The following is a 72,089-nucleotide window of genomic DNA, read 5'->3' as shown; positions in this document are numbered from 1 at the left end:
CGTCGCATCCTATGCCTACGTATCTCGTCTGGAACGAGAATCAGAGCTGCCGTAGTTCGGCTCACGCACGCCAAACAACGCAAACACAGGCAAACATGGAGCCTGAATGCCAACCACTGGACTTACATCAGCATCCGAACCAAAACACACGCACACTGGAACCCGAATGCCACTCGATGGACTTACATCAGCTTCCAAGCACACAACAACCAAACAAGTTAATAGGGAGTCGGGAACTCGAGCCTATAACTGTCAAGCACACACACAAAAAGAAAAAAAAAGTGCCCGGAGAGACCTCGCACGGTCTCCTGCCTACATACCTCGTCTGGAACGAGGATCAGGGCGATGTAGTTCCCCTGAAAGGGAAAGAAATCCTAGCCAGAAACCAAGGGAAGACACACTACCAGGGAGCTGTACTCGAGCCTAGTGTTATCATGCATCATTGCCCTATGTTCAGGTTTCTACCTACTTGCACAACAGCAAGCTAATCCTATCCAGGAAAACAAGCATACAAGCAAACAGAGCAAACAAATATTCACAAAGCACACACTATAACCAGTCAAGTGAGGCTCAAACAATGGGTTTGACTGCCGAAGCAAGTCATCTGTACATGGGTAGTATTCGCTCTTAACCTTGCCATTGCGGGGCTAAGGTGAAGCAGATGAAAGGTGAGTGAAGATTAGACTTCACAGCTCTTATCCCTGACCAGGGAGAGCTTCAGACAAAGGAGCGTGGGTCCAGAATGGAGGGACCCTTCTACGCTCAAGACTCTGACTCGATTGTGCAACAGCACAAGATCTTGGGTTTGTGTCCCAATGCATCAACACACAGCCGTGTGAGCAGAGGGACGACTCAACAGAATAGCGGGGGATAGATTGCATATCCCTATGATCCGCCAATTGCCTCATAGAGGTCTTTACCTGCTTGGGCACAAATGTAAACAACCACAAACATCGCCTCTTAAGGAGGACTTCAGACAGTTGCCTGGCTAAATAACAAGCCAGGTCTTCCAGACTACATGAAGAATATAAGTCCTACCTCAACTGGTTTAAAAACCAAGCAGCAGCAAGCAAGTTCTTAAAGAACTGTAAGCGACTAAATGTACCTGAAATCAATCAAGTATCATCAGTACTCAGACAGACAAACAGTAAACAGCAAATGGTTAATCAGTTAATCTGTACAAAGCAACACAAGTTAATGCACACAAGTGCAAGCCATAAGCCTAAGCTCAAGCATCAATCCCTACAACACAAAGCCAATGTTAGTTCACAACATCAAACAAAACTCAATTTAATCAACTTGCACTTTTTCCCTTAAGCCTTTTGCATTTCGACCTGAAAATCCAAACCAAATGTGAGAAACTAGACCACTAGGCCAAGCCTAGGGTCCAAAGGGGATAAAAAGTTCTAAACAGCAAGTGCAAACCAACCAAAATCACATTAAAACAAATCAAAAGCAAATGCAATTGGTCCCATACTCATATCAATCACCATTATCATTTCATGCACAATTTAACATCAATCATGCAATTTGCAACTTCAAAAGACCAAACAGAACTATCTCACTCAAAAGCATACCAAATCAATTCAATTAATTCCACAAAAATTCACATCTAAACAGGACATATTCAATGTATGGCATGTCAATTTTCAGCTCAATTGGACAAAATAAAGTAGGTCAATGAAAATCAATAAGTCCAGACACATTTATACAAGCCAATTCAAGACATCAACATAAGCATCAACTTCCATAATTCATAAAACAGTGACAACAATTAAGAAATGAATGGGATCAAAACTATGATGTCCTATAATGTGTCTACAATCCACATATCAAATTTCATCTTCATCCAATACACTATGAGAATTTCACAAGCAAAATGCCAACATGTGTCACACAATGTCACAAAATAAGCATACAGAGAAGAAAATTATCAATCAATTTGAAAATGCAACCAAAAATTCCAGCAAAATTCACATGTTATCTTGACATACCAATGATCATTCATGCAAAAAATTGGAGCAATCAAACATTTCTAGGCCATGCAAATAAAATCAGAAAGTTGACCTAGCTTGGTGTGACACAAATTGTCACACCTTACTTCAAAAAATCATATCTCCATCACCAAGTATCCAAAAATCATAAACTTTACATGGAAATCACCATCAACATGTCCAGAACAAGCACACAAAACTTCATTCATTTCTTTACAAGTATGAGCATTTCATGTAAGTTTTGGTGAAACATGCAAAAAATGTACACAAGTCAAAGATCAATAGGCAAGGTCAAAATTTCTCCAAGCACAACCTGTGGTACTATGCCTATAAAATTCTAGACAAAATTATGAATCCAACAAAAAAAGTCTCACTAATTTTGGATTAAAAATGAATTTTCTATGATTTTTTGAAGTTTGTTAAATTAGTGAAATAATTATTTAAGTGGATTATTGATTTATTAAAGCCTGAATGGCAATCTTGTAATTACCGTGTCAAGGATCAAAACGACACATTATTCATTTATTTGGTGTCACGCGCTGATTGGCCGGTGTTGGGAGGGAAACACACTTTCGAATTGGCACGCGAAGGCTCAGGATCAAACGCGGAAAATGTCCAGAATTTCATCTTCATCGCGCGCTCATGTTCATCATCATCTTCCAATTCGGTTACGCTCAAATCCTCACCAAAACTCACAAATGATATATGGTTGGAAAGGTCTAAGCATGTAGATTAAGGATATGTGATCAATCTAACCTAATTCCTACTGTGGCGAAGGGATCGAGCATTTAAAGTTTCACATTCAAAGCATGATAACTCAATCTACAGTTAACTAAATCAAAAACCAAGCCTATCATGTTGATCTACTTTGGAAGATCTACACAACGCATATCTCAAGAAATAATGAGATTCAAAAATTAACCTTAAGTTGAAGACAATGATGATTCTGGATGTTTCCTCGAGCAAAAACCAAAAACAGATGGAGATTAAGGTTGAGGAAGTTGAATGCCACGCTTAGCTTAGCTCAATGTTGATCCAAGTGGAAGAAATCTCAAATCACCATTGTTGAACACCACATGAACAGTCGCGATTTGGACATTGTTGGCAATGGAGATGTCAAAACAGATGGAGATCTTGATCCAAGGAAGATGAAGCAACAAGAATTTCTCACTTTGGTGGAGAATTGATGAAAATTTGGTCAAAAAAGTTTGGATGAAGATTGATGGATTTTGGTGAATTGGAGGGAAAGTTTGTTTTGAATTCTTGAGAATTGTGATTATGTGTGCAATTCAGTTACAATTAGCACTTTATACTTCAGCTTAATCACCTTCTAATCACCAATTAACGAAAAATGAAATAATTAGCATAATGTGAAATTTGAGTGAAAGCCCTAAAATGCCCTTGCCAAATATTGCATCTTGAAAACTCATGACAGTTGGAACCACTTCTAATTTGCATTTGTGATGTGTTGCAAAAACTCCCATTCCAAAATTCCAATTATTTCTCAAGTTGGACCATTTTGCCCTTGGATTTTAATTAGTGCACTTGAAAATTGCCTTTTGCATTGACCATTTTTGATGAACTTTGATTATGCACCATGAAAGTACATGTTAAATGGAGTTTGCTCATAAAAAGATCACTCATTTTGGACACTCCATGTGAAAGTTATGCCACTTTGATTATGGGTCTTTTTTGAAATTGAATGGACCATAACTTGCCAACCATACATGGGAATTTCAAGTTCTTGGACTTTTTGGAAAGGTGAGACCAAGATCTACAACTTTTATGTTGAACAAATTTTCATTTGAAGCTTTTTTGGACATGTAATTTTATGGTCAAAAACTTTCCATTTTTGGAAACTTCCATTACAAGTCACTTTCTATTTTTGGCAATTTTCTGTCTGACTTGATTTTCTTCATTCTTAAGCTTTGCATTGTCAAATAACACTTGTTCCAACATGAATGAAGTGTATCCAACTCAACTCCACCTCCAAATCCCTAAAATCAAGCACAGTTGACTACAGTTGACTTTTTCAATTGATAGATGAATTTGGCCATGCACTGATCAATCTGAACCCCAATTTTCTGATGAAATGGCTCAATGATGAAACCCTAGCCTCAATAAGCTCAATAAAATCATGAAATGATCCTCATATCCATCATAGACCCCATCTCCTTGCTATGCCCTGATTGGCCCAATGCAATTGATTAGGGTTGACCAGTGGTCAAAACCCTAATCTCAAGGTATCCTGATCAAACACTTGATGATGACCAACCATGATGATGATGATGATGAATCATTTCAAACAAGATAATGACCAATCCCCCTTGAGAACCACAAAACCCTAATTTGGACCTCCACATCCTCAGATGATTAATGACCAGTCCAAGGAAACCCTAACTTGCACCATGACCTCTTCATCTTCTGATCAAGACTTAGGAGAATGGCTTGCACAATGTATCCACATGATATGCAATATGCAATGCCTAATGACCTACAAATGCAATGTAATATGTTATGCTAGTCCCAAGAGAGGAGGGCAAATTTTGAGGTGTTACACATGATAGCCAGATCTCATACTGAAGAAGAACATCTCGATCATTTATACAAACTATTTGAGAGGTTGAAGAAATACAAGTTGAGATTGAACCCGAACAAATGCACCTTTGGAGTAAGATCCGGTAAACTCTTGGGCTTTATTGTCAGTGGTAAAGGAATTGAGGTTGACCCGGCTAAGGTGAGAGCTATTCAAGAAATGCCAGTTCCCCGTACAGATAAAGAAGTCAGAGGTTTCTTAGGATGCTTGAATTACATTGCCTGATTTATCTCCCATTTGACTGCTACCTGCAAACCCATCTTCAAATTACTGAGGAAAAATCAAGAGATGATATGGAATGATGAATGTCAAGAAGCTTTTGACAAAATCAAGAAGTACCTCCAAGAACCTCCAATTCTGATGCCACCAGTTGAAGGAAGACCTCTAATCATGTATTTGACCGTGTTAGAAAATTCAATGGGGTGTGTGTTGGGGCAACATGACGAGTCTGGTCGAAAAGAGCATGCCATATATTACCTTAGCAAAAAGTTTACCGACTGTGAAATAAGATACTCATTGCTCGAGAAAACTTGTTGTGCTTTGGCTTGGGCTGCTCGCCGACTAAGACAGTATATGTTGAATCATACCACTTTATTGATTTCTAAGATGGATCCTATCAAATATATATTTGAGAAACCTGCCCTCTCCGGAAGAATAGCAAGATGGCAGATGATTTTAACAGAGTATGATATCCAATACACTACTCAGAAAGCAATCAAAGGAAGCGTGTTAGCCGATCATTTGGCTCATCAAGCAGTTGATGATTACCAATCTATGAATTTTGAGTTCCCAGATGAGGATGTCATGTTTGTTACTGATTATGAAGAACCTGGACCGGATGAAGGACCCGAGCTGGGATCCCGATGGACTATGGTTTTTGATGGATCTTCTAATGCATTGGGCAATGGTGTTGGTGTTGTAATCATTTCCCCCTAGGGTTGCCATACGCCTTTCACTGCTAGACTATGTTTTGATTGTACCAATAATATGGCTGAGTATGAAGCATGTATTTTGGGACTCAGAGCTGCTATAGACCTAAGAATCAAGTTTTTGAGTGTATACGGAGACTCAGCATTAGTAATCAATCAGATCAAAGGAGAATGGGACACTAAACATCCGAATCTCATCCCTTATCGAGAGCGGGTGTTGACATTAATCCCATACTTTGAAGAGATTACATTCGAACATATCCCACGAGAAGAGAATCAGTTGGCAGATGCATTGGCTACCATGTCATCTATGTTCAGAGTCAGATGGGGCAATGAAGCTCCCATGATCACCGTTGAACGATTAGATGAACCAGCATATTGTTATGAACTTAATGCTGATGAAGTAGAAGAGAAACCTTGGTTCCACGAAGTAAAAAGATATTTGGAAACTCAGGAATACCCTGAAGGGGCATCCATCAACGACAGAAAATTTCTGAGGAAGTTCTCCGCTAAGTTCTTTTTGAGTAATGGAGTATTATACAAACGTAATCATGATTCGACTTTGCTTCGCTGTGTGGACAAAAAGGAAGCAGAAAGATTATGGAAGACATGCATGACGGTATTTTTGGGACCCATTCTAGTGGACATACGATGGCCAAGAAGATTCTGAGGTCAGGGTATTATTGGTCTACCATGGAAGTTGATTGCCACCATCACTCCAGAACTTGCCACAAGTGCCAGATCTATACGGACAAAGTACATGTGCCTCCTGCTCCATTAAACGTGTTGACAGCCCCTTGGCCCTTTGCAATGTGGGACATTGATATGATTGGAGAGATTAAACCTACCGCTTCCAATGGACATCGTTTCATTCTTGTTGCTATTGATTATTTTACAAAGTGGGTAGAGGCAGCCTCATTTGCTTCTGTCACCAAGAATGTGGTGGCACGGTTCATCAAGAATAGTCTTATTTGTCGGTATGGCATCCCTGAAAGAGTTATCACTGATAATGGTACTAATTTGAACAACAAGATGATTACTGAACTCTGCACGCAGTTCAAAATAAAACACCATAACTCTTCTCCGTACCGGCCAAAGATGAACGGCGCCTTAGAGGCTGCTAATAAGAATATTAAGAAGATCATACAAAAGATGACAGTAACGTACAAAGACTGGCATGAGATGTTACCCTTTGCTCTTCATGGTTATCGCACTTCAGTGCGCACTTCGACAGGGGCAACGCCTTTCTCTTTAGTCTATGGAATGGAAGCCGTCTTACCAGTGGAAGTTCAGATTCCCTCTCTAAGAATCATGAAAGAGGCAGATTTAGACGAGGATGAATGGATTCAGACTCGACTCGATCAGATTAATTTGATTGATGAAAAGAGACTTGCGGCTGTTTGTCATGGGCAGATATATCAGAAGCGCATGACCCAGGCATTTAACAAAAAGGTCAAGAGACAGGTGTATCAAATTGGCAACTTGGTGATCAAGCGTATCATTCTACCACAAGGTGATCCCAGAGGCAAATGGACCCCCACATACGAAGGGCCATTTGTAGTTAAGAAGGTATTCTCTGGTGGAGCCATGATACTTGCTACAATGGATGGCGAAGACTTCCCGCATCCTGTGAACGCGGACATAGTTAAAAAATACTACGCATAAAAGAGACCCGCTAGGTCGACGTATCTAGGAAAAAGTAAGGGCATCCCGGCGAACCAAAAGGGTTCGGGCAAAAATTAGGGATAAACATATAAAAATGTACACCCGGCAAGTCGAAAACCTGAAAAGGCGGCTTGGGCAAAAAAGGGTATCCTGGTGGACTGAAAACCTGAAAAGGCGGTCCAGGCAAAAATTAGGGATTAAAGCGTACGACTATGTCCCGTTCTCAGTCAGCTTCATCCAAGTTCAAAGGACTGAACAAGCCAATCACTTTTATCCGACAGCAGGAGATGGGAGGCTTGAAGACATAATGACAATAGTGGAATTAAAATCGATGGGACTTTTTCTGCATAGCTTTCTCTTTGTTTTCTTGACAATTTCCTCTTACTAGGATTTCTGTCTCCCTGTACACAAATTGCATGTTTATAGGCCCTCTTTCAAAATCGATACAATTTTACTTCCAAAGAAATGCTTTTGTTTTACTTCCTCTGTTTTGTTTGCGTAAACATCCATTGATTTAGTTTGAATTAATATATGCATTTGAACATGATTGATGTTTACCAAAAATACATGCATAAAATAGCAACAACAGTTACTAAAAGACTTTAGGATCGTGGATAAGGTCTAACCATGCTTTCCGATGAATCCGATTGCTAATCCTATTCCCCAGCAAAAACCAGTTACTCCCCATCAGAAATTGGCATCGCTAAACAGACTGATCATCTCTTCCATCCCCAGCCAGGCTCTGCTGAATATTTCTACCATCAGACCGAAATCAAGTATCCCCCAGCTAAGAAAGGGCCATCAATACAAATATCTCCAACCAGAATATTGGGATTTATTTTCCCCTGGCAAAATTTTCAGACGCATAATTCATTCATTACATCATTTCACATCATACGCATACATACAATGTTCGCATTTATTTTCGAAAGCATAAAACATCTCATGCACCATGACATGGCACAAAGCTAACTTTATTTTTCAGGTTAATTATCCTTCGGATATAGTCAAAATAAAGGTTCATTCAGACAGACACCCTCAGCGGTTACATTCGAGATTCAGATACATCTTTCAGATATAATCCATGTGAATATTCATTCTGACAAGCATTCTGATATCCTCCTAATGATGGCATCTTTAAGCCCATCCTAGACATTTATTGCAAATACAACATATACAAATGTTATCAGATATAGCCTAACATACGATTCATTCTGATTCAGCTCAACATATGATTCCTTCAATTACTCCAATACGGTCTAGCGTACGACCCATTTGGATCTTCAAATCCTCAGATACTACCTAGCGTACGGTACATTCCGAGGTGTAGTCTAGCGCACGACTACTTTCTTCGTCAGATACAGCCTAACGTACGGCTCATTCTGCAACTCAGATACGATCTAGCGTACGATCCATTCTGATTCTTACTTCGTCAGATACAGCCTAACGTACGGCTCATTCTGCAACTCGGATACGGTCTAGCGTACGATCCATTCCGATTCTTATTTCGTCAGATACGGCCTAACGGACGGCTCATTCTGCAACTCAGATACGATCTAGCGTACGATCCATTCTGATCTTTCATCCCCAGTGAAGTCACCCGCCTAATGGACAACTCATTCTGCTATTCAGATACGAGCTAGCGAATGGTCCATTCTGAACCTTTATCCCCAGCAGGGTATGATCCATTCGGATCCTTATCTCATCAGGTTCAACTTGCCATAATATCACCTAATGGATGGCTCACCATACGGTCTAGCGTACGACCTGGTGTGGCACCCACGTCTTCGAATTGGTCTGATGTACGACGCCCTCTGAAGCTCTCATCATCAAACTTCCTGGATGGCATCTTTAAGCCCATCTCCGTCAAGACTAATTAACAAGTGCAAATTTTTGGGGCATTCTAAGTGTTCAATAATCTTCCACCTCCAGACCACGAATGGCGTACATACCATTCTAACTCTCTCGGTTCAAGAATATTGAACAGGGGTAGCTGTCATACCCCAAAATTTGCCCGTTAATCTTGCAAGACATTTTTCAAGGCACTCCAATTCATTTTTCAAGACACTGGTCTTACAGGAACAAAGACCCAGCACACAGGTGGCCCAAATCCAGAAAATGGCTTAAAATGGCTTGCTCGCTAGGCGAGCAAAATCCTTCGCCTAGCGAACCCTTCGCTACACCACTCGCCTAGCGAAGCTTGCGAATACCAGAAATTTTGGGCTTCATTCTGAGCCCATTAGGTCACACAAAAAGCATTATAAATACCAGAACTTCAGTCAGAAAGGGGGAGGACGAAAGAGGAAAGGGGAGAAACAAAAACACCCACAGACAGCAAACCCTGGAGGCTAACCCAGAGAATTCAGAGCAAACCTAAAGGAAACCCTGAAGGAAACTCATTTGCACAAAGGTTACCTCCGCCCAACTCAATCCGGCATCAACCCTAAGAGCGATCTGCCAATTCAAGGTTGCAATTCAATTGCAAACCGGTTTGCATTACTATTACCGCTTTATGTTCCTAATTCACATGTGATATCATAATTGAATTCATAAATATATTTGAGGTTTTGCATGTGGACTTAAGGATGCATGGGTATCTTGAACGTTTAACCATGTAATTTCTGTAACGGATGCCATAGGGTTTGGAGCTTGCTGAAATCGTACTGTTCTAAAATTCAAAACCCGCAGCCGTTCGCTAGCACATCGCTAAGCGAACATGTAGCGAGCGTTCGCTAGGCCTTCGCTAGGCGAGGCAGCAACGAACTTGACAGTCGCTGATTTTTCTGTTCCGATTTTTGCTCGTCTGACATGTTTTATTATCACCATGCATTGTTTACCTGACATTATTACTGTTGTGATTCCTTTTGTTTGGTGCGATTCTCGATTGCACCCTGATTTGGTATTCTGACCTGTTTGCTGAATTTTGTAAGGGTTCACATACTCCCGGAAAAGGTAGCTTGCTAGGTATTCCACTTTATTTGTGGGATACCCTTGTGGAGATTCATCCTAATTACTTAATTGATTTTAATGTGGAGATTCATCCTAATTATTTAATTGATTATAAAATATTGCCTTTGAATATGTGATCTTGGACCTCTCTTTGTTGCCTTACGGTATTACGGTATTGCGGTATTATGGTCATGTCCCGCGAATGTGGGGATACACTTAGCAAAGACCCTTTGATTAAATCATCATGTCCCTATAAAATAAATCATCGTCCCTCGGATGTTGCCTGCGAATATATATGATTTTGTCCCTCGGTAACCCGTCGTTGTAGCCTACGGTTAAATGATGATTGTCCCTTCGAATGCTAAGGTATCCTTACAAATGTTGCCTTCAATGACCAATCGATGACCCTACGATGACCCTTTACATCCAAAGGATATAACTACTTACTTCTCAATAGTAAGGACAGTTTTGCCCTCATAAGGATAGGAAATGCCCATAAAGACCTTGGGTAGGTATAACTCCTAAATGCTTGCTCACAGCTTAAACTACTTTTCACACCTCACACTTTTCAAAACCTCTATTAGAAAATCACCACTTGGCATACATTCGTACTAGAATCATTGTCAAGTTATATTTTTCTAAACAGCTTTCAAAATTAAACGAGATAAATACTTTGTATACATTCGTACAAGAATCATTACAAAGTTAAACTCTCTTTTCAAAACATTTTCTAAACAGCTCTCACACACTTTTTCAGACAAGAAAAACATAAGTGATCAAGCAATTAAGAGCCCATGGATAACCATGGATACAAAGGGTTCTAACACCTTCCCTTTGTATAATGTACCTCCCGAACCCAAAATCTAATCAACGTCTTTCCTGTTCTTTTCCGCCTTTCCTTATTGGATAAAAGAAAAGTCGGTGGCGACTCTTGCTATCCGCGACATTTGCTTTCCAAAGAAAAAACACACAAAGTCATTTCACCGTATGACACATATCTATTGAAATCATCAGTGAATGTGATGAAGTACTGAAAACCTCCTTTGGCTGGTATGTTCAGTGGTCCACATATATCAGTATGTATGAGGCCCAAAAGATCATTCGCTCTTTCACCTTTTCCTGTGAATGGAGACTTTGTCATCTTTCCAATTAAACAAGATCTACATGTCTCATATGATTCATAATCAAAAGAGTCCAAGAGTCCATCTTTATGGAGTTTGGAAATGCGTTTCTCATTTATGTGGCCTAATCGACAATGCCAAAGGTAAGTTGGATTTAACTCGTTAGGTTTCATCCTTTTAGTATTAATGTTATAAATAGGCATTTCGAGATCAAGGACATATAGTCCATTGCTCATTTGTGCAGTAGCATAGAATATATCATTCAAATCAATTGAGCAACAATTGTTCTTTATTATAAATGAAAAACCAAACTTGTCCAAACAAGAAATGGAAATAATATTCGTACTAATTGCAGGTACATAATAACAGTTCTCTAACTGAATTATTAAACCACTAGGTAAAGTCAATACATAAGTTCCTACGGCTAAAGCATCAACCTTTGCTCCATTTCCAACTCGTAGGTCAACATCACCTTTTGCCAAATCTCTACTTCTTTTTAGCCCTTGCACATTTGTACAAATGTGAGAACCGTATCCAGTATCTAATACCCATGATGCAGAAGTAGATAAATTTATTTCAATAACAAAAATACATGAAGTTGAAGTCTCTACTCCATTCTTCGTATCTTCCAGGTACTTTGGGCAGTTTCTCTTCCAGTGTCCGGTCTTACCGCAATGGAAGCAGGTGCCTGCCTTTGCTATGCCTCCACTAGGCTTCAAAGCAGCAATAGTGGGTCTGGGTTTGGCAACTTCCTTACCTTTCCCTTTATCACCCTGCTTGGTGGGTCTTTTGTTCTGTCTCTTTCCATTTCCGATCATCAGAATGGAATTCCCTTTTGACTTCAGGTTCTGCTCAACAGTCTTTAACATGGATAGCAGTTCAGGAAGAGATTTGTCCATATCATTCATATTGAAATTTAGGACAAATTGACTAAATCTATCTGGCAACGATTGCAAGATCAAATCAGTCGCAAGTTCCTTTCCGAGAGGAAACCCCAACCTTTCAAGGTTTTCCACATACCCAATCATCTTGAGCACATGGGGACCTACAGGGGCTCCCTCAGCTAACTTGCCTTTAAAAAGGGCTTTTGAAACTTCAAACCTTTCATGCCTTGCTTGCTCTTGATAGAGCATCTTCAGGTGTTCGATCATAGCGAACGCTGCCATGTTCTCATGTTGCTTTTGCAACTCTGAGTTCATGGTAGCCAGCATGAGACAAGCAGTTTCATTGACATCATCGACATGCTTCTTATAAGCATCTCTTTCTACCTTAGTTGCATAACTAGGAGGTTCCTCTTCAGGAATAGGTTTCTCCAAGACATACAGCTTTCTATCATGTTTGAGGATAATCCTCAGATTTCGATGCCAATCCAAGAAATTTGTCCCAGACAATTTTTCCTTGTCAAGGATTGATCGCAAAATGTTGTTAGAGGTGTTTGTTGTCATGGTAATCTACATGAAATTAATGAAAATATAAGTATCAATAACATATTTAATTAGGCCTTTAATTAAATATGCTCCCACTATTTTACTCAAAACAAATGACCCTCATCATTTGATTCGGAAAATCCCGTTGGAAGATTTTCTAGTGGGTCGAGATCCATATTTCACTTTGTTCTAAGTCCGCGTAGGCGGATTACACAAAACTAGGTTATTTAGGTAGGAACTTCTTCCAATTGTATCTAATACAACTCTCGAATATTTTAGTTGGGTGAATAACTCCTTATTCCAATCCATCACATGGATCATGTCCAACTCTTGCTTATAAATACATATAATCCTATTATAATTTGTTTAGTTAAGTTTGACCCATTGTTTTAGCAATTGGATATTACAATTATCCCATCGCACCTTACTAATATAGAACATGCACCTCGCGTAGGCGAAACCTACATTATCCGATACTAGTCTTGATGATTGCTAAAACTTGGAAAGCATAAACTTAATATTTAATTTGAGGGAATTGCAATTGTTCTGATCTCACCGTCTTATTTATCATATAAATCGTCTCTCACATGCATCAACATACATTCACATGCATCAACATACATTCACATGCATCAACATACATAATGAAACAGTTATGGCCCCTAGTGCAATTGTTCTCCCAAGCCAATGAGAGAACCTAAGCTAACCAACTAACGATCTAAGCTTCTCCAAGCAAGATCTTCAAGGTTGTCCTCCTTTGATATTGAATTCTTCTCTTTCTTCATAACTTACATAAAAGAAACTCGTTTTACATACGAGGGAGTGAGATGAGAAAAGAAGTTACATTAAGAGATTAAAAGAGAGGCACGACATGCAGGTCGTATTTTAAAACCCCAAAGCAAAATAAAGGAAAACTATGGCCATAACCGATCACCACTAGACAATAATAATAAACACATTATTATTATTATTAATTTTAATTCCTTTAATTAATTAAAACCAAATAAAATTTCGGCGACCGATCACACTACGCAGAGTTAGTCGGGGGTCCGCTGCCAATTCATTTGAAATCGACGTCGTTTTGCATCAACACAACTCTTGCGCAGTCATAAAACAGAAACCCTGAGAATTCTGATTATGTGAATGTGACAACCGTCACAAGCATGTTACGACCGTCACATCCAGCTTGTTACGACCGTCACAGGCCCATGACGAACGTCACGCGGCCAAAATAACAGAAACACCTAGAATTATGAATCTGTGAATGTGACGACCGTCACAAAGCATGTTACAACCGTCACGTCCAGCTTGTTACGATCGTCACAGGTCTATGACGAACGTCACGCGGCCAAAAACAGCGCTTTTGAAACAGTCAACAGACGTGATCCAACAAGCCCTCAATTCACAACTCTTTGACGGCACAACCCTTGTGTCGTCACTAACCCTAATGCACCAATTTCAGACCGTCAAACACACCTCGATTGTTGATTCAGTATGATTGATCAACAGGTCATTGCTTCACCATACTAATGTCGGATTCCGAAGCAAATGACCATTGATCGCTCAAAGGAAAACAACCATTAAGTGTTTGAATGAACGAAACAGAAACAGTATATCATATATACCGTATTTTGCATTAGGATTACTTATATCATATATAACTTGATCGATCTCAATTGCGTAACCTATGGATGATCGATGTATCGCTGCTTCACCATACTAATGTCGGTTCCGAAGCATAGTCAACATCAATCATCCAAATCGTACACATATGATGCCAAATTTAATTACTCGTTTATTCTTTGATTCATTCTGTCTTTTAATAATATTAACACAGAAAATAAACAGCTATCAGATGCATGGTTTCGTAAGTGGCTCTGATACCACTGAAGGAGAAGGGCGATCCAAAACGCAACGGAAATTAAAAATTTCTCCTTTAGTGATCCTTACGAATGGGCATGATCAGTGATAGAATAGTTACCTCTTGTGACGATTGAAACCTTTGATGCAGATCTACGGAGCGATCACGAATGTTGAACGATGACAACGCGTCTACTCAGTCCACACGAACGGATTCCTTCAATCTCAGTGCTAGCTGCTGCACTGCATTCACATCATTTTGCATCACATCATTTTGCATTCATAATCATTCACACATGTTTATCCATTTCTATGGGGTTTATATCTTCTACTTGATTCTAGTCGGAATTTTCTTGGTTCTCATCAACGGCTTAGTCTTTTTTTTACATCGTTTATCTATTGAGAGACTGGAATCAAGGGGGTAGAATACCTTTGGAATTGATAAACATGTCATTGCATTTACATATTCATTAGCATGTCTTGCATAACAGGTACCGCCACAGTGTTCTCAGTTTGTTTGGTGTTCCATTATCAGGATAGCTGACCCAGGCATTCACCGGTACGGTACCCGCAGAAACCAACAGAGAGTAATGGAAAGCCTACAGGCAGAGTTCGCCGAGATGAAAATCCGCATGAATCAATTCATGGATGTGGTTCAAGGGGTGGCTCAGGGACATCAAGAGCTCAGGCATATGATACAGAGGAATCCCCCTGCTCAACCAGAGACAGTGACTGATCCTCCAGCTGGAGAGGCTAATGGACCCAATGGACCGGGGCCTATCCCAATCCTACACGTCACCTCCGGTCAACAGCCCGTTCATGATGATCAGGACGATCAGTTCCCCCTGCTGCAGGAAGACTTTGGTATGGGTCATGGTGTGGACCCCATGTTTAGAAGATTGGAAGAGAGGTTGAAGGCAGTGGAATGACAGAATCCTCTGGGAGTAGATGTTGCTGACTTGGGGCTGGTCCCAGGTGTGAGAGTGCCACCGAAATTCAAGGTCCTGATATTTGACAAATACAATGGCAACTCTTGCCCGAAGACCCATGTGCAAGCCTATTTCCGTAAAATGGTTGCATACTTCGATGACGAAAAGTTGCTTATGTACTTTTTCCAAGACAGCCTAGCTGGGGCATCCCTGGAATGGTATATGAGGCTGGACAGAGCCCACATTCGTTGCTGGAGGGATTTGGCTGAGGCTTTCGTGAAGCAGTATCAGTATAATGCAGACATGGCTCCGGACAGAACTCAACTTCAAAATCTGTCTCTTAAAAGCAATGAGTGCTTTAGAGAATACGCTCAACGCTGGAGAGAAACAGCTTCCCGTGTTCAACCTCCTATGTTGGAGAAGGAAATGGCTAACATGTTCATGAACACTCTGCCAGGACCTTATTTGGAGTGCCTGGTGGGTTGCAATGCCTCCAATTTTGCTGATGTAGTCTCTACCGGAGAGAGGGTGGAGAATTACCTGAGGACATACAAGACCCAGAGTGGAGGTGGATCCTCATCAGGGGTGAAGAAGTTGTTCATTCAGGGACAGAAGAGGAGAGAAGGGGATGCAAGTGCCATATCTTCTTATCAGAACAGGGATAACCGGAGGAATAACTTTCAGAACTATCATCAGCAACCATATGTTGCGGCTGTGACCATTCCAGCTGCAGCACCACTACAACAACAACAACCACAGCGTCAACCAGCTCAGTACCAACCACAACAACCGGGTAACAGACCCGCCTATCAACCGAGGCCAAGGACGATGGACCGACGTTTCGACACTCTTCCAATGTCGTACGCTCAGTTGCTTTCTAGTCTTCAACAACTACAACTTGTGCAGTTGTGCTCTCTGGCTCCTCCCGTTGGTAGGCTTCCGGTGGGTTATGACGCCAACGCTAGGTGTAGCTTCCACTCTGGGGAACCTGGCCACAATATTGAGAACTGCAAAGCTTTTAAGCACGTAGTTCAGGACCTCATTGATTCAAAGGCCGTTAACTTTGCACCAGCTCCTAATGTCGTCAACAATCCCATGCCCCAGCATGGTGGAGCCAACGTTAACATGGTTGAAGGAGAAGTCAAATTAGTCTCTGCGCTCAACAATGAAGATGGGGATAGTGATGGCGACATCGATAACTGGGTGCGTCCGAGGATCCCGGGTGAAGTTCTCAACAATTGGTCTTCTGAGAAGATTGTCCAAGCCACTTGTCTGGAGGAGTAATTTTCTTTGTTTATTCATGCATATCCAAGTCTTACGTTCCGCAAGGGCATAATGACTCATTGTAGGGCTCATCTATGTGACACTTGCATTTTTTAATCATAAATAAAGGACGTCTTTTTGCATTCAAATATTTCGTTCCCTGTCTTTCTATTTTTGCAGTTTTTAAAAAAAAAATGGCAATGTTTTGTTTAGTTTCCACTTTTTTTCTTTTTTTTCACACTCATAAGCATATACCATCACTCATGCAGATGCACATCACCGGATCCTATTGATAACGGTTCTGCTATGGCTCGCTTCGACTTTGAAAATCCAATCTTTCAAGCTGAAGAAGAGGGTGATGAAGACTGTGAACTCCCTGAAGAACTTACCAGGTTATTAAAACAAGAGGAAAGGGTCATTCAACCGTATCAAGAGTCTGTTGAAGTGATTAATCTCGGCACCGAGGACGCCAAGAGAGAAATCAAGATAGGGGCTGCTTTGGAAGACAATGTGAATAAGGGGTTGATTGAATTACTGCAAGAGTATGTTGACATCTTTGCTTGGTCTTATCAGGACATGCCAGGGCTTGACACAGACATCGTGGTACATCGCTTACCGCTCAAAGAAGGTTGTCCTCCGGTCAAGTAGAAGCTCAGAAGAACAAGACCAGAGATGGCTGTCAAGATAAAGGAAGAAGTGCAAAAACAGTTGGATGCAGGGTTTCTAGCAGTCACAAATTATCCGCCATGGGTTGCAAATATCGTTCCGGTACCGAAGAAGGATGGAAAGGTACGGATGTGTGTTGACTACCGGGATCTGAACAGGGCTAGTCCTAAAGATGATTTCCCCTTACCTCACGTTGATGTTTTGGTGGATAACACGGCTCAGTTCTCGGTATTCTCCTTCATGGATGGCTTTTCTGGCTATAATCAAATTAAGATGGCACCAGAATACATGGAGAAGACAACATTCATAACCCCATGGGGCACCTTCTGCTACAAGGTGATGCCGTTTGGTCTGAAAAATGTCGGAGCAACATATCAGCGAGCGATGGTGACTCTGTTCCATGATATGATTCATCATGAAATCGAGGTTTATGTTGATGATATGATTGCCAAATCTCAGACAGAAGAAGAACATTTGGTGAATTTGCAGAAACTGTTTGAGCGTTTGAGGAAATTCAAGCTGAGGCTTAATCCGAACAAGTGTACTTTTGGGGTGAGATCTGGAAAACTACTGGGTTTTGTTGTTAGAGGAAAAGGGATTGAGGTGGATCCGGCCAAAGTGAAAGCGATACGGGAAATGCCTGAGCCAAGAACAGAGAAACAAGTCTGTGGTTTCTTAGGGAGGTTGAACTACATTGCAAGGTTCATCTCTCACCTAACAGCCACGTGTGAGCCAATATTCAAATTGTTGAGAAAAGATCAGGCTATCAGGTGGAATGATGATTGTCAAAGGGAGTTCGAGAAGATAAAAGAGTATTTGCAGAATCCTCCTATCTTTGTGCCTCCGGTCCCAAGGAGACCGCTGATTATGTATTTGACAGTACTAGACAATTCCATGGGTTGTGTTCTCGGTCAACACGACGAGACATGTAGGAAAGAGCATGACATCTACTACCTGAGTAAGAAATTCACAGATTGCGAGTCGAGATACTCAATGCTTGAAAAAACATGTTGTGCACTTGCATGGGCTGCGAAGCGATTGAGACAATACATGCTGTCTCACACAACCTTATTGATCTCCAAAATGGATCCAGTCAAGTATATATTTGAGAAGCCAACTCTCACCGGAAGAGTTGCTCGTTGGCAAATGGTACTGATAGAGTACGACATCCAGTATACTTCCCAGAAAGCCATCACGGGGAGTATTCTGTCAGACTATCTTGCTCAACAGCCGGTTGAAGATTATGAGCCGATGAAGTTTGATTTTCTAGATGAAGACATCATGTTCCTCAAGATGAAAGACTGTGAAGAGCCAGTTGTTGAAGAGGGACCTGATCCAGACGAAAAGTGGACTTTAATGTTTGATGGGACCGTCAACGCCAGAGGAAGTGGAATTGGTGTTGTCATTACAACTCTGAAAGGTGCCCACATGCCTTTCACCGCTCGTCTGACTTTCGAGTGCACCAATAATGAAGCTGAGTATGAAGCCTGTATCTTGGGTATTGAGCAAGCCATTGATTTGAGAATCAAGACTTTGGACATCTTCGGAGATTCAGCTCTGGTAATCCATCAAGTGAATGCTGATTGGAACACTCTCTAGCCCAATCTGGTCCCCTACAGAGATTACACGAGAAGACTGTTGACTTTCTTCACAACAGTAAAGTTGTACCATATACCTCGTGATGAGAACCAGATGGCAGATGCTCTTGCTACTCTATCCTCCATGATCACGGTGATCCGTTGGAACCATGCTCCCAAGATCGACGTGATGCGCCTTGATAGGGCCGCGTATGTGTTTGCTGCTGAACTGTTAGTTGATGACAAGCCCTGGTATCACGACATCAAGTGCTTTCTGAAGAATCAAGAGTACCCTGCAGGGGCATCCAACAATGATAGAAAGACTTTGAGAAGATTGGCAGGCAGTTTCTTCTTGAACAAAGACGATGTTCTGTATAAGAGGAACTTCGACATGGTTTTGCTCAGATGCGTGGACAGACACGAAGCAGACATGTTAATGCAGAAAGTTCATGAAGGCTCCTTCGGTACTCATGCCGGCGGACATGCAATGGCTAAGAAATTGTTGAGAGCAGGTTATTACTGGATGACCCTGGAATCTGATTGTTTCAAATATGCTCGGAAGTGCCATAAATGCCAGATTTATGCTGATAAGGTGCATGTGCCGCCGAATCCTTTGAATGTGATGTCTTCGCCGTGGCCTTTCGCTATGTGGGGCATCGATATGATTGGAAAGATTGAGCCGACCGCTTCCAATGGGCATCGCTTCATCCTTGTTGCCATCGACTATTTCACCAAGTGGGTCGAAGCAGCGTCATTTGCGAAGGTCACCAGACATGTGGTTGCCCGATTCATCAAGAAAGAAATCATTTGTCGCTATGGGATTCCCGAAAGAATCATTACTGATAATGGTTCTAATCTCAACAACAAAATGATGAAGGAGTTGTGCCAGAACTTCAACATTCAGCATCACAATTCTTCCCCTTGCCGCCCTAAGATGAACGGTGTTGTTAAAGCGGCAAATAAGAACATAAAGAAGATTGTGCAAAAGATGGTCGTTACGTACAGAGATTGGCGTGAGATGCTACCCTTCGCCTTGCATGGGTACCGTACTTCAGTACGTACATCGACCGGGGCAACCCCTTACTCCCTTGTGTATGGTATGGAAGCAGTCCTACCTGTTGAAGTGGAGATTCCTTCTCTAAGAGTCCTGTTGGATGTCAAGTTAGACGAAGCTGAATGGATTCGGACAAGGTTCAATGAGTTGAGTCTTATCGAAGAGAAGCGAATGGCAGCCATTTGTCATGGGCCGTTGTATCAAAGTCGGATGAAGAGAGCCTTTGATCAGAAAGTGCGTCCTCGATGCTTCCAGGTCGGAGATTTGGTGTTGAAAAGGATCCTTCCTCCTCAGACATATCACATGGGCAAGTGGACTCCTAAGTATGATGGACCGTATATTGTCACCAAGGTTTTTTATGGTGGGGCCTTAATGCTTGCAACGATGGATGGTGAAAACTTCACTTCCCCGGTGAACTCAGACGCAGTTAAAAAATACTTCGCATGAAATAGACCCGCTGGACAATAAAAAGAGTAGTCCAGGCAAAAATGGGCATCCCGGCGAACCAAGAAAATGAAAAAGGTTCGGGCAAAAATTAAGGATTAAAAGTGAAAAGATTGTACACCCGGTAAGTTGAAAACCTGAAAAGGCAACTTAGGCAAAAATGGGTATCCCGGTGGATTGAAAACCCGAAAAGGGCGATCCAGACAAAAGTTAGGGATTAAGCGAATGACTGCGTTCTGAGTAGTTCTGAATCTCATCTCGTGTCAATGACTGGAAACTTTTAAAGGATAGGAAACAGTCCAATCACTCTTTCAGAAAGCTGATCATCTGGAGGATCTTGAAGACGAGCGAATCATAGCAGAATTGGAACCCAATAGAAATCCATTTCACATTGCCATTAGATTAATGTCTGTTTTTATCTGTTGTGCGATTACCTCTTTCCAGGGATTGCTTCCTGATGTAAATGTCTATTCAGAGGCCGTTCAATCAATAAAATCATGTTATTCAGTATATCTCTGTTTTCATTTTCATTTTTCTGTTTTGTTTGCAAAAATGACGTCCAAATTTTTTGATAAACATTGCATCATGACACATAAGAGCTTTACATGTACATGCTTAATAAACATTTAAAATTGCTGTAAATTTTAAGCGCTTTGGATCGTCTATTCAGAACAGGTACCCTCGGGGTATTTCCTTAAAATCCCCTACGGATGATCGTGAATGTTTTCCACCAACAGACGAATTCGGTATCTTATCCCTGCAGAGCTGATCAGAGCGTTGGATTCTTCAATCCCCAGCAGGTTCTCACCACTGTACCTCCCCCCCAAGCGGTGGTTTCAGATTATACACTCCCCAGTAGAGTTGACAGTGTCAGACTATATACCCCCAGCGGAGTTGACAGTGCCAGATTGTATCTTCCCAGCAGAAGCGGCTGCTCCTCAGAGTTTGAGGCCAGATCTATAATCCCAATGCCAGATCCATGGTTTCTTTCCTTGAAGCAGAACCTCGGTACCGTATCGGTGTTTGCTTCCCCTGCTGAGTCATCTCTCGCAGATCGTGGTTGCCAGAACCACTATCGCTTTCCCCAACAGCAGGTTTTCAGTGCCGTTCTCTCCCCAGTCAGAATCTCGGTATTTCGTCATTGTTAGAACACCATGTGGCGGGTCATTTCCCCACAGAATTCTTTGCGATGTGCATCTCCAGCAGCCTTGCCAGGGTCCAGAAGATGGTGATCATTTCCCCAGCAGTTCCCCTTGCCTCAACTTGGCATTCTACCCAGCATTTCGCATCCCTGCATGTAGAATCATATTGCATTGCATCCTCCCAAATCGCGTAGCATTTCCATTTTCATGGAGCATTACGCCATTGAAAAATTCAAACATACGCATGTAAGCATAAAACATTCTCGGTATCCCAAGTGATAAGCCAGAAGTTGTTTCCAGTACTCAGACTAAAGATTGTTCATGACTTACCGTTGTTATCCCCAGCAAGTGTCATTGGCCCATGCGCCGCCTCTATTATCGTTCCCTATTTCTGCCGATGCTGACAGGCATGAAGTTTCCGGTATTCAGACCGAAGTGGCGTTCAGGCCAGTTTTTCGATGTTCAGATCGAAGAAGTTTCCGACGTTTAGGTCGATGCAACTTGTGGCGTTCAGGCCAGTTTTCCGATGTTCAGATCGAAGAAGTTTCCGACGTTCAGGTCGATGCAACTTGTGGCGTTCAGGCCAATTTTCCGATGTTCAGATCGAAGAAGTTTCCGACGTTCAGGTCGATGTAACTTATGGCATTCAGGCCAATTTTCCGATGTTCAGATCGAAGAAGTTTCCGACGTTTAGATCGACGCAACTTGTGGCATTCAGGCCAGCCTCTCGGTGTTCATACCGATATTAATAATCTCATATCTCCCGATGTTCAGATCGAAGTCATTTCCAGTATTCAGACTGATGAGCGGCATTCAGGCCATGGTTATTTCTGTGTTACCATTTATTCTGGTATCCAGGTTAACATTCTTTTTCGGTATTCAGACTGACTCTCACCGTACCAGACGGATTCTTCTTTCAAGACCACCTCTTTGCCGATTCTGACAGGCATTGTTACTTCACTTCACTTCAGTGCAAATTTTCGGGCTTTTATTGTATTCAATCCCTTGATACCTCGAAAGCACGAAAGTCGCTGCTATCTTCTTTCCAAGTCTCCAGTTGATTGAATAGGGGCAGCTGTAATACCCCAAAATTTACCCTTCATTTTTCCTGGAAGCATACGCTTTACACCTCATGCATGCATTCATTTTTAGGTCATTTAGCATTTACATTTCATCATGGCAATCGGAATTGGATCCAAGAAGCTTGAACATCATCCAGGACACTTTGTGGGCTCTATTTAGATGATCAGTCAACACAAGGGAAAGACTTGGGTTACTTCCAACAGGGGTCTATTCGTCAATCAAAACGTTAATCTTGAAGGAGCAAAGGTTTGTTCATGAGCTGTCATGCTCGCTAGGCGAAACCCACGTGTTTTGAAGGAAAAAAAAAAGAAAAAAAAGAAAAAAACGAAAAACGAATAAATAAATAAATAAATAAATCTTGGACTTGGACCTCTCTCATTTGAGCCCACAGGTCCACAAAAATCAGGTTATAAATTCAGAGTTTCAGTGAAACAAAAGGCATTCTATTCCTATTACCCTGTCTGGGAAAAAGATAGTGAGAGAAGAACCCTGGGGAAAAAGATAGTGAGAGAAGAGCTAACAGAGTTCAGAGCAACCTCCAGGCAACTCTGAAAGGTTCATTCTGACTCACACACTTTCAGGTCAAGCAAACCCTAACATTGATTTGCAAATCCAGCTGTGCCATTTGATTTCAACCGATCTCTCCAATCAGGTTTGCCCTATATCCATCATCTTTATGCCTTTAATTTGAATTCTCTAAATGTATGAGGTATTATGGATGAATTTGATACCCTTTTGATGCATGTGTTTGACAAGAGGTTTAGGCCTCCTACCCTTGGTTGCTTTTTGTGAGTTTTTTTTTGTGAATTTTAATGGCATGATTCATGTGGTCACATTTTGATTTGGGGGCAACTCTTGGTTACCCTATTTTGTTTCTCTAACCTGTTTGTTGAGTTTCGTTTTGTGAGGGCTCATATGACTCTTGCAGAGATGGTTTACCTGATGTTCCACTTTATTTGTGGGATACCACCTGGAGGTTTCATTCCGATTACCTGTACTGACTCACTTTCTTTGATGGTGTTTAACTTGGAAGGATCCCTGAGTTTCCCATTCCTCTAATTGTTGTTACTTCAGATCTTTATCTGTGTGGTACTTTTACATTTTTCCCGCATTTTACTGCTTTCCAAGCTGGAAGACCTCGATAGGAGGCAATGTTTTTGTGTGTTTTTTTTTCAGGTTCCTTTGTCCAGGACTCCTTTTTGCATGAGCATCCCAAACCCTAACCCTTCATTAATTTTTCTTCTCCTAAACACACATTTACTCCTTCTACTACAGGCGAGTAAGTCTCCAAAGGTCGAGCATCCGGTAGATTGCGTAGTAACGTCGTTCGTCCAAAACCCAATCCATAACCCCGTAGTTAGCCGAACTACGGTCTGCTCTGATTCTCATTCCAGATGAGATACGTAGGCATAAGACGCGATGTCTTAGCGAGCACACATCCCCCTAACCCATAGGTCAGCCGAGCTACGAAGACTCTGATTCTCATATTCATATGAGATACGTATGCAGTGGATGCGACATCCGTGCGAGTCATTTTCATTTAACCCCTTTTTTAGTAAACAACACAAGATAAACTCACACCCTTTAGACAAGAACTACAAAAGTGGATCCCGTAGAGTACTACGGATGCGTAGGGGTGCTAATACCTTCCCTTCGCATAACCGACTCCCGAACCCAAGATTTGGTTGCGAGACCCTGTCTTGTCCTTTCCTTTTTCCAGGTTTACTTCGAGCGTTTCCTTTCCCTCCTTTGGGATAAATAACGCACGGTGGCGACTCTTCTGTCATTTTCTTTCGCCGGTTGTTTTTTCGCACACTGTATTTTTCAGGTTGCGACAGTAATGTACAGTGTACTTAAGTAGAATACGAAATATGGTACGGTACCACGCGCTTAAGTGATTTTGGCATATTATAAGATATGTGCCACATACACTTAAGTGGGCTTTTTAGCTTGTAGCCCACACAAATGGTTGTATAAATAGAACCCTTGTGCAGAAGCATTTGTGTAGTTGCAATTTCGCTTCTCTCTCTCTCACTCAAAGCCTTCATTCGTAGCAGCTAGCATTGAGATTGAAGGAATCTGTTCGCGTGGACTGAGTAGAGGCGTTGTCATCGTTCAACGTTCGTGATCGCTCCGTAGGTCTGCATCAAAGGTTACAATCGCCACAAGAGGTAACGATTCTATCACTGATCATGCTCATTCTTAATGATCACTAAAGGAGAAAATTTTAAATTCCATTGCATTTTGGATCGCTCTTCTCCTTCACAAACTTGGTGTGGTGGTTGAATGATATAATAAATTCTTCCACGAAATAATTATATGTTGAATCTATAATACATTTCAGGAGTGTGTGTCTGTGTGTGTGAGATATCCCGATTTGCTAAATTATGTTGAGGACACTATTTTAGACCAGGTTAAAGAGAAGAATGTTTGTACCTGTACCGACCAGGTTATACACTTTGGCAATATAATAACTAACAAAGTTAAAATATGAACATGCTACACTGAAGAATTGATTGGGAAATAGTAAATGTGATTTTTGTCGAGATTAGGCATCGTGAACCAAATGCTTCGAAACCAACATAATAAGATACATACATCTTTTGATTCGAGCATTCCTGTGTTAGAACACCGATTTAAAGACAACATCATTTATTCATAGTTGGTTGGCAGCATATCTCGGGCAACACTAAAACTTATTTTTCACGAAGCCAAGCGAGTAGATAAAACAGGTTTGGATAGTGTCGCATCCGCGAAAAACAACCGGCGGGCTAAAACAAAACAAACAGAGCCGCCACCGTGCGTTATTTATCCCAAAGAGGGAAAGGAAACGCTCGAAGTAAACCTGGAAAAGACATGGTCTCGCGACCAAAGAGAGATGGGATCGGGATTCGGTTATGCGAAGGGAAGGTATTAGCACCCCTACGCATCCGTCGTACTCGACGGGATCCACGCTCAAAAGAAAAGAAGAAAGGTTGCTTAAACACTGCTCAAAAGAATGCGCACACACACACTGAGAACAACACAGGTGGGAGAAGAGGGGAAAGGGCTCGCTAGGATATTGCATCCTATGCCTACGTATCTCATCTGGAATGAGAATCAGAGCTACCGTAGTTCGGCTCACGCACGCCGAAACAAAACACACGCACAGACGCTGAGACGTCAAAACAAACACACAAACAGGCAAACATGGAAACCGAATGCCAATCGCTGGACTTACATCAGACTCCGAACCAACAAACACACACAGGAAACCAACTGCCAATCGTTGGACTTACGTCAGACTCCATACAAACAAACACCAATAGGATACGGACTGCCAGTCGTTGGTCTTACGTCCATCTCCTAACGCACACAAGAAGGATAACACACAAACAAGTTACTAAGGAGTCTGGCACTCGAGCCTAGTAACTGTCAAGCAAACACACACAAAAAGAAAAAAAGGTGAACACACAGACTAACAGGGAGTCGGGAACTCGAGCCTGATAGCTGTCAAGCACATTACACGCAAAGAAGAAAAGGGTGAACACACAGACTAACAGGGAGTCGGGAACTCGAGCCTGATAGCTGTCAAGCACAACACACTCAAAAAGAAAAAGGGTGAACACACAGACTAACAGGGAGTCGGGAACTCGAGCCTGATAGCTGTCAAGCACAACACACTCAAAAAGAAAAAGGGTGCCCGGAGAGATCTCGTACGACCTCCTGCCTACGTACCTCATCTGGTATGAGGATCAGGGCAACGTAGTTCCCCTTAACAGGGGAGAAACTTTCTCCTAACCAGAGACTGGGAAATGACAAACTAGAAGGGAGACTGACTCGAGCCTAATAGTTATCATGTATTCCACAATGGTCCTAGGTTGAGGTTTCTATCTAACTTGCACAGGAAGCAAGCTATCCTAAACAGGCAAAGCAAAGCAAACATACACACAATTAGCACACACTATATACAAACAAAGTGGGCTCACACAAGGTTAGGTTGTGAAACACAAGCCAACTGGAATCGGGTGATGTTAGCTCTTAACCCTAACATTGAGAGTTAGGGTGAAGCAGATGAAATGGGAAGTGAGGGGTGTGCCTCACAGCTCTTATCCCTGGTCAGGGAGAGCTTCAGATGATAGAAGGTGTGGGAGTTCAGAAAGTTGGAACTCTCTCCACAAGTAATGACTCTATAGATCTTGGGTTAATATCCACAATGCATCAACATGTGATGTGAGCAAAGGGATGACACACTGAATAGCAGGAGATGGATTGCACATCTCTTTTATCTGCCAATTGCCTTATCAAAGGTCTTTTCCTTCTTGGCACAAGGATAAACAAACACAAGCATTGCCTCTTAAGGAGGGCTTCAGACAGGTGCCTGCCCAAGTAATAGGACAGGTCTTCCAGACTACATGAAGTCAGTGAGTTATACCTCAAATGGTTAAGCAACCAAGCAACGACAAAAGCAAGTTCAAATAACTTAAGCAACTAATGTACCTGAAAACAATCTAACTCAGTCAGTACACAACTCACAAAGTCAATCAGACAGTTAATAGTCAACAGTCAACAGACATAGTCAAACAAGCCAAGCATCAATGAGCAAGGCACAAGCTCAACTCAAATGAGCTAAAAGCAACCTACAAAACAAGTCAAGATTATCTAATCATCAACCAAATGATCCAACTCAAGCAAATGAATCAATTCCCTTATGACCACATGCTCCTTATCCTGAAAACAAAACTCAAACATAAGCATCAACCACTAGGACAAGGCCTAGGGTCAAAGAAGGAGAAATAATTCAAAACAGAACATGAAAATTGGCATGAATCAAATTCAATCCAATAAGAACATAACCCAAAAGGTTCCACATCAATAGCATTCACCAAATTCATTTCACAAGTCAAATAAGGCAAGGCATGCAAATTGGAAGCTCATTGAAGCAACAGAATGAACACATCCACATTAATTCAAAAATGGTTCAATTAATTCCAAGAAAAATCAGGGCTAAACAGCACACATAACATGATCAACACACAAAAAATCAAGGCATTTGGACAAGTCTAAGCATGGCAAATAAATTCCATAAGGCAAGGCAAGCACAAACAAGCTCAAATAGGGCACAAAATGCTACATCAACTTAACACAAGCCTAAAACAGAATTGACAAATGATAAATGCCCCAAACCAATCCAAAATAAACTTCAATGTGTCTAGAAACAATGTGCAAAATTTTACATTCATAGGATAAACAACCATCATTTCACAAATCATTGAAGTTCATGACTATTCAAAAGTGCACAAATGACAATCCAGAAAGAAAAATCTCAAACAAATCAGAAATGAATCCAAAAATTCCACAAAAATTCATGATAAATCCTAACATCCAGAAGAAATATCATGCAAACAATCACATCATTTGGCATTTATTTGGCATGGCAAAGAAAATCATCAAATTAAGCAAGCAAAGGTGTGACACACATTGTCACACCTACATTAACCAGATCATATCTCAACAACCAGAAATGCTAAAAATGCAAACTCAACACCAAAATGACCAACAAGATGTCTAGTTTAAGCATACAAAATATCAAGAGCATTGGATTAAATCTCATCATTTCATAAAGCAAATGGCAAGCAAGGTACAAGATAGCACATGCATACACAAACCCTAAGCCAAAATAATTTTCAACCGTGCACAAATTCTGGAAAAATAGCCAAAAAAAGTAGACATGATGAGGATCAAGATGCAAAAAATATCATGTCATTTGGATGAGTCTTCATGGAGTTATGATTTTTTTAAAGTGAATGAAAAAAATAAAAACATGAATGAAGCATAGCATGAACATGTGGAATAAAATGCAAAGGTCACTTGGAAACATGCTGAGCCAGGGATCAAACTGAGTGAAAATTCAAATTGGGCGCGCTCATAGGTGAAACGCACCGTTTCACTAAAGCTTATGTGGCGCTGCAAAGCGCTCTCAGCCAATCAACATGCCAAGCCAGCAACACGTGGTCCAACACATGGCTAAAAACATACAAACGCATGCAACAGGCGCTGGGAAAGATCAAACACAATCTGGAAACTAAAACCCTAGCGCATTCATACAGTTCATCGTGTTCTTCATAGGCCAAGAACAAAAGTGCACATAAATGAACAATAAGCATATCATCGTGTTCCTCTCACATCATACATCATCAATCCATGTCTATTTTAACCTAACTCAACCTAGATTCAAAGATTCGATGCCAAGAACATTCACATGTCAAACTTAGATCTAACATATCTTGTTCAATACTGCATGAAATTCAAAGATCTAAAGCTCAGTGTACTCAGTGTTGCACGATCTACAATAAGCACATAAACATTTCAAGAATTAAAGCATTCGAAATCTGACCTTCAAGAAGCTACAGAACTGGAATCGCTCGAATCAGGTCTTGTAATGCAGAAACAATTGCTCCTCAACTCTTGGATGAATGAATGGATGAAGAACAATAGCTCAATCGTGCTTGATTTGTCCAGAAACTTCAACTGCCATGGATGAGCATAAACTTTAACAGCTTCGAATCTTGATGAATTCTCCTGGATCTTGCTTCCAAAATGCTCTTCAATGCTCCTATGTGATGAATCAACCAAGAACCAGGCAATGCTTTTGCAGAATTTTGATGAAAAGTTTGAGAGAAAATTGGAGAGAAATTTCTAGATCTGAGATTTGTGAATTGTTCTTATGATTTTCTGTTAGGATTAGCTATATATATGATCTGTTAATGAAGCTCTTAATCCCAATTAGGCTAATGCAAGTGGAATTAAGGAAAACCAAGTGTAATGCCAAATTTACAAATGCACCCTTTATGCATGCATGCCAATGCTACAGTGCACATTTTCTGTTGGAAATCCACATGAAATGATGTTGTGAACCAAATGCAAGTGATACCATGTGTGGACAATGCATAATTTTTGAATTTAAAAGTTCCCTCCAAAATTCAAATGAAAATGCAAATATTTTTGTGATCAAAATGCATGGCTTATGATGGAGTAATTGGATAGTGCATGTCAAGACATGAATGTACAAAAAAGAACCACTCCATTTGGCCTTATGATTTGAAAGTTATGCCTTCTTGAAGTTCAAATTCACTTGGCAATGATTGATCCATATCTTCTCAACCATACATGAGAAATTCATGTTCTTGGACTTTTTGAAAATGGGAGAACAAGATCTATAACTTTCATGTTCAATAAAATTTCATTTGAAGCATTTTTGATGATGTAATCTTGAGGAGAAAACCTTTCCATTTTTGGCAATTTTGAATTACAAGTCACTTTCTATTTTTGGAAAGTTTTGTCCTGATTTTATTTTCTTCAATGTTGATGTTTGAAATGTCAAATGAGACTTGTTTGAACGTGAATGAAGTATTTCTAACCACTTCCCACCTCCAAATCCAACAGTTGACTTTTGGTTGACTTTTTTCAGTTGATAGATGACTTGGTCATTCACAGATGAACTTGAGCCTCAATCTCCTGATGAAATGGCTCCAAAATGAAACCCTAGCTTACACAAGCTCATTAAAACCATATGATGATCCCCATCTCCACAAAGACCCCATCTCCTTGCCAAACCCTGACTGGTATAATTCAACTGATTAGGGTTGACCAGAGGTCAAAACCCTAATCCCAAGGAACATGATCAGGCACAATGAACCTCTTGGTGATGATAAGACCATGATGATGGTGATGTACCATTTCCATCCAAGACAATGATCAATCTCCTTGAAGAACCAGGAAACCCTAATTGAAGCACAAATCCTCAGATGATTAGTGATTAATTCATGAGACCCTCAGGCTTGCATCTTTTAACCTCTTTATCTTCTGAGAAAGACCTAGGAGGATGACTTGCTTATTGTTTCCACATGATATGCAAAGATGCAATGAATAATGTCCTAAAAATTCAATGCAATGTGTCAAGCTAGTCCCAAGAGAGGAGGGCAAATTTTGAGGTGTTACAGATAGCTCAAAGTGTGGTTATACACTTAGGAAGACATACAGTATTCCATGTGCGTGTTTAATTTCAGAGAAGATGAAGCTTGATAAACCGATGCATATGTATGAAGTTTACACTCAATGGAAAAGGCTCTAGTTTTATGATGATGGTGTGATGAAGGATGATAAATCAAGTATAACTATTATGACCGAATGGGAAGTAATCCAAGAGAGATTTTTGAAAGTTGATGACATCATGAAATTGCACATTAAAGAGCAACTTAGGAAGATTGTCTATCCTGAAACAACGAATTTGAGACCATCGTGGGAACTAGTTAAAACAAATGGTACCCATAAAATGATCAAACCGACACATAATGACAACTCTATGATATGGTCTACTTCATACTTTGAATGTGTTGACTCATATTTTTCAGATTCTCTAACTCTTAAATTTCAAAAAAAGTGTTTTCAAGGGTGCTCGCATTAGCAAACCATCTCCTCCACCAATGATACCAAAATTCATTCACATTGAAGAGATGCTGCTTTTTATGCACAAATACATTGAGCGAATTATAGATGTTGTCGACTGTGGTTTTCGAGCTGTTGGTGTAAGCCCTAGAGGCCAATACTTTTGGTACTTGTATCGAATTATTTATTAATAATAAAATGCTTTTTTTCTTTATTATGTTTGTTTAATAAAGTCCCTAGAATAGCTAGTCCGTTTAATGTATCAAGTGTGACTTAATCATGAGATCCCATTAAACATAAGGACATTATTCTTAAAGTATTCGTAGTCGAGCTTTATTGTGAAGTGGGATAACATTAAAGCATTAAGACTATTATGTATATAGACTGATGATCATATCTCATGGATCATGGATAATGAGTTATCATGTCTTAAACATAAGTATGAATATTAGGAGTGATATTTATACTGGACTGACCCGCTATGAGAATACTATAGAGAATGTTATGCAAAGTGTCATAAGTTATTCTCATGGTGATAGTGGTATATAACAACACCCTTCGACCTGAAACCACTATGGACCCTAGATGTAGAGTCGAGTGCTTTATTGCTGATCAAATATTGTCCGTAACTGGATGACCATAAAGACAGTTGATGGGTACTCAACGAAGCATGCTGAGGGACATGAGTGACCTAGATGGAATTTGCCTATCCTGCGTAAAATGATTGATGTCTAAGGGCCCAATATTGAACTGGACAAGGATGACACGGTCTATGCCTTGTGTTCAATATAGACATAAGGACAAAAGGGTAATTGTACACATAAGTACTATCACAAAAGGATTTGTCAGATCACATGACATTTTCGTGTCTTGGGTAGTAGTGATGTGTTGCTAGATACCGCTCACTATTTATTATGTTAAATACGTGATTTAATATAATTACCAATGTCGCGAGAACCTACAGAGTCACACACAAAAGGACGGATTGATGAGAGATAGAGTAAATAAGGAACATCATAAGGTATGATGCACTTAAGTGAATTATAGAACATAGTAAGGTACGGTGCACTTAAGTAGAATACGAAATATGGTAAGGTACCACGCGCTTAAGTGATTTTGGTATATCATAAGATATGGGTCACATACACTTAAATGGGCTTTTTAGCTTGCAGCCCACATAAGTGGTTCTATAAATAGAACCCTTGTGCAGAAGCATTCCATGATATGAAATTTCATCTCTCTCTCTCTCCCTCTCTCTCTCTCTCTCTCACACACACACACTCAAAGCCTTCATTCGTAGCCGCTAGAACTAAGACTGAAGGAATCTGTTCGTGTGGACTGAATAGAGGCGTTGTCACTATTCAACGTTTATGATTGCTCCTTAGATCTGCATCAAAGGTTTCAATCGCCACAAGAGGTAACAATTCTATCACTGATCATGCTCATTCGTAAGGATCACTAAAGGAGAAATTTTTTAATTTCCGCTGCATTTTGGATCGCTATTCTCCTTCACGAGCTATTTATGGTTTGCTCGATAAAGGAGAGGAGGAGAACCAACTTGTCTGCCTTCATCTTATACAAGATATGACGATGCATGGGGAATCATACACAAAACTATACGAGGAAAAATAAAATTACAATGAAATTCTCAATGCTCTTATTCCTTCTGTTTGTGGTTCAGCACCATTTGACAAATGGACGTGCTTCTCGGAAATGAGACATCTTATAGCAAGTGCTTATGATATGGCATGCATTGATTTAACACGATATGGTTTATCGGAAACAATTTTTCCACTTCGGAGTAGGCTACCTCAAAATCCATTCGGACGCATCATGTGTATTGGTTATGCATATCTGAACTATGTCATGATGAAAGGCTATGATTTCTAAGGTTCAAATTGATCTCCAACTAGTATAAATAGGGGACTCTCAATCCATTTTCTTTATAAAAACCAGAATGAATACATATCCACATCTTGCATTTGTGTATTTCAATGGTGCAAATCCCCCACTTCAATTTAGGGTCTCCGATGACATACTTCTCGTCGATCGTCAACCAAACTGAATACTCTCTTGCGATATACAGAAATTGGAGAGTTATCAATTTAGAGTATTGTTCACCATCGATGACAATGAAGGGAAGATATGTTTCACCATGCTTGAACTGAAGATGTATGATGATTTAAAGGTTATGTGGAGTACATTTTATCGTTACTCAACAAAGGATCCAATTAAAGTGGATGCAACGACTACAAGATCGACCGAAGATATTCTAAGGATGTTGCAATATCCTGAACCATCCGTTTATAATTAAATGTAATGTTAAATTTATGTTAATGTTAACAATTATCTATGTAATGTTTCTTTTGATGCTAATTTATGTCGTTTTTACTTTATTCTGCCATTGTTCCTAGTTGTTCATGTTTGAACTAACATGGCATATTCCAGAGATGCGTCTCTAAAGTATTAAGGATGGATATGGAGATGCATCTCCAAATTAACCAAATATGCAAAATATGATGTCTCGTCAATTTGTGCTGAGAAGTGTGTAAAAAGGTACGTCCAAAGATGCATCTCCAGACGCTAGGGATAGTCGTGACTTTTCAGGATGGTGTGGAAGCTGAAGGTGAGAAAAACAAGAAAGGGGGGGTTTGAATTGTTTGGAAAAATAAGCGCTTTTTCAAAATGAAAACCACACAATGATTTTATACTGGTTCGCTTATAACACAAAGCTACTCCAGTCCACCCGGCCAAGGTGATTTCGCCTTCAACAAGGACTTAATCCACTAATCTTGAAAGATTACAAACAACGTCTAAGAGAAAGATCTCTTAGTCCTCTCAAGTATACAGACTTCACAGAGTCACTTGAGGAAATAAACAAACAATAGATAAAAGATTTATGTAATCTAAAGTGCTTCTAAGAAAGCAAATATTACAGTATTAAGAACAAGAGTTTTTCACGTTATAAGCAAAAGCTTCGTGAAGATCTTTAGAGAGCAAGAGTGTTTTTCTTGAGCGTTGATGTTTCAGTATAATTTTGGCTTGTTGGCTTACTAATTCTTCAAAGTTGATTGCAGCCCATTTTATATATCAGTTGAAGTAGTAGTTGAAACTGGTGGATATTAAAATGAATTTACGCCATCACTTAAATAGCTTCTGCAGGATAACTTTCTCTCCTTGAAATGACTACTTACCACAAGTAGTATCTTCTTTATTGAAATTGGAGATTAACGTCTCTTTCTTAATTAGGAAAACCATTTGCAAATCTTTACTTGACTTTAACGTTACTCTTCCATGATTAGCAATTCCATGCTCAGAGTATTTGTGTTTCTGGAGAATCTTGGAATCTTGCTTCTGATGTTAATCTCTTGTGAGTTCAGATAGTTTCTTCAGATAGCGCTGATAACTTCTGGAAGTTAGAGATAGCGTTGTTCAGAGTCAGAAAATCTAGAGCTTAATTCTTGTTCAGATGCTTCTGATACTTTGCTGTTTTGCTCAGAGTTAGACTTTCTTGAACGTGTTTCCACTTCAGATGCTTCTGATCATATGATAATATGCTTCTGATCTGGTTCTGTATCTGATGACATCATCAGATTTCTTCCTTCTTTCTTTAGAATCCTGCACACTTAGAAACTTTTCGTTAGGGTGCCATTTTTGGTTTCATCCTTTGTTATCATCAAAATCAAGGAATCTGTTGTAGAACAATTTTTGTTCTTACAATCTCCCCCTTTTTGATGATGACAAAACAAACTTAATTAGCAGATGAAACATGAATAATATCAAATCAGATAGACAGAAGCTCCCCCTGAGATAGTGCTAGGGAGTTCAGAAGTTTTTACCAGAGCTTCTAAGTAAAGAGGTTTCTTGATACCTTCTGCAATTTGTTAAGTCCAGGTTAGATAAGTTTATTGTTAAGAAAAATATGTTGCAGAATGCTTAAGGTATTTAGACAATATTTTCATCAGAGCTATTAATGACTTCTCCCCCTTTTTGTCAGAATCAAAAAGACAGCAAAAAAAATAAATAAATTAAGAGAAAAACTTGTATTCAGATAAAAGCACAAAGGCAACAAGAACTAGAAAACATCAGATTTAGAGAAAATAAAACAACAGGCAAGCAAAATAAATCCTAAGTGCCTAAGGGTTCGGAGGCGGAGGCATTCTCTGAAGCAAAATTGCAAGCATGTTCTGGATGTTGTCGTTGACAGTATCTTGCTTGTCCATTCTGGCCCTGAGTTCATTCTGATCTTGCTTAAGTTCTTTCAGAGTCTGAAGAACCATAGGGATAACAGAAGAGGACTCTCCCAGAGTCAGAGCCTGTTGTGCTTCAGCTTCAGCAGCAGCTTGTGCTTCTGCATCCGCCAGAGCCTTAGCTTCAGCTTCCTTAATCCTTAGGATTTCAGCTTCCCTTGCTTTTTCTTCTTCCAGTCTTCTTGCTTCTTCAGCTTCTCGCGCAAGTCTCTCTTCCTCTAGCCTCCTGGCTTCTTCAGCAGCTTCTCTGGCAAGTCTTTCCTGGAGTCTTGCCTCAGCATCTCTGATGTAGCCATTTCTGACTTGTTCAGAGATGTTCTTCAGTCTAAAAGCCTCAGAGGTCATCCAGCCAATGACTCTGTTCCAGTGTGTCCTTACAGAGTCAGGATCATCACTGACTTCAGAGTTAGTGGTCAAAGACTTGACCTTTTGTACTGAAGCCCCTGCTACCAGCATGATGGCTTCCTCAAGGGTAGGTACAGAAGGGTTTGGTTCAGAGGTTTGAGGTGAAGATGTTGGAGGGCTGAGATTTAATGTGAGAGGTTCAGATTCTGCTTCAGGTTCAGATCTTTGGGGTGAAGCGTAAAGAGGGTTTAAGTCTAAAGGTTCAGTTTCAGTTTCTGATTCAGGTGCAACAGAGGTGTTTGGTGGGTTGATATTAGAGGTGGGAAGGTCAGAGGGTTGGTCTTCAGAAGGTTGGTCTTCAGAAGGGATGGTGGTTGTTTGTTGTGGTGGTGAAGTTATTTCAGGTTCTGTTGGTTGTTGTGAAGCGAGGTTTAGAGCATAAATTTGGGCTAGGGTTGGAGAGTTTGGGTCTGAGAGTTCTGGGTCAGAAGAAATGTTGAGGTATGGTGGTGATTCTGGGGCTGTGGAAGAAGAAGAAGAGGAAGTGCTTTGGTTCATTTGTTCAGGTTCAGAAGGAGGTATGAATGTACGGGCGATATTTAAAACTGGTGAAGGCTGAGAGGTTCTGATGGTTGAAGGTGGGATTTCAGAGGTTGTATAAATTGGTGGTGTTGGGAGAGGATTAGAGGAAGGGGTAGAGGAAACCATCGGAGGTACAGAGGAAATAGGAGGAACAGACATACCAGTAGAGATTTTCAGAGGAGCTGGAGATCTGCTTCCAGAAGATTCTCCAATTTTGGCCTTCTTTGCCTGTGATGCAATCTTCTTCTCAGAGAGACCTCTCTTGTATCTGACGAAGTCTTCTTCTGAATCCAGACAATCGTCGAGGCTGAAGTCAGATATGTCAACACCTTCATCCAGCAGACGCTGAAGATAGATAACAACCGCATCTCTGGGTTCATCCTTGAAGAACCTTGCAAGACCATGAGGCAGCTTCCTCTGATCTTTCAAGGCATCCCAGGAGGTATCCGTAGTGGGTCTGACTTGAATCTTCTTTATTATTCCCATACTCTTGAGATTTCTGGCGTTCAGAGGCTTCCCAGTATCTATTGCCAGATCATCCATCAGCTTGGTCTTTTCCAGATGATCTACCAGTCCATTCTCAATGAAGACATCAGATATGAGCCTTCCCAGAGGGATGTAGGATCTGGGCTTCATGTTGTTTCTGGTTTCTCTTACAGAATCTCTGAGATATCTGAAGAGAAGTGCAGGAAGGCAGATCTTCACACCCTTCTGAATGCAATACAGAATGCACTTCTGATCTGCATTGATGTAATCAGAGGAGTTGGATGCTGGGCGGTGGTGAATAGTTCCCAGAATGATCTTCAGCCACACTCTGAGGTTCTGATGCAGCTCTTTGTTCTTTGAAGGATTTCCTTCAGTGTTGGGTTTGAAGATTGTTGGATTGATTACATCAGTAATGCGCTTTGACCTAGGAGGGATGTTGTAAATCCTTTTTCCTCCATCTCTCTCCATGTTTAGTAAAGAAGCAATTGACTCTTCAGTAATTACTATCTTTACTCCCAAAACAAAGGAGACGATGAAATGGTCATCAGCATCTGCAAATCTCCAGAACTCCTTGATGAGAAGTGGGTAAACAGGACCATAAAGCCTTTGGAAGTAGTTTTCCCACCCTTGTTGACGAAGTTCTCCAGTAAGATCAACGCCATTTCTCCTCAAGTTGTCGAAATCTACTAGCGTTTCACACAACACTTCCAGTCCTTCAAAAGGGGTTGATAGGTTAATATGGGGTTCACGGTCAAGAATATGGGGTTCCTTGTAAACAGGGGTGATAGAGACGCCTGTAACCGTTGGAGTTGGAATGCTTGAAGTTTGAGCAGTTGAGCTTGATTCCATTTGTTGAGAAAAGTTAAACACTTCTTGTTGTTGAGCGTCCATGGTGAAGAAGAAGATGAAGATTGAGAGTTTGCAGAGAATGCTTCAGAGAGGTTTAGGGTTTTAGAGTGAGTGAGAGTGATAAGTGTGTGAAATGTGAGAAAAGTGTTTAAATACTCTAAGTAAAACACATGCAAAACGACACATTAAATTGCGTTAGTACAAAGCTCAAGATTGCACGCTTGGGGAAAAAATGATTACAGCTAATTAATGAATGTCTAATCCCAACAGTACGCACACTGCTCAAGGAGATTTCAAACGTCTGTCCTTTGAATTTCTTTTGACAGCTGTCTAGAAGTTCTAGGGTTAGACGCTTAGTGCTCCACGTGTTGATGTATCTGATCTTCAGGAATACCAAAAGATTGATTCCTGGAGATTTCTAACTCAGATATCTTCTTAACTTGTAGAAGTATCAGAGTCAGAGGCAGAAGAACATTTGTTTATGTCAGAGTCTCATTTTACATTTTTAGAGCCATACTTCACTCAGGGCAATTTTTAATGTTCAGATGTTCTAAGATAAAAAGAAATCTATCTTCAGCTAGAGGCTTAGTAAAGATATCTGCCCATTGATGTTCTGTATCAATGAACTTCAATGTTACTATCCCTTTCTGAACATAGTCTCTGATAAAATGATGTTTTATTTCAATGTGTTTGGCTCTGGAATGTAGAATGGGATTCTTACTTAAACAAATAGCAGCAGTATTATCACAAAAGATAGGAATGTTACTCTCAAAGATTTGTAGATCTTCTAGCTGATGCTTCATCCAGAGCATCTGAGTTGTGCACAGTGATGCTGAGATATATTCTGCTTCTGCAGTTGATAGAGCTATAGTTGACTGTCTTTTTCTAGCCCAGGAGATTAGATTGTTTCCCAGAAGCTGGCAATTTCCAGATGTGCTTTTTCGTTCTAGTCTATCTCCTGCATAATCTGCATCACAGTAACCAGAAAGTCTATACTCTGATGTTTTCTTATACATCAGGCCCAGGTTAGGAGTTCCCTTCAGATACTTAAGAATTCTCTTGACTGCTGTTAAATGAGATTCTCTAGGATCTGATTGGAATCTGGCACAGAGACAGACGCTAAAGAGAATATCAGGACGAGTAGCAGTCAGATAGAGAAGAGAGCCTATCATACCTCGATAGAGCTTCTGACAAACCTTGTTGCTTACCTCTTCCTTTTCAAGAATGCAAGTTGGGTGCATGGGAGTTTTTGCAGAGTTGCATTCAGTCATGTCAAACTTCTTCAGAACGTCTTTAATGTACTTGCTTTGATGAACGTACGTGACTTCTGGAGTTTGATTAATTTGAATTCCCAGAAAGAACTTTAGTTCTTGCATTAAACTCATTTCAAATTCTGCCTGCATTAACTTAGAAAATTCTTGGCAAACAGAGATATTAGCATAACCAAAAATAATATCATCAACGTAAATCTGGCATATCATGAGATCATTATTAAGGTTTTTACAGAAGAGTGTAGAATCAACTTTCCCTCTGATAAAATTTTGTTCCAGAAGAAAATTGCTTAAACGTTCATACCAAGCTCTGGGAGCTTGTTTAAGTCCATATAAGGATTTCTTAAGTTTAAAAACATGTTCTGGAAAATTTGAATTTTCAAAACCTGGAGGTTGGTTGACATACACTTCTTCTGATATATAACCATTAAGGAATGCACTCTTGACATCCATTTGATATAATTTGATAGAGTGATTAATAGCAAAAGATACAAGAAGACGAATAGATTCTAACCTCACGACTGGAGCAAAGGTTTCATTATAATCAATACCTTCTTGTTGACTATAACCTTGAGCTACCAGTCGAGCTTTGTTTCTGACGACTTCTCCTTTCTCATTCAGCTTGTTTCTGAATACCCATCTGGTTCCAATGGCGTGAGTGCCTCTGGGTTTAGGAACGAGATCCCAGACATCATTCTTTGAGAATTGATCTAATTCTTCTTGCATAGCTGCCACCCAGTCGTTATCCTGAAGTGCTTCATTACAAGACGTAGGCTCAATCAGAGACACTAGTCCTAGAGGAGTATCTTCAGAAGTCCTGAAGGTAGATCTGGTTCTGACAGGTTCGTCCTTGTTTCCCAGAATCAAATCTTCAGATACATTGATACGACTTTTAACTTTCTTTGGGATTTCTGGAGATTTAATTTCTTCAGAGTTTTGAGTGACAGTTGCTTCTGGAGTTTTATCAGATTCTACAAGAGTGATTTCCAAATCTGCAAACTTTTCAACTAGCTTTGACTTTTCAGGGTCAAGCTTATCATCAAATCTGACATGAATTGATTCTTCCACAATTTTGGTTTCTGTGTTGTATACTCTGTAGCCTTTAGAGCGTTCTGAGTATCCTAACATAATACCTTTCTGTGCTTTGGAATCAAACTTGTTCAGATGTTCTTTAGTATTTAATATAAAGCAAGAACATCCAAAAGGATGAAAATATGAAATGTTTGGTTTTCTTCCTTTACACAGTTCATAGGGAGTCTTTTCTAGAATAGGTCTTATAGAGATTCTATTCTGAATGTAACACGCTGTATTTACAGCTTCTGCCCAAAAGTGTTTTGCTACATTAGTTTCATTGATCATGGTTCTGGCCATCTCTTGGAGTGTCCTATTCTTCCTCTCTACAACTCCATTTTGTTGTGGAGTTCTAGGGCAGGAGAAATCATGGGATATTCCATTAGAATCAAATAATTCTTCAAAATCTTTGTTTTCAAATTCTCCACCATGATCACTTCTGACTCTAATAATTTTAGAGTCAAATTCTTTTTGCACTTTGGAACAGAAACTAGTGAATACAGAGTGAGACTCACTCTTGTGCTTTAGGAATTTTACCCATGTCCAGCGACTGTAATCATCAACAATGACTAGTCCATACTTCTTTCCATTAACTGATGCTGTTTTCACAGGACCAAATAAGTCAATGTGAAGAAGTTCCAGAGGCTTAGAGGTAGAAACAACATTTTTCTTTTTAAAAGATGTTTTTGAAAATTTTCCTTTCTGACAAGCTTCACACAGAGCATCTGAAGAAAACTTCAGTTTAGGTAGGCCTCTGACTAACTCGAGTTTAGTTAGCTGAGAAAGTTTCCTCATGCTAATGTGGCCCAAGCGTGTATGCCATACCCATTGCTCTTCGTGAACTGACATTAGACATTTAACATTTTGATCTTTTAAATCAGAAAGATTTATTTTGTAAATGTTGTTTTTCCTCTTGCCTGTGAAAAGGACAGAGCCATCGTTCTGATTAATGGCTTTACATGTTTTTTGATTGAAGATTACATCATAACCGTTATCACTTAATTGACTTATGGATAACAAGTTATGCATTAATCCTTCTACATAAAGAACATCAGATATAGAGGGAAGAGTACCATTACCAATAGTTCCGGAGCCTCTGATCCTTCCTTTCTGATCTCCTCCGAAGCCTACAAATCCAGCGTCTTTAAGTTCCAGACTTTGGAACATAGACTTTCTTCCCGTCATGTGTCGCGAGCATCCAGAGTCCAGGTACCATGACTGGTGTCTGAACTTTGCTGCATAGGATATCTGCAACATACACAATCTTATCTTTTGGTACCCAGAATCTCTTGGGTCCTTTCAGATTAGTTTTCCCAGAGTTTCTTATAACTTTGGGTTTTCTAGCATTTTTAAATTTTTGTTCTTGTGTGTGTGTGTAATGATATGAAAAGGGAGACTTAATTTGGTTACTGGTAGAAGTTTTATCTTCCTTAGGATCATACCCAATTCCCTTTTTATTGTTCTGACTAACTCCATAAATCATGGATGCCATAATACTCCTATCTATCCCATTTTTCAGAAATTCTTGAAAGGCTTCTTCGTATTTATAAATTATTTTATTTGAAGTTTGTGGTGCTTGAGACAACGCTTCTTCTAATTCTAAGCTTTTTCTTTTTGCTCCATCTCTTTCTAGTGTTAAAGATCTGATTGTATCTTCTCGTGCTAGAATTGTCATCTCAAGTTCACTACATTCTTCAAATTTTGCTTTAAGACAGCCTTTAATGTTTTTAAACTTTTGTTTTAATTTCTGATATGAGCTAAGAGTTTCTGACAAACAAGATTCTAGATCAGATCGAGAAAGTTCAGAAAATACCTCTTCAGATTCTTCATCTGAGCTACTCCTGGATGTGGTAGCCATAAGTGCCACATTGGCCTGTTCATCAGAGTCAGATTCTGATGATCCAGATTCACTATCATCCCAGGTAGCCATCAGTCCTTTCTTTGTCCTGAAGGTATTTTTCTTGAAGCTTTCTTTTCTAGGGTTGTCTTTCTTTAGCTTGGGGCATTCATTCCTGTAATGACCTGTTTCTTTACATTCATAACAGGTAATATCTTTGTTAGATTTACCTTTTGAAGTTGATTCAGATCGATCCCCTCTGGGTCTTGGTCTTCTGAAGTTGTTGTTCCTCTTTTTCCAGAGTTGCTTAACTCTTCTGGTTAGTAGGGACAACTCTTCTTCATCATCAGAGTCTTCTGGTTCAGAGTCGTCAGTATCTTCAGTTTCTGCCTGGAGAGCTTTGGTTCTGTCAGGTTTCCGTCTTTCAGATCTGGACTTTAGCGCTACGGACTTGTTCTTTTTCTGAGTCTCATCTTCCTCTAGTTCTATCTCATGGCTTCTGAGAGAACTGACAAGTTCTTCAAGGCTGATATTGTTCAGATCCTTTGACAGCTTCAGAGCAGTAACCATAGGTCTCCATTTCTTTGGCAGACTTCTGACTATCTTCTTAACATGATCTGCAGTTGTGTATCCTTTGTCTAGCACCTTTAGACCTGCAATAAGAGTTTGGAATCTAGAAAACATAGCCTCTATAGCTTCGTCATCTTCCATTTTGAAGGCTTCATATTTTTGGATAAGCGCCAGAGCCTTCGTCTCTTTGACTTGGGAGTTTCCTTCATGAGTCATCTTCAGAGAGTCAAGTATATCTTTGGCTGTCTCTCTGTTGGTGATCTTTTCATATTCGTTGTATGATATAGCATTTAGAAGTATTATTCTGGCCTTGTGGTGATTTTTGAAGATACGTTTCTGATCTTCTGACATCTTATTTCTGGGAATTTCAGCTCCATTTTCTGAGACTGGAGGTGTGTATCCATCTGTGACAATGTCCCAGAGGTCAGCGTCATAACCAAGAAAGAAACTTTCGATTCTATCTTTCCAGTAATCAAATTTCTCTCCATCAAAAACAGGAGGCTTAGCATTGTAACTATCTCTTTCATTTGAGTGGGCCATGGTTTTTCTCGTACTGGATCTCTCTACACTGTTAAGTGTTTGATTAGAAAATCAATAACAGAGCCGGAGCTCTGATACCAATTGAAGGTGAGAAAAACAAGAAAGGGGGGGTTTGAATTGTTTGGAAAAATAAGCGCTTTTTCAAAATGAAAACCACACAATGATTTTATACTGGTTCGCTTATAACACAAAGCTACTCCAGTCCACCCGGCCAAGGTGATTTCGCCTTCAACAAGGACTTAATCCACTAATCTTGAAAGATTACAAACAACGTCTAAGAGAAAGATCTCTTAGTCCTCTCAAGTATACAGACTTCACAGAGTCACTTGAGGAAATAAACAAACAATAGATAAAAGATTTATGTAATCTAGAGTGCTTCTAAGAAAGCAAATATTACAGTATTAAGAACAAGAGTTTTTCACGTTATAAGCAAAAGCTTCGTGAAGATCTTTAGAGAGCAAGAGTGTTTTTCTTGAGCGTTGATGTTTCAGTATAATTTTGGCTTGTTGGCTTACTAATTCTTCAAAGTTGATTGCAGCCCATTTTATATATCAGTTGAAGTAGTAGTTGAAACTGGTGGATATTAAAATGAATTTACGCCATCACTTAAATAGCTTCTGCAGGATAACTTTCTCTCCTTGAAATGACTACTTACCACAAGTAGTATCTTCTTTATTGAAATTGGAGATTAACGTCTCTTTCTTAATTAGGAAAACCATTTGCAAATCTTTACTTGACTTTAACGTTACTCTTCCATGATTAGCAATTCCATGCTCAGAGTATTTGTGTTTCTGGAGAATCTTGGAATCTTGCTTCTGATGTTAATCTCTTGTGAGTTCAGATAGTTTCTTCAGATAGCGCTGATAACTTCTGGAAGTTAGAGATAGCGTTGTTCAGAGTCAGAAAATCTAGAGCTTAATTCTTGTTCAGATGCTTCTGATACTTTGCTGTTTTGCTCAGAGTTAGACTTTCTTGAACGTGTTTCCACTTCAGATGCTTCTGATCATATGATAATATGCTTCTGATCTGGTTCTGTATCTGATGACATCATCAGATTTCTTCCTTCTTTCTTTAGAATCCTGCACACTTAGAAACTTTTCGTTAGGGTGCCATTTTTGGTTTCATCCTTTGTTATCATCAAAATCAAAGAATCTGTTGTAGAACAATTTTTGTTCTTACAGGAGCACCCCTAAGGGTGGAAAGAGAAACCCATAAAGATATTAGTGTGTACATTTTATATACTTAAATATATTATCAGTTATCACATGGCATAAGAGTTCCCGATCTTAGGGGGTCTTGTTTCTGTCAAAACTCTAATCCCCTTCATTGTGGTTTCTTATTTTTTCCTGTCTTCATTGGAGTATCTTGTATTTTTTTGCCTTCATTGAGAAATTTTTTAGATCTAAATATCATTGTACACGTCCGACACTATTTATGGCAAAGACACAGATCATCTGCGACACTGGTCATCATAGAGAAACATTTTGTTTTTTCCTTTGAAAAAAAGGGAAAAAGAAATTTGTTTAAAGGTTGTGAGTCTTTTAATTGCTGTTTGATTTTCCTTTTTTTTATTCTATTGAGTCAGACACATTAGCATGATATCCATCAATATGTCGGAAGGAAGAATAGTTTAACACACCCAAGATGAAGTAGAAAAGTCAATATATTTTCTTAGTATATTATAGAAATCAATAGGTATTTCTTCTTTGGCCCATCCATGTATGTTTCCATTTTCACTTCTTCTTGGTAAGTCTCAATTTTTTTAGGATTTAATGCCTCAGATAAACCCTATCACCAATATTGAAAATTGGATTCTAGAGCCACTCACCACATGACTCACTTACCTACACATTTTTCTATTTAATCACCATGTCCTAGAAAAATAAAAATATCCACCGCATATGATACCTTTATAATTGTAGCTGGCCAAAGATCCAAATAAGTTCATCAATTCTTTTGAAATGTTCTTCATATTCCAAATTGTCCAATAGTCTAATTTTCACATAAAAAATCACAACAAATCTTTCAAGTAACATGGTTTTTTAATAACAATATATGTGTTTTCCGGGACAAGTATTCAGGGAGGATAATTGAAAATGCTAGAGAATAGAATGCTCTTTATTACTTGGATAACCAAAATATTCCTCCAAGTCTATTCACCAACAAGTCTTTTTATTCAAAATCAATTAAAATTAATAGAAAGAAGGTCCTTTTGTACTATTGTCGCCTTGGTCATCCTTCATTATGAGTCATAAAATAATTATTTCCTTCATTTTTTTTATAAAATTTAGACATGGAGAGTCTTTGTTGTGAGATGTGTCAATTTGTTAAACACAAGCGTGCCTCTTTTTCAGCTAGTAATAAAATGAGCAGTTTTCCACTTTATTTAATTCATACTTACGTGTGGGGACTGTCAAATGTTCCAAATATATTAGATGCTTACTGGTTTGTAACATTTATCGATGATTGCACTCCGGTTACTTGGATCTACTTGTTACAACAAAAACTTGAAACATGTTATGTGTTCCTACACTTCTTCTTTATGGTTACAAATCAGTTTGGTGCGAGCCTTAAGAGAATTAGGTTTGATAATATTAAAGATTACTTTAACCACAACCTTAATTCTTTTAGTAAGCAAAAAGGTATTATTCACGAGTCTTTTTGTGTTAAAACTCCCCAACAAAATGGGATTACAGAGAGAAAGAATGAGTACTTGTTAGACCAAACATGTGTTATGATATTCCAAAATAAGGTTCCTAAGAAATATTGAGTCAAGGTTATCTTAACTACATCTTATCACATAAATCGTTTACCTTCTACTATCCTTGCCTACAAAATTCCTATGGAAATCTTATCTTCATTTTATCTTATGTGCCCATTTCCAGTAATATCACTCCTAGAATATTTTGGCGTAATTCGTTTGTCTCTATACATAGTGATGGTAGAGGAAAACTTGATGATAGAGCATTAAAATGTGTCTTTATAGGGTACTATTCCACCCAAAAAGTTTACAAATGATATCATCTACCGTATCATAAATTCTTTGTCTCTCAAGATGTCACCTTCCACGAACATGAAAGTTAATTTCTCCAAACTCATCTTCAAATGGAGAATATAAGTAAGGAGTATGAATCTCTTCTACTTCCTGGTTTTACTTTTAGATTAGAAGTTAAGATTGAAACTAGTTGTGACAATGTTAAGTCTAAACTTAATTCTGAAAAAATAGAAATGTTGAAACTAGTGTAAGATTTGGAAAAAAAATTAGTATATACAAAAAAGAAACCATTCTTGAATCTACTCATATTTAAGAGCCCAATCTGACATTACACGAGGTAGATTACCTCGACCCTTCAAGAACTAGTGATTACATTCTTAAATTTTCTCATGAACATGAAACAAAATCCAACTCAATCTTACCACCTTACTACATGGATTTTCATCTTCCATTTTCCATTAGAAAATATACTAGAATCTATACTAAAAGGATAGTTTACCCTCTATTAAACTACTTAAGTTTTGAACATATTCCACCCATTCATAAAGCCTTATTCACAAGTCTAAACACTATACTTTTACCTAACTCTTTATCTAAGGAATTGTCTGACAAAATAAGGATACAAGTCATAAACTTGGAGATGAAGACACTGAATAAGAACAATACTTGGAAATCGGTTTCTCTACCAAATGAAAAAAAACTTGTAGGGTTCATATGTCTATACACTATAAAATAAAAGATGGTTGATACATTGAAAGGTACAAGAATTGTTTGGTTGCCAAAGGATTCAATAAAACCTATAAAGTAGATTACTTATAGACATTTGCTCCAGTTTCTAAAATGAATATCGTCAGGGTGATATTATATTTACCAACTAATTACAATTGGAATTTGCATCAATTTGATGTGAAAAATGTCTTTCTTCATGGATAACTTGAAGAAGATATCTGCATGGATATACCAACTAGATACCATGAACTTACCACCACTAACATTGTGTGCAAATTAAAAAAAAAGGCTTTATATGGGATAAAGAAATCACCACGAGCATGGTTTGCAAGATTTACCAAACTTATGGTAGTTTTGGGATTCAAACAATGTCATGAATATCATACTCTATTTTATCACACATTCTGAGACAATGGGAGTAACATTGTTGCTGGTGTATAAGGATAATATTATAATGACTGGTGATGGTGAGAAAGAGAAATAATTGTTAGGTGAACACTTAGCCAAGGAGTTTGAGATTAAGACCTTGGGAAAATTGAAGTACTTTATGGGAATTGAAGTTGTCCACTCTAAGAAAGAAATTTTCATATATGCTTAGAAATACATTAATGATCTTTTACAAGAGATAAATGAAACAACATGTAATTCTGAAAGTACACCAATTGATCCAAGTATAAAGTTTGGAAACACATAAGAAAATATTCCAGTTGATAAAGAAATGTATTAATATTAGTCAAAGAAATTATATACCTATCACATACTAGACATGATGTTGTTTTTGCTCTAAGCTTAGTAAAACAATTCATGCACCAACTTAAAGAGATTCATTTACAAGGTGCACTATGAATTGTGAAATATCTAAATGAAACTTCAGGTAGAGGAATTTGGTTTGAAAGAAATGTAAGTATAGGTCTTGAAGCATATACAAATATTGAATATACAAGGTCAGTTGTGGATAGAAGATCAACTATAATATATTTGATTTTTCTGGGTGGGAATCTTGTGACTTGGAAGAGTAAAAAACAAAATATTGTATCCAGATCTGGTGTCGGAGAAAAGTTTAGAGCAATATAACACGACATATGCAAACAACTATGGCTGAAAATAATCTTAGAATATTTAAAGATAAAGAGTTATTAACCAATGAAACTTTATTGTGATAATAAATCTGCTATCAACATAGCTCATAATCTAATGTAGCATGACAAAACTAAACATATTGATTTTGACAAAAACTTTATCAAATAAAAATTAGATAAAGGTCTTATTTTCATTCCATATGTTTCTTCTCAAGACATTATTATAGATATTCTAACTAAGGGGTTGATCATGAATAATTTTGAAATGATTTATTTCAAGTTAGGAATGATAGATATTCATTAACTAGCTTTAGGGGGAGTGTTATAAATAATTTATTTTTACTATAGTTATTTTAACTATTGTTAGTAATAATTTATATTCGGGCCTTTAATCTATTTGTTAAGCCCATTACATTAGAATAATTTATATAAAGATATTAGTGCTTGTACATTTATATAATTAAAATATATTATCCAATTTTTACAATAAGCATCAAGCCTCTAAACTAAGCATCATAAAACCAACTCAAACATAACTACTATTTAAGTTAAGCCAACTAAAATAGCTAAATGCACAATAGTAGCACAACCCCAAAAATATACTAGAACAAGAAAATCAAAAGGACACAAACTAACCAACAAAACATCATTAGAAGGTTTTGCTAAATTAGACTGATGTTAGAACAAACCTGCCAAAGACAAGAGGATCAGACCAAATAGAGAAACCGACACTCATGTTTCCAATCGAGCAACTTTCTCCAACACTATCTACACCTCAAAGGAAAACACACTCCACAATCAAAGCCACCAAAAACACTCATCAATCTTTTTCACAAGCACAATGATAGGTGTAAACCAGTCAATCATAAAATCTACACACACCTTAGGATTCATTTACATTTGAGCAATGTTACCATCAATCATGTTTGATTTTAAACAAAACTATTTCCAGGATAACAACTCCTTCTCTTTTATCATTCTTTCAACATTGATTTCCTCGTTTCAAAATGTGTTTTCATTCTTTGGCTTCCAAATGTTTCATACAAAATCATACCATAACACAACAAGCTTCAAAGACGTTGACCTACCTCTCAAGCGATATTGTATTACATCTTTTAATTCAATTTCAGGTGTACTTCTTTCAAACGATACTGCACCATGTGGTCACTTTTCTCTAGTGATATTGCGTCACATCCGACATGATACTTCTTTCTATCTGATACTGCACCATACCAACCTTATACGTTATTTACTTCTCTAACATCAAATAGGCTTATCAGGTCCTACCTATACGATGACAAGGTAGAATTCATTTAAAAAATGTCCCTCCCCTCGCTGGTATAGGTTACTCCTTAAGAGTACCATCTTCAGCACATCTCAGAACCGCCTCTATATCATTATATATGGGAAACCTACAAATACTTTCATACCTCAATTTCACAAAAACTTATTTATCATGTATACATTGACGTTATACATTTCATAGATTCAAACATAATTTAATACATATATGTCAAAATTAGATATATCAATTCATCTTAATCCACCGAGGAAAAATATTAATGTTATAACATCACAATTACAATCACAATATCTTTACAAATAATTATATTTACCAATAATAATTCTTCAAATCAAGCAATCATAACATCTCAATTTTATCACCTCAAATATTTTATTTTTCATCCTCCTTATGTAATTTATTCCGTCACACATCACTTAGTATATATATACACATATAAGTAAATCAATTCATAATCTAGCACACCAAGTATTCACACAAGTCAATCATAGTCTCAATATCGTCACCAGTACATCATTATGACAAATCATCACATCGGCTCATTCATCACATATGATAAGCTCAAAATTATATTATTTATCAAAGAGTTATGATAATTAAATAACCACAATATTTTACACATGAACAAAATAAAATACAATCTTTCGCAATAATATCAATTATTAGACATTCAATATAAATTAAATCAATCAATACCTTAATAAAGTTTTTAGTTCCTATTTTAACCTCACACTTTTATATTTGCACACTTTTATAATCAAGTCCCAAATGAATTTTGGGAAATACAGTTTTCTTGTTCATCTCAATTATTTTACACGCATTATTCGAACTTACTCTCACCCCGTACCTTATTTTAATGCTTTCTCATGTGAAACAAAATCTATCAGTAATGATCTCCCTTTCATTCGAATTACCGCCTTTCAATCGATCAATTTAACATTATAAGGTTAAATATCAAAATTAAATATGAGAATAAACTCTAAAAAGATCAATTTCGAATTTTGGGTTAAATATCAAAATTAAATACGAGAATAGACTCTAAAAAGATCAATTTTGAATTTTGAATTAAATCGCTTATCATAAATTAGAGATTAAATTGATGGGTAGTATTTATAATTATTTTTACGTTTTGGCATTGATTCTACTCAAATCAAAGTTACGGTGAAGAAGAACGAAAATAAACCGTGAGGTTGAACAATTGAGAAAAACTGTAATTTTAGAGATGATCAAATGGATAAAAATTGAAGTAACTAAAAATATTAACCAACTTAAAGGTAGAAAATTCATGCTAAAATTTAAGGTGAATCGAAGAAAATATTTTACACTGATGTTTGACATGACATCAGAATAAATTTGTTCACGTAGTCTCAGGATAATTCTGTGTTTTTTTATTAGCTCTACAACATCGTTTAGGTTTAGTTTAGGTTTACAGATGAAAAAAATTCTTATACCCGAATTCATACTCTCTTGGACATTAACTTTAACATTCGTACACGTGTCTTATAGATATGGAAGTATATATATACTCGTATCCATTATCCGTATTTATAATACAAATAAATAGAATAATTATAAAATATTATTTCACTTTAAAATTTTAAGAATATTAAAAAGTTTTAAATTTTGTTGTTGTTAAATTACTAAATAAACAAACATATATTAAATACGGAATGATTTAACATTTATGTATTTTTTAAAATTGATAGAGATATATTTTTATATAATAATATAAATTAAAATAAATAAATATATATACTATGCAAGTATGGGTGGGGTAGGCATTAAAGTGCTCATGTCCACACTCATACCCGTTTATTTTAGTGGTAATTAGCCGAACACATGCTCATACTCATTTTTACGGATTTTTATCTTACTCGACATAAATATTTTTGTGAGTGTCTAGTGAAAATAGTTAAATTACCATCCTACTTAAGTTTCTTTTATTTATTTTGTTTTATTTTATTTTCTCTTTTTGATGATTATATGAACTTATCTTATTTTGAACACATAATTTAGTAACATAAACATATTTACTTATTTATTTTTAATTTATTATTCAAAAATAATATATTATCTTTAAATCTTTCAAATAATAATTAAGTAATAAAAAAAATATAATATTAATAATTTCAATTGACTACTAATTCATTATAAATACATATAAAACAATCACTATCCAATACACATACAAAAATTAAATATGATATCACTTATATATCAAAATAATTATTTATAATAATTTAATTAAAATAAAATCATAACTTGAAGTATTTAAAATATGACTATAAACACATTTATAATCATTTTAATTCACACACAAGTATAAAAATACTAATTCACATACACATAGAATCATCTGAAAATAGTAGCTACTAATTTATAAGATGACATATTTATACATATATGAAAATTAAATGTTAAATATGGAGTCTAATTCTAAGAGTAATGATCACATTTTCTTTGACCATATATTTGTTTAGAAGATTTGAAATTGGTTGATCATTACTACTAATACAACTTTAGTAGTCTTTTCTATGCAAGACATATGAAGTATGATTACTGATCATTCCCCATACTCTGAAAAAACAATCATTTTGTTTGCTTGTGTTAATATCATAAATGAAATTCAGACAGTCAGAAACAACTTGATTGAATGAACGCAATACTCTTTAGAAGTTTTATATTAGGTATGTTCTTTTGAAGGTCGATCAAACAAGAGCCTCATGTTGGTATTAAGGACTTAATGTTCCTCAAAACCTTCAAAATCAACATCAAGCCTCCTACACCGAGTAGAGTGATTGAGGTCATTTGGTCCCTTCCTTTTGTAAATTGAACCAAAAGTAACACAAATGGAGCCTCGGTTGAGACACTTAATAGGGTTGTTTATGGTGGTATTTTTAAGCATCATCATGCAAAACATGTAAGTAGCTTTGCTTGTTTTCTTGACAAAGACAATTTATTTTTGCTAATACTATAGGAGTCATTCTTGCTATGGAGGATGTCATTTTAGTGAATTGGTCTCATTTTTTATTGGAATCTGATTCCAAATTGGTTGTTAGGGCTTTCTCGAAATCATCTATGGAACTACTACTTACTAGACTTTAAATCTAGGAATTTTCTTATCTCACATTTATAAAAAATACAACAAATATATAGATAAGTTAACTAACATAGATCTTACTATTAAAATATTTTCTTGGTGGGATGGGGTATTGACACTAATATATTTATAAAGAATTACAACAAGAATTTGCTAGAACTTCCTACTATCCCATGTTTAATATTTACATTATATATAGTTTTTTATACTTTTGAACTAGGAAGTCCTAACAAATTCCTAGTTTTAAAATTGATAAATATATATTTAAACATGTGGATAGTAGGATATCATGCTCGTCTATTTTATACAACATTTTTACGAATATCTATTCAATATGAGTTTAGGTACCCTTCCAAATAAAAGAAGTGTTATTCTATTAGGTTTAGAATCCTATCAAAACATTAAAAAAAAAGTATATATGACACCAATATTCGACCTAAAAGTGGCTAATGTCTGACCAAGTACATCATCAATTTGTATTTTATAACATTTTTTTATTGAATCGGAATTTATAACGTTATTATAGATAGGGTGCTAAATCCTTCTATATTTTGATAAAAGAATTTATAAATAAGAGAATGATTATGACTTTCTTGTTTATAAATAAGAATATATATAAAATTTAAAATTTTATATAATAAAATATCATTGAATATTATACTTATATTAAATATATTCTGATTTTGTTTATCTTTCAAATAGAAAAAGATCAAATGTTATAAAAATATTAAAAAGAATGTCCAACATTAATTTGAATAAAATATTGTTTTTTATTTTTACTTTTTTATTATTGTTTTAATTATATTAATTTTTGTAAAATATCATATTATATCACAAATATTTAATTTAGTATTGATTTAAGAAAAATTATATCAATGATATATGATATATTTGTATATTGTGTCAAATTAAATATTATTTTATTTATTCATGCTAAATTTTTTTGTTATTATTATTATATCCAATCTTATCCAAAAATCTTTAGATATCAAAAAATAACGTGTAGAAAATTCTAGATTTTCTTTTATCCAAAATTGATTAAAAAAATTATCATTACAGGCATGTATTGGTTAAAAAATATTGTTTTTTAATATGTATTGATTAAAAATTATATCAATAATATATTCTATATAGTGTTAAATATAATTTCTCGTTGTTATTATTATATTTAGATATGAAATATTTTCTTAAAATCTTTAGATCTCAAATATAATTTGAGAATAATTCTGATTTTCTTATAACTAAATTGATACAAAAAAATTTATTGTTACACGCATGCCAAATCAAATCAAATAATTAACAACTAAAAATCCAAATCTTCATGCCGTAAAAAACGTTACAACTACATAAAAAAAATCTATAAATATATATTATATTTATGTTAGAGGAGTAGGTGTATGTTTAGACTAGAACATTCTGGTTTACAAAGAAAGCGTTAAGAAACCGACGTTACCGTGTTTGTTAATTGTTTTCTGTGGAGGTGCTTTTCTTTCCCTTTTTCTATTATTAACACATTCCAATCCCAATTTCTTTCCATTCCTTCTCTTTCTTTTCCTTTCCACTACGCATATTTTCTTCTCTCGATTTTCCTTTTTCTTCCTCAAAGGAAAGGGAAAATCTTCAAATCTTCAAATCTCTTCGATTCGAATCCTACAGATTTCTTTTCAATGGCGGAAGAACATAGATGCCAAGCTCCGCGTCTCTGCGCCAACAACTGCGGTTTCTTCGGGAGTCCCGCCATGCAAGATCTCTGTTCTAAATGTTACCGAGATTTGCAGCTCAAGGAAGAGCGATCTTCGTCGGCGAAATTGGTTCTCAGTCAAACCCTAATTCCTCAGGCGGTGGTTTCACAAGAGGTTGTTGTTCAGCCTTCTTCTTCGGAGGTGGTTTCGTCTTTGCCGGCGGTGGAAGCTGTTGCTGGAACATCGGAGCAGCCGAATCCGAATCGGTGCGGGAGTTGTAGGCGGCGCGTGGGGCTGACGGGGTTCAAGTGCAGATGCGGGTTGACGCTATGTGGGTCCCACAGGTATCCGGAGCAACACGGGTGTGGGTTCGATTTTAAGGGAATGGGGAGAGAGCAGATCGCGAAAGCGAATCCGTTGGTGAAGGGAGAAAAGTTGAACAAGATCTGAACGGGGAAGGGTATTGTTGTAATTTCTGGTTTGTTACAGAAAAGGGAAAAGGGTTTGGATTTGGTTGTATGGGTCGGATTATCCGTTTCTCAGACGGATTTATTTGGGTGGGTGGGAGATTAGGGAATTGTCCTTTCATTTCGTTGTTATCATTTCATGTGTTAATAGTATTAGTTTAATAAAAACGTTTCATTTAGTTTTTCATAATTTTCTATAATTGTTATTTTATTTTGTTTTTGTTTCGATTCTCCGATGTCAATTGTCATGTTAAGAGATTAAAAGTTTAATACGTTTTTCTTGTTCTTGAGTTATGACATCAAATTGGTCTGTGTTCTTGGTCTATAATTCTTACATATATGGTGATATCCAGCTAGTTTATGGAGAAAAAAAAATACTCAGGTTTTTCAAGATTCCTGTTTTTCTATGTGGGTGTTTTGGTGTTTAGTAGTGTTTTTTTTTTCTTTGTCTCGCCCGCTCCTTTTTGTTTTGTGGGTCCGCTCGCTTCCTTTCCTAAGCTTAAAAGTTATTTGTTGTTCCCCCTCCCCCCAAACGGAAAAAACAATTAAATCCAAAATTCAATCCGACTGAAACAAACATTGGATTGATCAGAAGTAATAAATTAAATTTTAATATACATTTTATTAAAGGTTTAATTATTTTTTAATCTCTTAATTTAATTTATTATTTTTATTTAATTCCTTAATTTAAAAAGTTATATTTCAATCTCATAAAATATCTCCTTAGTCTCGTTAAAAAACATATTGGAAATATATTGTTTTTGTTTTTATAAATAATAATAAATTTATTTTAACTTAAAGTATGAAATATCAATTCCAATTTTAGAAACATGATTTTCTAAATTCTTTCACCTATCAAACAAAAGCATAATTCTCTATCTAAACTTTTTATTTTCGAACCTATTTTCAAATCCTGGGTCCTTTTATAGTCTAAAATCCTAGCTGCGAAGAAGAAGATTTGAAATGACGAAGACAACGATAGTTGGAGCGACGAAAAAGACGATACTTATCTATTTTTATTATTGTTCATTTTCAGTCTAAGGTACGATTATGCAGATACTATATTAAAAAGCAAATCTTTAACGTCTTCTCATTCTTCAAAGACTTATTTCTATATCATTTGGTGTGATTACGTTATGAGTGATAGGTTTGAGTGTGTTATTCATTATGGAGTGTGTTTGTTGAGTTTAGCATATTAGGTTGGGTTAGAGGAGGTTTGAGAAGTTGACCCTGATTTCTGGAATTATTTTGAGATTCTAGTTGGTTTAAAGGATTTATAGAGTATCCAACAATGGAGAGTTTGTGGTATTATGATGCAATGGATATTAATGAACTGTTTTGTTGAAAGATGATGCAGGAACAAATAGAATAAAATTGATAGCACTGATTAATGGGAATATGCATTTAATATCTCATACATCCAGTTTATGGTAAAAAGTCAATACTGTCTCTAAAAAACAATGTAGGATTCAATGGTGTAGAAGAAGACAATTTGGAAGATTTGAATAATGGTGTGAAATGTACTTTTGAAGATTTGGATACTCTAAATAGTTTAAAAGATGACACCTTGGATGATTTGAATAATGGTGTGAAAGGAATTTTTGATGATTGGGTACTATTGAAGATTTGAATAATCTATGTGACAAGTTTGATGAAGGATGAACCACTGATGTAGAAGATACATATGCAGTTGACCAAGAATCTTAATGTGAGGATGTTAATTTGGATGAGACCACTAAGGGCATTGACAAAATATATTCATGCTAGGATGTTAATTTGGAGGGGGCCACTGTGTTTGAGGATGCAATAGTAGATATTATATTGGAGGGGACCATTAATTATATGATATATTGGATGACATATCTTATTTAGTTTGTGTTAAAAAAAGATTTAGTAGTTGAGGGACTTATTTGTAACCAAGATGAAGATGAGGGACTGGAATGTAACAAAAAAAATGGTGGTGGAATTGAAGATGACAGTGCTTTGAATGTGAACTCTGAGGATTCTTATGAGGATGCTATAAGAATTGGTGAAAAAATTATTGTTGATAAAGAGGATGACAAAGGAAATGGGAAGGGAAAAGGTAAAGGAAAGGGGAAGGGCAAAGGAAAAGGTAAAGGGAATGGGAAAGCCAAGGTTGGGAGACCAAGGATACAAAGGGAGGTTGAAGAAGCAGTTGAAGGTAGTGGTTCAATTGATGTGAATAAAGGTGAGGTTTCAAAGGAAAGCTTAAGAAGTTTGAGTGACATTGAGGAATATGATAGTGATGAGTTATCCCAAGAGTATGATAGTGAAAATGAAGAGGTTTTAAAAGATGATTCTCAAACATTCAAGCTTCCAAAAAGAATGGAGGATTACAAGTGGAAATTAGGGACTTATTTTGCTACTAAGGAAGACTTTAAAGAGGAAGTTAGAACATATGTTATTCATTCAGGTAGAAACCTAAAATTTAAGAAAAATGATAACAAGAAGATGATAGTCATATGTTAGAAAGGTTGTCCATGAGAGTCATACTGTGCAAACTTACAAGATGAAGCCACTTGTCAGTTGAGAAAAAGTATGGACAAGCACACATGCAATAGGGATTATAAGGTTAGATTCCTTAATTCCAAATGGTTAGGCAAAAAGATTCAAACAAATGTAAGAGAGAATCCTAATTTGAAGTTGACTAATATAATGGAGAAAATAAAATAAAAGTGGAACGTAAGGATCAATAAGACACTTGCATACAGAGCAAAGTCACTTGTTGTTGAAATAATAAGCATGTTTGATACAAGTGAAACCTTTAAATAATGGTTTTTTATCCTTTCTTTGAATCATTACATAGTTGGCATTCCACGTTAGCAAATATTAATATTTTCCCAGCTAAACTAACGAAAGGGACCAATAATGCTAACATAACTAATATTAAGGGACCAAACTGTAATGTTTTTTTTATTAAGGGACTAAAGTAGAACTTAAAATTAACTTAATGGGTCTGGTGACTAATTATGCCTTTATTTAATATGTAATCATTTGTGTTAAGTATGTTTGTAGATGGAGAATTCGACAGTCGAATTTACATCTATTTGATAAAGTCGAATACAATTTATAGTAGTCAGAGTTGTATTTGTTCGACAAAGTTAAATATAAGTTTGTCGAAGTTAGTTAGCTACTTTGAGATTATTTGATGTGCAAGTAATATCGTTATAAATAGAAAGATACTTTGAATTTTATAAGTAAGATCAAGATAAATCAATACATTCTTCTTTTCTTTTTAATAACCAATACTCTCTCAATTATATCTTCTCTCTTATAATTTTAAATTTTATTTTTTCAAATCATTGTGTGAGAGAGTCATGTTGCAACTAAGGAATGGTCGAATCACTCGAGTGAAGCGTGAAAAACAAGGATCTTGAATAAATAGAGAAAGTGATTGAATCTTGTTCTATTAAGATCGATTCCAACATTTTGTATCCAGACCACTGGTTGTGTTTCTTAAGAAGCATGGAGGAATGTCTTCTCATAAAAACAGGAATTTTCCAACAAATCTTTTCATCTTGAATGACAAGAATAATGATAATTGGTGTAAGCATATGAAGGTTGTCTTTTGCTATCAAGATGTTTGGGATCTTGTCAAGAATGGAGTGACACCAATTAGCGACGATACCATGGATGAATAAAAGGCTGCACATAAAGATTTTAAGAAAAAAGATTATAAAGTCCTCTTTATAATTCATCAATGCTTTGATTCATATAAATTTGAGAAATTTTCTGATGCAAACTCATCGAAGGAGGTTTGGAACATCTAGGAGAAGTCTTGTGGAGGTGTTGAGAAGGTGAAATAATTGAGGTTACTGAAATTCTAGTTATCAGACTTTAGATGTCACACGGGTTGTTATGACATCCAATTCTGCACAGACAAGAATTATGCAGAACTTAACAGTAAGTGCAGTAAATAACACAAGTAATTTTCCAACATGACCTACATCTGGGGGCTACCAAGCCAGGGAGGAAATCCACTATCAGTAGTATTAATTCAAAGTTAAACTCACCCGTTTACAACTTGTCACTTAATCCCTACCCAATGCAATTTCAATCTTACTCTAAGATCAGAGTTCCTACTCACTCCCCCTCAATCACCTCAGTGATTACTACCTTTAATCAATATTAAAGACAACTTTGAAGTCACACTTCAAACAACTCTTGATTGTGCTTAACAGCTTTAATCAAGATACACAGCACTCACGCTTAAAAGCTTTGAGCGACACAACACTTACAACTCAATGAACACCCTATGCCAAAGCAATCATCTACTTGATAATGGCTTGGCTTACAAGATATGTCTATTACAAGACTCACAAAAATACAGTAGTGAAGTATGATGGACACACTAAATCTTCACGCCTCAAAATCCCCAGTTCTGAATGAAGGAACGACTTCCTTTTATATTGCAGTACTTGGGCCTTTGCACTTGTATTCTCCTGAATTTAAGGTCACGCGAGTTCCCCTAAATTCCACATCTAGGTTACTAACAAATAGGCTATTTGTTAGGTTCATTAAATGTAGCTTGGTTGTTAATTTCCTGGATTTTCTCTCAGCTGTTGAATCCCTGAAGAATAGCCTGAGAAAAAGCTGAAACAGAAAACTGAACAACCTACAATATAGCATATGCTGTCAGGAATGAATGTCACGACATTCAGCTTGACATCAAGGATCATATGCTAAGTCTGTTTTTCCAGAAAACAGACTGTACAATTTTGCTGACCTGTACATGACCAAAATGACCATACTACAGTAACAACTTACATTAATAAATGTCAAAGTATCCAATTTGACATTTACACATTTGGCCTTAAGTTAGTTCTGTTATCCTCTTGAAGAACAGACTAAGAAACATACTGAAGTGTAGCAGAACACCACTATGTCTATTGTTCAGTATATGCTGTCAATGATGAATGTCATAACATCCAGTTTGACATTCAGTCAGTAGGCCTTATGCCGGGTCTGGTATTTCCTTGATAACCAGACTGCAAATGAATACTGAGCTCTAACAGAACACCAACTGCTCTATTCCTCAGTATCTGCTGACAGGGATGAATGTCACAACATCCAGTTTGACATTCAATAAATCCTGTATTAGCCAATCCTGCAGTAACTACTCAAGTGTGTCATGACATCAGTCAAGACATCAGAGTACAGTTAGATATTCTAACCTACAATGCAGTTACACATACACACCATGTCATGACATCAATCAAGACATTAGAATCCAGCTAGTGTTTTACCATATAATGCAGCCAATTAAACACCTACAAACTCCCCATTTGGCAATTTTTTTGGCTAAAACACTTTGATCCCCATAACAGAGTTCATAGCAGCGGAATCACACATCTAGCAGGAAATAGACCTAGCTAATACACTCAGAGTGGAAGCACACTCACACACATGGAAGTTAAATAAAAACTTCACAAAACAGCACACAGACAGAAGTTAAATAAAAACTTCTAATTGCAGCACACAGACAGAAGTTAATTACAAACTTCATCACACATCAGCTGCAGGGGAAGGAAGTTAAATAAAAACTCCACACATAAAACAGCATACAAACAGAAGTTAAGTAAAAACTTCATCACACATCAGTTGCCTGCAGGAGGAAAAGTAGAGTCTGTCATGGATATCTGTTTAAGAAACACGAAACTCTGTTGTCCTGGGGAATCACCTGTTACTCCCCCTTTTTGTCAAAAATGTTGCCAAAGCAACACTTTAAATTACAAGCCAACACCATAAACAGAAAAAAATGGCAGAATTACAGACAATGATTTATTCCTCAGCCTCATCATCAGCCTCCTCTTCAGACCTGGCCTCCTCCTCATCCTCAGAACTTTGCCCAGCAGCTTCATCCGTATCCTCAACAGACGTCTCCAATTGAAAGATCAGCTTTTCCAAGGCATGCTTCCTAGCCTCCAGTTCTTTGCACGTCTCTCTGAGCACTGCAATGACAGCAGCTTTACCTGGTTGGTGGCCAGCTTTGGATGCTTCTTCCGATGTCATGACAATGTCAGGAACATGATTGCCCTAGAACAGTTTGTAGCTGAAGGCCAATGGACTCTCTCTTCTTTTCACAAAGTCATTGTCTGTCAGGATGTGTGGGAATTGATTCAGCACAATACCACATATGAGAGACGGAAAGGCTATAGGTCCCTTCACACTGAAACTCCCAGCATGTTTCATGGTCTGATCAAAGATGTAGGTGCCATAGTCCACCTTTGCCTTGGTTCCAATAGCATAGATGAACTTTCCCAACATCACAGACACAGTTGACTTGTGATTTGTGGGTACCCAGTTGGCTGCTCCAACTTTGTGTAACATGGCATACTTCACACTGAGTTGGCTGGCCACCAGCTTCCCTTTGAGAGGCCATTTCCGGACTTGCTTTGCTGTGATGACTTGACATATTCTGTTGTCAGTCACTTCAAGCTCTGGTTGCTCTTCATCTGCTCTTCCCAAGTACAGATTGATTACTGAGGGGGAAAAGGTCACACACTTGCCACGCACATAGACCTTTCTAAATTCTCTGGACTTTCCATCAGCACACTCTTCAGACAGATTGACAATGAACTCCTTCACCAAGGTCTCATAGCACTTGGGGAGTTGAGTCACAGTTCTCATCAGCCCTGCCTCTTTAATGAGGTCCACAATCTCCTTGCACTCGAAGGCGTTCTGAGCCAGTTCCCTCTCCAAGGCCAGCCTCTTGTGGTAGACATACTTCCACCTGTTCACACTAGAGGCAAAGTGGAAGGACACATTGTCTATAGGTACCTCTGGAACACTAGCAGCCAACTTGCTAGAGGTTGGCTTCTTCCTGGACATGGATGTTGTGACATCACAGGGAACATCCGAGTCAGACTCCACCACAACAGCCTTGGTCTTCAGTTTCTTGGGCACCTCTTTGCTCCAAGATTTTGCAGGTCCATGCCCTTTTCTTTTGCGTGCACTCTCTGTCACTGCTTGCTTGGGAGAGGTTGTCTCATCAACCTCCTTGGTTGGGGACTTCTGCACCACAGTCTTTTTCTCCCTCCTAGTCCTAACCCTCTTGGCTATGCTAGGGACAACTGAAGCCAAAAGTTCATTATCAGAGACCTCTTCCAGGTTAACTGTTTCAGCTCTAGGGTTATCATCAACACCTTGAGTGACATTGACCTTCTCACCTCTCACTTTGCCTGAGGGTTTGTCAATCTTTGATCCCTCATGAGCCTCAGGTTGCTCAACATTGTCAGAGACATTCTTTCTTACCACTACAGCGTTATCTTGACATGCAACAATATCAGGTATGATAGTGTTCAAGGGAACAGAAACCCCAGGAACATTCCGATTACCAAATAGTATCTGAGTGACAATAGTTGCAATGGAGTTATGCACATACCTTGAGCCTTCCCTTGTTTGTTCATCAAGAGCGATTTCAGATGAAAATCCGGAGACCGTTTCCTTAGGTCTTCTTGCATGGGATGAAGTTGCAGCGTCAGCAACAGGATCCTCCCGGGTAGGGTTGCAAGACTCAGTGCTGAGGGAATCAGACATGATCGTGTAGGTGGTTGAGTCGTATTTGTGTGACATGATTAACGTCTCGGAGGAGAGTTGAATCGTTTCTTTGGAAGAAGGTTTGCACGAATGAGAGTTGAAGCGACGAAATGTGAAACGCTTGACGCAAGAGTGAGGTCTATTAGTTTTTGACCACTCAGAGCACACTATTTGTTGTTTAATAATTTGACTTACTAAACAGTAGCTAACTAACTTCAGTAGTTGCTATAAATTATCAGACGTACACGTTCCCTCTTTGCCCTTAATAATGTCGTACAATGTCATGACATTCTGGGTGACATTGTACTCAGTCTGCGTCAGGTTCCTCCCTACTCTGGGTGACCACCTGCTACCAGAAGCTAGGTATTTAGTTTCTGCAGACGACAATAATACACACATCTGTTTATCCCTTGCAGTCATATCAATTGTATGATGCCCAATAGGTGCCAAAGACTCATAACTTTCAATCAGACATTTTCCACAGTCTGTCCTTTTGTCTGAGGACAGATATGGGCCTTCTCTCATAGTTCCCTTGGAAGTGTTCTTCTTCATTCCTTTTACATGAAGTTGATCAAGTCTTCCATGTCCCAGCTTCCCTTCCTGATCTCCCTTGGCTAAGGGACACTTGGGGAAGTAGAGTGAGTCTTTAGATTTCCATAGATAGCAGTTATCTTTGGATCTGTCTCCTCTCATCACTTCCTGATTGCAACCATTCAACACCACACATCCTTCCTTAGTAAATTCCACCTTACATCCTTGGTCACATAGCTGGCTTATGCTTATGAGGTTTACAGTCAGTCCTTTTACTAACAATATATCACTCAGTTTTGGAGCTTCAGGACAGTCCAGCTTACCAACACCCTTGACTTCTCCTTTAGTTCCATCACCAAATGTCACAAACTTGGTGGTAGGAGGTTGTAGATTCACCACTAGGTTGCTCATCCCAGTCATATGCCTTGAGCAGCCACTATCAAGGTACCAGTCTTGTTTGATAGGTGCCCTTGGAGATGTGTGAGCAAGGTTAGCAACACATAGTTGATTCTCAGGAGAGGGATGAAGCTTAGATGCCTGCTGCTTAGGATTGACCTGAGATGTCTGCTTAGCCGCCCATGTTTGTTTCTTAATGGGGACATTATGCTTAGACACCTTCTTCTTAGGCCTACCTTGCAAGGTCTGGTTTAGGTAACCATGCAGCCTATAGCAGAAGGGTTTTATGTGACCGAATCTACCACAGTAATGACATCTCCATCTCTGAAATTTCTTCTTCTGATGTTTGCTCATTCTGGTTCTCTGATGTTAAGACATTGGATGTGACTTCCGCTTGAATTTCTGAACTCCAGCCTTAGACTTTTTGAGTTCAGATGAAGAGTTCTTAGTGAAACCTAAATCAGATATGGTTCCTGACTTTTGTCCCACTTTTAGAGTCTCTTCCAAGGTGTCAGATCCTTTACTCAACATTCTGATGGATTTGGTCATTTGATTCAGCTTGGAGGTCAGCAGGGTTATCTCACCATTTAAACCCTCTATGACTTTCAGCTGCTCCTGTTTCTCAGATTCTAGCTCTTTGATGAGTTTCTTCTGCTTTTCTCCTTGGATACATACTTCTGCACTTTTAACACATAGTTCTTTATATGAGGCAGCAAGTTCATCCAAGTTGAGCTCATCTCCGCTTGAGCCATCCTCTGAACCACAGACACTGGTCAGAGCTGTGACATGTTTAGCCGGTTCTCCTTCAGATTCACTCTCCGTGTCTTCCTCTGACCAGGTGGCAGATAGCCCTTTCCTTTGCATCTTGAGAAAGGTAGGGCATTCAGCCTGAATATGACCATATCCTTCACATCCATGGCACTGGATTCCCTTGCCTTGTTTGAACTTTTCTTCAGAAGTTGATCTTTTCCTTATGTCAGACGGGATGTTCTTGACATTAGGTCTACCCTGTTGGTCAACCTTCTTTATGAACTTGTTGAACTGTCTTCCAAGCAAGGCTATGGCTTCAGAGTTGCTTCCATTTCCTCCACTGTTTCCTTCTTCTGACTTCTCTTCAGTGTTAGATACAAATGCTATGCTTTTGTTCTTCCTGTCAGCATCCTCACATAAGCCCATTTCAAAGGTTTGGAGGGAACCAATGAGCTCATCTACCTTCATCTTGCAGATATCTTGAGCCTCTTCTATGGTTGTGACCTTCATAGCAAATCTCTTAGGCAAGGACCTGAGAATCTTTCTTACAAGTTTCTCTTCAGCCATTTTCTCACCTAGTCCACCAGAGGTGTTTGCAATTTCAAGAATATTCATGTGAAAGTCATGAATAGTCTCATCCTCTTTCATCCTCAGATTTTCAAACTTGGTGGTCAGCATCTGAAGTTTGGACATCTTCACCTTGGAAGTACCTTCATGAGTTACCTTGAGGGTATCCCAAACTTCCTTAGCTAGTTCACAGTGGTGCACCAGCCTGAAGATGTTCTTACTGATTCCATTGAACAATGCATTCAAGGCCTTGGAATTTCCAAGAGCTAATGCCTCTTGCTCCTTGTCCCACTCTTCTTCAGGAATCTGCACACTGACTCCATCTTCACCTGTCTTCGTTGGATGTTCCCATCCTTTGTTGACAGCTCTCCAGACTTTGCTATCTAGAGACCTTAAGAAGGCTATCATACGAGGCTTCCAGTCATCATAATTAGAGCCATCCAACATGGGTGGTCTATTTGAGTGTCCTATATCCTTGTCCATGGTACTAGAAAGTAACTTCCCTAGATCTCACCCAGAAATACACAGGCAGGGTGCCTGCTCTGATGCCAATTGAAATTCTAGTTATCAGACTTTAGATGTCACACGGGTTGTTATGACATCCAATTCTGCACAGACAAGAATTATGCAGAACTTAACAGTAAGTGCAGTAAATAACACAAGTAATTGTTTACCCAGTTCAGTCCAACATGACCTACATCTGGGGGTTACCAAGCCAGGGAGGAAATCCACTATCAGTAGTATTAATTCAAAGCTAAACTCACCCGTTTACAACTTGTCACTTAATCCCTACCCAATGCAATTTCAATCTTACTCTAAGATCAGAGTTCCTACTCACTCCCCCTCAATCACCTCAGTGATTACTACCTTTAATTAATATTAAAGACAACTTTGAAGTCACACTTCAAACAACTCTTGATTGTGCTTAACAGCTTTAATCAAGATACACAGCACTCACGCTTAAAAGCTTTGAGCGACACAACACTTACAACTCAATGAACACCCTATGCCAAAGCAATCATCTACTTGATAATGGCTTGGCTTACAAGATATGTCTATTACAAGACTCATAAAAATACAGCAGTGAAGTATGATGGACACACTAAATCTTCACGCCTCAAAATCCCCAGTTCTGAATGAAGGAACGACTTCCTTTTATATTGCAGTACTTGGGCCTTTTGTAGCGGTGTATTCGTCGCTATATGATCTATCGATTAAATCATAAGCAAGAGATACAATGAAATTTCGAGTCGCCACCGCACTTTTATTTATCCAAAGGACTGGCTAAAAAGCGAACAAAAGCCTAAGAAGTTTTACACGTAGAAAACTAATAAAAAGATCAGAGAGTCTGGGTAAGGGGTAAATTACGCAATGGGAAGGTGTTAGGCACCCACTACGTCCTAGGTACTCCTAGGGAGCCCTTTTCACACTTGTTATGCTAAATTGTTATTTGTTATGACATATGTATTGTGCAAACATGATTGGGATGATGAGAAAAGAATATACAAGTTAATTATTTTTGTGTTTTTGTGTTATTGTGTTTGAACGGATGAACCCGCTGCCTACGTACCTTCCATCAAAGGTAAGGATCAAAACGCCGTAGTTCGGCTAAAAGATTTCCAAAAGTTAGTTGGGTTCAATTTTAAACACAAGCACTGAGGCTTTTCATTATCAATGGGAGAACACTCGACCAAAAACAACATCCACCATGCGAGGATAGCTTCGACGTACTAGAGGGGTTAACCCTGTTTTCAGTACGGAAGTCTTACTGTCGACTCACTAAAGATAAGGTGAGGTTTACATCAACCACAATGATAATTGAAACCTATGGCTAATGCATGAAAAGATTAATGGACAAAGCCAAAACAAGTGAATGAGTGAAGTTAATTGATTGTGATTATGAAAATGAGGTCAAAGTATGATTAAGATTGATTCAAAGAAGTATTATGAAATGGGGTTTGAAAAAAAAAGTCAAGGACTTGAGTCCAGGTTTCTAGTTTGAAAACATGAAGACGTTTGCACAACACTTATGTTAAGTTTGAAATCAAAGTGTGAAAAGGTTTAGGACACAATGAGAGATGAATGGATGAAGATGGAAAGTAAAACTTCTCAGGAGGTTCACTTTTTGAAATCATATGGGGATGATTCAAGTGTGTCCTTTGGAATGGAAAATAAGTAATGATAAAATAAACAAACAAATGATACCGGATGCCACTCAATGGTCTTACTCCAATCTCACAAACAAAAGCGGATACCGGATACCAATAGCTGGATTTACACCAATCTCCTAAAACAGAAATGGATATCAGAGGCCACTCAATGGTCTTACACTAATCTCCTCAAAAAGAAAACAAGACTGAAATATGGAAATCAACTGTCAATTTGTCTGGACTTAGGTTAATTCCAAACATGATCATAGGAAAGCAAATGCCAACTTGTGGGACTTACAATTGCATCCTCTCACACAAAGAAAACAAAACAAGGATGTCAGATGCCAATCTATCTGGGCTTACTCTGACATACACAATATGATCCTAGGAAAACAAAAGCCAACTTGTGGGACTTACAATTGTATCCTCACATACAAACAAGCAAAGATAAGATGAGTGGCCAATGTGATGGTCTTATACTCACTTCCATATCATAGGAACAAATGCCAACTTGTGGGACTTACAATTGTCCTCAATGGGTAAACAACAAAGACAATGTCACACAGATAAAGAGATGATCATGCATTAATGGCAATTGATGATGATAGATGCATAACATACAGGCAAGCAAGTGCATATGAAGCAATCAATCAGTCAATGAGAATCAGACAGCACACTCTATAGCCAAACAAGGGGGCTCACACAAGAGGGTTTGACTATGAAAGTCCACTGTAATAGGTAAAGGTCGCTCTTAACCTTGCCATTGAGAGGCTAAGGTGAAGCAGATGAAAGGAGATGAGGGGTGTGCCTCATTGCTTCTATCCCTGATCAGGGAGAGCATATCAGAAAGTGGGGGAGTTCAGAAAGATGGAACTCTTTCCCCATTATTGACTCGATAGATCTTGGGTTTTTATCTCAATGCTTCAACCATGTAATGGGAGCAAAGAGAGGACTCACTGAATAGTAGGGGATAGGCTACTTATCCCTTATATCTACCAATTGCCTTACTTGAAGGACTTTTCCTGCTTGGGACAATTTTAAACACACAAGCATGGCCTCTTAAGGAGGACTTCAGACAGTTTGCCCGGTCAAATAACAGACCGGGTCTCCAGACTACATGAAGAGAGAGTAATTATACCTCAAAAGCAATTGCTAAATAGCAAAGCAAGCAAATAAAGCAACTAAAGGGTACCTGAGAAAAGTCAAACAGATCAGTATGCAATTAAACAGTTAAAAGCAAAGGAATGGGATTCACAAACAAAACAGATAATCAACTGTGCAAGGCACAAGACTCAAACACATGAGTCAAACCTACAAAACAAAGGTTAGCATATGGTAAACAATCAAGTTCAAACAAGTTTGAATGATCTTTGAGGCATTGGTGCTTAACCTGAAACAAGAACTCAATTGTAAGCTCAAAAGACCACTAGGACTAGCCTAGGGTCAAGGATGAAAGAAAAAGTCAAAACAGCAAAGAAAAGTCAACCAAAGTCAAGGTCAAACATTTAAGAAGCTATCTCAATTGGATTCACAATCATATCATGCATCATCATCAACTTATAAGCAAAATAAGGCAAGGCATGGCAAATGAAAGCACAAAAAAGTCAACAGAATGACTTGCATCAAAAGTCAACCCAAACAATCTCAAAAATCATCAAATAAATCACATTCAATCCTAACATCTAGCATGGCAAGCATGTCAAATTTCATGGCATTTGGATGAGAGGAAGGCAGTCAATTAAAATCAAGAAGTCAAACCAAATTCAAGCATGCACAATGAAGGTCAACAAACATGGGTCAACTTCAAAAAATCATATCAAATTGAAAACAGATGAGAAATGAATGAGATTAACACCAATACAAAGCTCAAGATGTCTAGTTATCACATATGAAATTTCATGATCATACAATATGGTATGAGAATTTCCCAAAGGATTTGGCAACATGTATCACATAAATTCAACCATTGACTAGGCAGGGAAGAAAATTCACAATCAAAATGGAAAATTGCACAATTAAATCCAGGAAAAATCAAACATGAACTAGACATGTAAGGGAGGGATCATGCAAAATTTGGGGTCAATTGGAGGCCAGGAAGCAAGTTAACAAAATTCATGAAAATGCACATTCATGGTGTGACACCAAATATGACACCTTACTTCAAAAAATCATATCACACAAACCACAAATGATAAATCCACAAACTTTACATCAAAACAAAGGTGAATGTGTCTAGTTTCTCCACAAAAATTTTCAGAACCAATGGATGCATCATCATTATTTCACAATGGTTTTGGCAACATGTACAACTTTTGGTCACATAATACAAACCCTAGAGCTATTTAAAATTCATTGATCAGAAAAATCTGTAAAAATAATGATAAAAAACTAGACATTCATGTGATCATTATGCAAAAAATCCCATGATTTTTGGAGTTGAATTGGATGAGTAGTGAATTTTATAAGTTGATGAATAATTTGGATCAAACATGAACACATAACATGATTTAAGTGAGTCAAAGGAAGTCAGCGTGGCATTTTTGTAATTCAGCATGCCATTTATCAAAACGACTGTGTTTAAGACCAGGCCACGAAATAATTTGATTGGTCATCTTCCAATAGAACAGTAACTTCTTGCATCAAAGGCCAATCGAAATTCAACTTTCTGGGCAACTTAGGGTTTAAGAAACAGCAACAACATCAGCTCACTTTCAAACATTAACCATGAACAACAACATAACCAGCATCAACAATCAAACATGGCAAAGGAATACTATCATCATGCACCATCAGCTAACAACAAACCAAGAAAAAGATTCATGCGAATTTACTGGACAGACAAGGGTTTAAACAACAGGGTATCATCATCATGCTTATTAACATCAAAAACGAAAATCACATGGCATGGCAAACAGCATGGCACTAACATCTAACAACAACACTCCAAACACGATCATGGAAAAATCTGGAAAAGTTGCCCTAGGGTTTCAACAGCATCTTCATCATCAACATTCAAACATGAGCAAGAAATCAAAATGCCCAGAAATCCATGGCAGGCATATCAATAGCTTCAGCAAACCAAGCACAAGCATAATCTACCATCCATATTCATTAATTCATCATGAGTAAAGCAAATCGAGCAAAAACTCATTTGAGCATAAACAATGAAATTCAATTTTCTCACAGCATGGTTAACCATTTTCAAGGGTTCAAGTTGTAATGTGTTCAGCATACAAAGAACTATAAGAGACATAGCATAATTTGGAGAAAGAAGAGATTCGAATCTTTACTTGGTTTTGAAGAAAAGTGAAATGCAGTGATGTTTTGGATGTATCTTGCTGAAACAATTGCTCACACAACTTCCAAATGTTGAATGCTTGCAGAAATTTAGCTCAAGAATGCATAGCTTGGTCCAGCTCGAGATCTGCCATTAATGATGCTCTTGAAGAAACAGTCGAGGAATGGTGGTTACAGCTGGGGTTTGAAGGTTGAAACCAACTCACAATGGTGTTTGGATGGTGAAGCAGCAAAAGCAAGGTCCAAATCTCCTGAGGTTTTTGCCAGATTTCGAAAATGACCAAAGATGAAATTTTGAGAGAGTGAGAGAAAACTAATCTTTCTGTGGCTGCTAGGGCTTCCAAAAGCTCAGAAAAATAGTTTATATCATCTGTTTAACCTTCTCTAATCATGTGCTAATCAAATTTTGCTTAATTGACACCATTTGCTAATTTGCCAAGTTTGGTCCAAATGGAGGTATGGTGGTAGTATGAGCTCGAAATGGGCCTTAGTCATGCTGCAAATGACCATTAATTTTACTGTTTTTTGTCTACTCATGAAGTGTTAGCAAGGATTTACTTAAATGAACCAAAATGCATTATTTGCCCATTGTGAGCCAAAGGTGCATATGGAGGTGGTATGATGGGATGTTGCTTGATTTTAGGCTTGGAACACCTTGCAAATATCATTTAGAACAAGTCCCAAATGGCCAATTGTGTCAAAAATGTTTGAATCAAAAAGTCAAACTTGAGTCAAACTTGATTTTTAAATGAAACAAGTCAAAAAATGCCATTTTGATTGGCAAGGTTTTGGTACATGATGTTTATATTTTTGGAAAGAGGAGGAAAAATATGGTTTGTAGGAAAAAACACCACCAATTTTGGCCAAATGGTTTGAGAGATATGGCCTTTTGAAGTTCAAGATTTTGTGAAAATGATTTGATCATATCTTGCAAACCATTCATGGGAATTGAGACTTCTTGGACTTTTTGAAAATGGGAGAATAAGATCTTCAACTTTCATGTTGGGCAAAAATTCTTTTGAAGCTTGTATCATGATGCAAGCTGAGGATCAAGAAGTTTCCATTTTTGGCAGTTAAAATTACAGGTCCAGTTTCTATTTTTGGAAATTTTCTGATTAGCTTCAAATTCTTCAATGATGTTGATTGCCATGATATATGAGGCATATTAGGACATGAATAAGCTCCCTCAAACCATTTCCATCCATCAAAACCAAAGAAATCAACCACAGTTGACCAACTTTGACTTATCTAGGGTTTTGGATGACTGAAGCACTTCTAATGAATTCCAAACCCTAATTCCTTGAGACCTTGACTTCAAATGATGTCCCAAGTTGTATGGACTCTTGATGATTGATCATGGTGCCCAAATTCTGCAAGAATGGCCACCATCCACTGCTTTGACTGACTGTTGACTGTCTAGGTTTTTTTGCCTGGCTATGCATTGACTGATGACCTTTGAGCCCTCAACCCTTGACTTGAACACTTCAAATGGACCTCCAAGTCATGTGAACTTGTTGGACAAACCCTAAGGCTTTGGCTCCTTGAGAAACACCCTTGTTTGCTTGGTTGACTGATCTCCTGATCAGTTTGACCTAATTCTTGACTTGCTTGCACTTGAGGCAACTGGGGACAATGCAATGCTATGCAATGGATCATGATATGCTATGACCTAATATGAGAATGTATGTACAATGGTAGGTGCAAATTTGAGGTGCTACAGCTGCCCCTATTCAATCAGCTGGGAACCCGAACGGATGATAGCAATGGCTGTCAGACTTTCAGGGTAAACAGGGATTGAATACTAAGAACCGTAGAAATTTGCACCGACTGGATATAATACAAGGAAAACCACGTCATTTACCGATGACAAACTGCACGACAGCTTCTGGAACCTTGATATTTACCGATATCAACTTCAGCACGACCATTTACCGATGGCGGCTGGGGAAAACAGACTTCTGAAAAGCAAAACCATTTACCGATGGTTAGAACTGGGATTTTGATATTTACCGATATCAACTTCAGCACGACCATTTACCGATGGCGGTTGGGGAAACCACTTGAGAAAAACAGAACCATTTACCGATGGTTAAAAACTTGATATTTACCGATATCAACTTCAGCAAAACCATTTACCGATGGTTGCTGGGAAATAATTTGATGTAGAAAGGAAGCAAGACCATTTACCGATGGTGGCTTCAAAGCAAACCTGATATTTACCGATATCAAGGCCATTTACCGATGGCTGCTGCAACTGGGAGTTCAATATTTACCGATATTGAAGAAGACTGGGCCATTTACCGATGGCATCTCCGCTTGGGGAGGAACAAGATCTTTGTAGTGAGACCAGACAAGACGTTTACCGACGACTTCTGGGGATTTATGATTTTATTAACAGGAGAACAAAGAATGACCAGACATTTACCGATGACTGGGGATGAGGCTCGATGTTTACCGACATCGAAAGATGATGTTTACCGACATCAAAAAGAATGACCAGACATTTACCGATGATTGGGAATGAGAAATTTATTGGTGAGAGACAAACAAAAATTT

General features: G+C 38.1%; 1 protein-coding gene across 1 annotated transcript; it reads left to right on the top strand.

Moving 5' to 3' along the window:
- The first annotated feature begins 53,476 nt into the window (after positions 1-53,476).
- On the top strand, positions 53,477-54,472 carry LOC127103521 (zinc finger A20 and AN1 domain-containing stress-associated protein 3). Its single transcript, XM_051040774.1, has one exon. It carries the CDS (start codon positions 53,801-53,803, stop codon positions 54,263-54,265), a length of 465 nt encoding a protein of 154 aa, XP_050896731.1. The 5' UTR covers positions 53,477-53,800; the 3' UTR covers positions 54,266-54,472.
- The last annotated feature ends 17,617 nt before the right edge of the window (positions 54,473-72,089 follow it).

Source organism: Lathyrus oleraceus, chromosome 7 (genome assembly GCF_024323335.1).
Source record: "Lathyrus oleraceus cultivar Zhongwan6 chromosome 7, CAAS_Psat_ZW6_1.0, whole genome shotgun sequence".
In the NCBI taxonomy this organism is placed as follows: Eukaryota; Viridiplantae; Streptophyta; class Magnoliopsida; order Fabales; family Fabaceae; genus Lathyrus; species Lathyrus oleraceus.
Note: the sequence above shows the minus strand (reverse complement) of the source record. Positions and strands in the feature narration are given on the sequence as shown.

What these genes read in the sequence shown, in the direction of transcription:
- LOC127103521 (XM_051040774.1), top strand. Translation starts at nt 53,801, where the DNA reads ATGGCGGAAGAACATAGATGCCAAGCTCCGCGTCTCTGCGCCAACAAC.